The sequence below is a fragment of the Ornithorhynchus anatinus genome, chromosome 18, assembly GCF_004115215.2.
Source record: "Ornithorhynchus anatinus isolate Pmale09 chromosome 18, mOrnAna1.pri.v4, whole genome shotgun sequence".
In the NCBI taxonomy this organism is placed as follows: domain Eukaryota; kingdom Metazoa; phylum Chordata; class Mammalia; order Monotremata; family Ornithorhynchidae; genus Ornithorhynchus; species Ornithorhynchus anatinus.
In genome coordinates, this window is record NC_041745.1 from 38,290,126 (window position 1) to 38,362,214 (window position 72,089).

Below are 72,089 nucleotides of genomic sequence, written 5' to 3' on the forward strand. Positions count from 1 at the left end.
CACACCAGCACACTCATTTTGATGGATTAGTTTGAAGTCCAACATAAGAACCCCAACTGAAATACAGACATAATGTTGTTGCTTTATTCTGCTAGGCTGTAAACTCCTTGAGGGCAAGGTTCACATATAATGATTCTGTTGTGCTCTCCCATATGTTTAGTACAATGTTCTGCACCAACAGATGTTTAATACCTTTGATTGACTGACTACAGATCTAATAGCTGAGGAACATTGAATAGTGTGCCAGATATCAGACTTCTTGATTTAGCTACTATTTCTGCATGGGAGAAGGAACTATTTCTATTTTAGAAAACAAAAATCAAAGTATTAAACCTATTTCTTAATGGCATGAATGCTAGCAACTAGCTTTGCATTAGAGACTTCTTTTCTGTGAGATTATGACCTTGGATGTAGCTCACGATTAGTTTAAGGATCTGATGGGTGTTATGAGCCTCGCCTAGGGATCGCTCCTGCACAATATCAAGGTGCTGGACCTATGAACCCTTACTTAAGCAGGAATTTGACGCCCTTATTAATTTTGGGCGGTCAAGTGATAGGTTCAAAAAGTAAATCCAAACAACACTGTTACAGTGGAAAGCTTTATTTTACTCAAACAGGGATTAGCCACATAAGCACACACACACACAAACACAAAGCAAAACACTTATAGTTACCAATCCAAATGGTCTGCCCCAAGTTTCAGTGAAGATGATAGTTTAAAGGAGTAGGACTGCCCACAGCTCGTCATCGTCCTGGTTTTCCCTAAGTCTTGGTGAAGACGATCCCATTTTAGAGGAGTTTCAAGGAGTCAGACCACCCGAAGCTCGTCCTCATCCTGGTTCAAGTCTTAGGTGCTGGGCCATGGCAGCCATAGGTGTCTCAGGTGTGTGGATTAGGTGGTTCCATGCCAGGCAAATCAGGCAAAGAGGGCCAGTTCTTCCCCCACTTTAATCCACTTTTCTTGGGGGATTGTAGCGGGGGGCTGCTCAGGATTGCCTGCTGTCTTCTGCTCATTACCAGTTAAACCAGAGGGAATGGCGTCCCCTCCACCCGGGCTTATTCCCCTGTGGGCATAGCTCCATCCGGCAGTCCTCTTCCTGACCAGCAGAGCAGTTTAGCCCCTCCTTAAGCCCTCAGCTAAACAAATCAGTTCTTTTCCTCAAAATTCTTCAGAGAGATAATACAGTTTCTTCTCTAAATCATCCTTTTGACCTTGTTGTTCCTGGAGTCAAAAAATACAAGATGGAGTTTGTCCTTTTACTTTGTTGCTCCCAGGGTCAAATAATATAAGATGGAGTCACTCTCACTCACCACAATGGGCAGTTGCTCTCCAGGAATGCTGGGTGGTGTTAATCTCATTTGCTGAAGATTGGAAAAGATTTATAATTGAAATGACTCCTGGCAAATATAGGGTTTTTTTATATATAACTATATAACCTGAAATATAGGTTTGATGAATAACTAAACAGCAGTTGGTTCACTCTGTGTGTGTGTGTGTGTGTGTGTGTGTGTGTGTGTGTGTGTGTGTGTGTGTATCTTCCCCTTTGGGGATGATTTCTCTTTCTTCTGGTGTGATAGTGTAGTGTGATGCACTGGCTAAGCTCTTCAGTCTTCTGGGGCCAGGGTCATAAGTAGAAACTGACTTGTCCAGGGTCAAGGACAAGACATTCTTAGGTGTCTGGCTGCTCTAGAAAGACAAGGTTTGATGCGTGAGCGGGAAATGGGGGATGAAAAGGAAGAGGCATTTCCATTTACAGAGGCTGGGGTCATGTGACTTCAGCCTGGGCTTGACGAGGGAGCCCACGGGTCCCCAGGGTAGGCCTGAGGTTTTGTCCAGCTGCTGAGAGAGCAGGAACAGGAAGAGCGTAAGCTGGCTTTCCTAATGACCCCTCCAGAATGGCCCCCTGGTCTCCGCACCCTGCCTAGGGCCACACGGGATGGTTGTGTGAGCTGACGGTAGCCCTCTGTATTCCAGTTTGGTGGTGCTGTCTTGAGCAGGGTCTGGCACCCCTCCGGGATTACTTACCACCATTCATCCTTTCAGCTGGCTTCCCGTTCAGGGCCATTATGCTTCACCTCCACTCCTCCTTGGGCTGAATATATAAATATGGTATTTGTTAAGAGCTTACTATGTACCAGGCACTGTACTAAGCAGTGGGGTAGATACAAGCAAATTGGGTTGGGCCTAGTCCCTCTCCTATTTGGGGCTCACAGTCTTAATCCCCATTTTACATATGAGGTAACTGAGGTCCAGAGAAGTGAAGTGATTTGCCCAAGGTCACACAGCAGACAACTGGCTGAGCCAAGATTAGAACCCATGACCTTCAGGCCTAGAAAGAGCTGAAAACATGAGGAGAGAGAGAAGGTAGACAAGGCTTTACTGGTCAGTCAGTCAGCCGATCAATCTTATTTATTGAGCACTTACTGTGTGCAGAGCACTGTTCTAAGTGCTTAGGAGAGTATGATATAACAATGTAACAAACACATGCCCTGTCCTCAGTGAGTTTACAGTTTACAGGGGGAGACAGACAGGCGGCTTGGGGATCCCCAAGCTGCAATGTCCACCCTTGGGTGACCTTATGTCTGAGAACGTCTCCAGATCTTACCCGATGGGCCAACTCTGATGCGAGAGAAAAAGCTGCCAAATTGCTAGTTGTCAGTCAGGCTCTTGGAGCAGATGGTGGCTGGTGATTCTGGAAATTAATTCAATAGTATTTATTGAGCACTTACTATGTGTAGAGCACTGTACTAAGCACTTGGAATGTACAAATCGGTAACAGATAGAGACAGTCCCTGCCCTTTGACAGGTTTACAGTCTAATCAGTTTAGTCTTGTCCAATCTCCATTAGGGTGACCATTCATATGCCATTTGTTTTTGTTTTTTACCAGGTAGTCTTGTTTTCAGTTGGTCTGCCCCCAGTCCAATATCAGTAAACTCCACTGGACTTCTTGAAATCTGGTATTTTCATTTTAAGCACTCAGCCTGCCTCTGCCTTTGCTCTTGTGATTGACTTCTGTGACTTACAAATGGTGTTGGTGTTCCCCATGGACCTGGAGGAGATGGGGAAGAATGTGAGGGTTTAAGTCCTTCCCTTTCCCCCCCTCTTCCAGATAGAAGTTGTAGGATATTAAGCCAGTGATGGCAGAAATCATGTCTACTGGTTCTATTGTAATTTCCCAAGCATTTAGTACAGTGCCTGACTATAGTAGGGCACTATATATAATTATATAGTATATAATAAGTACAGCCTGACCAGTAAAATGCTGGGCATGACATCAATCTTTTGTGTTCCTTGAACGCATACTCTCTGCAGAGGACTGCACGAAATGCTTGGAAGAGTACAACATAACGGAGTTGGGAGACGCATTCCCAGCCCACAGTGAGCTTACTTGTCTAGACATCTTCATATTACCCAACATACCCAGTGTAACACATATGAGTTGTACTCACAGGAGCACCATAATCTCAAGTAAGAAGTGGTTCAAGCAGAGTAAAGCATTGGAAAACAAAGTTCTACAGGAAAATTCCTTTGAAAAAGAACCCATGCCTGACCCATGCAGTTGTGGCTAATAAATACTGTTGGGTGACGGTTGACTCCATTTTGCTGGCCCAGACTTTAAACCTGGAAGCCGCTGCCTCTCCATGTCACCACTTTAAAAAAGGAAAAAAGAAAAAAAATCCATCAAATGCAGTGAGTGAATTCTTCTTCCCATCTTTTATCTTCCCTCCTGGAGAGAAACCTGTGGAGGTGGAACTGATTGTGGAGGAGGTGGTGACTCTGAATATCTTGGCTCTCTTGCAGATGTAGAATGGCTAGCTCAGCTCTGACAGACACTGGCCCAGGGGTTAGGTGGATTCTTGGATTCTTCAGCGGAAATGGGTAAATGCTTGCTGGGCTGTTGAGTGGCAACTCTCTACAGTTCTATTTCAAGCTGCTGGGATTTCATCTAGCTTCACCTCCAACATAGAAAAAGCATATTTGAGTTATAGGCCTGTTTCCTGGTGTTCTCCATTTGATGTTTTACCATTCAATCTCATCTCGAAGAAGAGGCTTGTAAAGCACCCAGACACCCATCCTTCCACTGGCAAGTCCCCTTTCTATAGTCAGACAGATAAGACCAAGCAATATTCCTTTACAATAACTACCTGCCTCAAGAGATCAATAAGAATGTGGAAGTCATTTTCCTCTTCCCCTTGAGTAGCTGGGGTTTCTCGAGCTGTTTGTATAAAGTTCCAAATTTCCTGTTGCCTGAGTGAGGAGCAAGAAGCACTTAACGGCAATTAGCAGGAGTAGAAGCAGCATCCTTTCATGCCATGGACAGGCATGTTTTCGGCTATTTGAGTGTTTCCGGTTTAGTTTATTTTCCTTTGGTTTTTCATTTAAGCATATAACAGGCGGAACGGAGGAGTGGTTTGGACTTTGAGTGAAGATTCAACTACAGAGTCATTTTTATGGGGACCTGCATAGAAATTATTCTCTTGGGAACCTCTAAAAATAGCTTGCAGGTGGGCAACTAAATCTTGGGCCAAATTCTCCCTTCTGTTCTTTATTAGATCATCTGATGGATTTTCAGAGTGTTTTACTGCTGATAGTGACCTTTGTTTTTCCTGGATCTGTAGGTTTGCTGCCTGATTTTACGAGCTCATGTACAGTCCATGGTACTGTTTTTCTTATCATTATCATTTTGGTAGGCTAACATTGGGGAGAAATTCAGACAAATAGCCAGTATGAGTTTGCTAGAATGGTCTGGAGTTGTCATTTGATCCCCATCATGAACATCAAAGGGTCAAGCTCTTTTTGCAAACTTAGACAGCAAAATTCCACTTTGTTGAAAGAATATTTTGGGCAAAAGATTTGATATCCTCAAGACAATGCAATTTTGAATCATTTGCAGGCAGTTTGATTTAGTGAATCATTCACTAACTGTTCAGTACATCTGCATTTGAAAAAGCCTGTAGTGCCTGGTATTATTACTTTGGCAAGTTCACCCAGATTAATTCCACTTCTTGAGGCGATCAGGGAAGCACTGGTTCAAGTGCCAGTAACAGAGCTGCATATAGTCATATTTTTACAAATGCATTCACTATAATCTTACTTTAATTTCAACACTGCTATGTACCTGAAGTTTAGCTCTTCAAAACTAAATAATTAGGCCCACCACCTTTCTCTGTCGGCAGTTATCATGTGATCCATGGAAAAGCATTACTACCTGCTCAGTATGATTAATCTGTGGACACAATATGGTTATCATTACTGGGTACTGAATGTCATTTTCTATAAATGGTGATGTACACATCTGCTTGTACTTAATGGTGAGTTAGTACCCTTAGAATCATCTTCATCTTAATCGTACAAACCACCACGCTAATGTTGGAGATTAAAGTACTTTGGAGAGTGTTTCTAGGGAATGTATTGATTAAGTATCTGAAGGTGCATTTGAGGAGGTTTCTGAGTCAGTTGCCATGCAAGGTACAGACGATGCACTCATCAGAAATGAGAGCAGGTGTTTCTTGGCTGCTGGGAAATTCTTCTCCAAATTAAAGTGTTTTTAAAATGTTGTCCGGGCCTACTTAAGCTCACCTTGCTAATATTTCTAAAATTCTTGCCGATTCCGCTTTGGGGTCCCTGGTCTTTTGAATTTCTGCTGGAGGGTGTTTCAATATCTTTTCACTGACATTGCCACCTGGGAGGTGAGGGGATTATGGGCAATTGATCATATTTACCGAGTGCTTACTGTGTACAGAGCACTGTACCAACTTCTTGGGAGAGTACAAAATACAAGGAAATGTCTTGTGGATGCACTATTAAGGAGTTAAGCTAAGATTCTCATGCTTACAAGTGGAAGCTATCTGTTCAGTGGTGGGGGGGAGGTTGGTCGAGGTGAAATTTCCCAGGTCTTCTGGTATTGTAACTGGTTTCCCTCTAGACCATAAGGTCCTGTGGGGCAAGGAACACTTCTCCCGCCTGTTGTACTCTTCCAAGTGCTTAATACAGTGCTCTGCACACACTAAGCACTCAGTAAATGTGATCGATGGATTGATACCAAGGGAAGACTTGATCTTGCCCCTGTCAGAACAACCATAAGAACTCCCAGTCTTAGCCAAAGTTCAGACTGGTAGGCTGAAACCTCACTGACAGGCCACCATAATCTCCTTTGATGCAACAAGAGCTTCATTTAAGTGAACTATTTAGATAGATGGATATGTGCAATAACATGTTATCCAGAGTGTTGTGTTACTGTGTTTACGAACCAGCCAGGACTGCCAATCCTTACCCAAAACCAAGGATCTCTATTGACAGTATCAAACTGAATGCTATCCCTAAATTCCAGCAATAAGGCAAAATAATGTTGGTATTTGTTAAGCGCTTCCTATGTGCAGAGCACTGTTCTAAGCGCTGGGGTAGACACAGGGGAATCAGGTTGTCCCACGTGGGGCTCACAGTCTTCATCCCCATTTTACAGATGAGGTAACTGAGGCACAGAGAAGTTAAGTGACTTGCCCAAAGTCACACAGCTGACAAGTGGCAGAGCTGGCATTCGAACTCATGACCCCTGACTCCAAAGCCCGTGCTCTTTCCACTGACCCACGCTGCTTCTCAGCGTGAAGGAAAGGGAAGGAAGGAAAGGAAAGGGAAGAAAGAAGGGAAGGGAAGAAAGAAGGGAAGGGAAGAAAGAAGGGAAGAAGGGAAGGAAGGAAGGAAGGACGGAAGGACGGAAGGAAGGACGGAAGGAAGGAAGGAAGGACGGAAGGAAGGAAGGAAGGAAGGAAGGAAGGAAGGAAGGAAGGAAGGAAGGAAGGAAGGAAGGAAGGAAGGAAGGAAGGAAGGAAGGAAGGAAGGAAGGAAGGAAGGAAGGAAGGAAGGAAGGAAGAAAAACTAGAGAAGGGCGGAGGTGAGCGCCAAAAGAGAGGCCAACAATAAAAGGCTAGGGAAAGAAGTGTAAACATGATGGAGAAAACCAGGTTGTCTCTAGGGATCAAGTGTGGGGTCAATGGAGCATCTAACAGCAGCCAAAGTGATTGTTCAATTTTTTTTAATGCTGTGAAGCTTATATTTTCTCTAGATTCTACAGCCCACTTCATAGGGCAGTTATGGCTATATCACCTAGGGGTCTTATTTAACAGCAATAACAAGACACTCCCAGAATGTAGTCATTCCATCACATCACAGAAATGCTTGTTATGCCAAGCTATTGCTGTGCGGCACCTGAAAGGAGAGTAGAGGTGACCAGGCTACCCACACAACTGCTCTATAATGAGTTGGAGCGGGGGAACTCAAAACAAAGAAAACAGAAGAAAGTTTGAAATACCCACGAAGCAAAGATTCAGATGACGAGACAGAAGAAGCAGTCAAAACAGTCTGGCCTGAGGCAAATAAAAATGAGTTGATTTTCTTATAGCAAAGCCTTCTCATTTTGACCCTGCCCCAATCATTCGTCAAAAACGCTGAGACTCTCGCAGCACTCTCCTGGTTTTTCTTCTACCACTCTGACTGTTTCTTCATAGTCTTCTTCACTGACTTGTCTTCTACCTTTCATATCCTAGCAGGGTGTTGTGGTCTAGGACTTCTACTCTTCTGACTCTATGCTTCACAACCTAGGGGAGTTCATCCACTCATTTGCCTCAAGCTTCCCTCTCTATGAAAATAAGACCCAAATCTACCTTTCCTGTCCCAACCTCTCATCAACAATTGTTCACCTCCTCTCACCATCAGGATATCAACATTTGAATATCCTGACAGCACGTCACATCAAACATGTCTTAAATCCCTGCAACCTTGATATCGTCTTCAATTCATTCCTGCCTTTCAGCTCTCACTTTCAAACGACTGCTATCTTCTGCCTTGCTTTCTCCTCAGCATTTTCTATATGTATCCTTTCTTTCCATCTAAGTTGTCATCACACTAATTCAAGCCCTTGTCTTAGTATGGTCGGCTACCTTTTTAGTCTCCTCGCTTATGTTCCCAACTCCAGCCTTTGCTCCATTAAGTTTGTTCTGCATTCTGTACAGATCACCTTTCTGAAATGTCACTTAGCACATATCTCCACCCCTCAAAAACCTCCAAAGAGTAGCCATTTCCCTCTGCATCAAGCAAATACTCCTCACAATTCTCCTCAAGCCTAATCATCAAATTTCTCCATCTCACATATTGACCCTTCACCCATTACTCCACAGCTTGCTCTCTGCTCTCCCTAATTTCATTTTCTAACTATATTTCACTTTCAACTCTCACCTTTTGACCTCATGCTCAGGCTATTTCTCCTATCTGAAATTCTGTTCCCCACAAATTTTCCAGATCCCACCTCCTAAAATTCCACTTCTTCCAGGAAGTCTTTCCTAATTAGTGGATGACATCCAAATTCATTCATTCAATCATATTTGAGCACTTACTGTGTGCAGAGCACTGTACTAAGCACTTGGGAGAGTACAAAATAACAGTGAACAGACACATTCTCTGCCTAAAACAGCTTGCAGTCTAGAGCGAAGTTGTCAACTCAACATGCTATTTCATCCTGATATATGAAATATAACATTCCCCCCCGACATCCTGACATCCCAAATCCTTTAATTTGTATCACATCCTTATTTTTCTTACTGCTACTTTCATTTGTAAAAGTGTTTTGATTGTCTCTCTCCACTTGACTGTAAGCTTCTTGAGGGCAGAGAACATGTGTTTTGTTCCTGTATATTCTCCTAAATGCTTAGTGTAGTGCTTTGCACTCAACAGGCACTCAGAAATTACTAACTATTGATGGAAAGTAATGCTACTCTAGCAGGCAGAATCAAAACAGTGGCTGCAAGAGAAGAAAAGACAGCAGCACTGTAAGAGACAATCTTGCACACTAATAGTGTGGAAGAGAATGTTGGTCTGTGAGTTGGCCTTCTCAATCACGTTTCATAAATGGGTAACATGTCACATCGCTTTTAAGTCAGAAGGGCAACACTCTCCCTCTCTCCCTTTCCCTCTTGCTTTCTTTCTGTCCCTTTAAGTATTATAATTGGCAACCACAGAAAAAGCATCATTTCTTATCAACATACATTTTAAGCAATCTTTGGGTTTGGGTTTTTTTTTGAAACACAGATTGCCGCCGGCAACAGTGACCCCTCCACTCCAAACATTTGTTGAGTGCCCTTCACTAGTCAGAAGCTCTTTGAAAGAAATTTAATTTCCTTGAAAATTGATATGAGGGTCTGGTTACATATCTGGGGAGCTAATACTGGCCATATATTACATATCCCTTCTAGCTGGGATCTTTTCCCCTTGTATTTTCAATTTCCTTTTAAATAAACTGATAGCTCTCTGGAGGTTATACTTTTAGCACTTAGCCAGTGTTTATCATCTTCACGCGATTGGCTAAATGTATATGTAATCACTCTTTGCTCCATGAGGTGAGAATGAAGAAAATGGACAGCAGACCTGTCGGTGGCTTGAGGGTTACTTTTCCCGGCCTCAATTTTTATATACGCGAGCCCCTTTCGACATATTTAACATCTCAAATGGTTCCCCGGATGCACGTTACAGATGGTCTTTTGGATGCAACAGCTGTAGTGAACGGAGTGTCTCATACTGGGAAAGGCATTAGCTTTGGTTCTACAGTTAATTTCTCAGCGTGGGTTGTAATTTCCATTTTCATAAGGAGACTGTTACGAATTTCTGTCACTACTGTAATTTTCACTCTAGGAATCTTTTAGATATGATTCCTACCTTCTATAATAAACCCCGGCATTGGCTCTAGATGGCTTGTCTATATGGGGTGGTGGGTCTTAGAAGAATCCACATGCAACAAAATTGTGCTTACTGTGCTGTAATATATGCAGATGATTCATCCAAGTTCAAAAAATCCCCTGCAGATGCTGCAGAGAACACAAATAGAAGACTCCATATGTCAGCTGTTGGCAACTCTTGGTCCCTGTGCTACACACAAGTCTGTACTTTCCAAGTGCTTAGTACAGTGCTCTGCACATAGTAAGCGCTCGATAAATACAACTGATTAAATGAATTCTAGATGTCTCCAGCTTCTGGCCGGGCTCCGTCAGTGACTCCTTGCAGGGTCCATTGCTGATTCTGCCGCCTCTTTTAGGTCCACGGTTGTCACCCTGTCATCTGGGTTGTCATGGTGGTTGTTCGGGATGCCTGTACGGTGGTCTTGAGCCCACCAGCTCCTCTCTGCTCTCTAAAGTGGGGGCTTGGTACAGGTTTTGTACCAAAAGCCAAAGAAACGTGGCTCAGTGGAAAGAGCTCGGGTTTAGGAGTCAGAGGTCAAGGGTTCTAATACCCACTCTGCCACTTGTCAGCTGTGTGACTTTGGGCAAGTCACTTAACCTCTCTGTGCCTCAGTTACCTCATCTGTAAAATGGGGATTAAGACTGTGAGCCCCACGTGGGACAACCCCATCATCTTATATTCCTCCCAGCACTTAGAACAGTGCTTTACACTTAGCAAACGCTTAACAAATGCCATCATCATTATTATTATCATTAACAGAGATCAACAAAGGAAACCTTTGAGCAGTTGATACACAAAGAGCCAGCCATAGATAGAAAACACCCACTAAGGAAACTTCATTATCATAATGATCGTAATCATAATTATCATAGAAAAGCGGCCTCTTGTAGTGGATAAAACTCAGGCCTGGGAGTCAGAAGGTCGTGGATTCTAATCCAGGCTCTGCCACTTGTCTATGTGGCCTTAGGCAAGTCACGTAACTTTTCTGTGCCTGTTACCTCATCTGTAAAATTGGACTAAGACTGTGAGCCCTAGGTGGAACAGGGACTATATCCAACCCGATATGCTTCTATCCCCCTCAGTGCATAGTACAGTGCATGGCCACATAGCAAGGGCTTAATAAATACCATAAGTATTATTATTACAATTAATAATGATAAATTATTACATTATTTGTTGATCACCTCCTAGGTGTCAAACACTGTCCCAAGCGCTGGGGCAGATACAAATTAATCAAGTCAGACACAATCCCTGTCCCACATGGGGCTCACAGTTTAATTTCAATGCCTCATCACATCCCCTACCTTCTCATTTCAAGAGCCACATTTGTTTTCAAGAAGAGGAGATACGGCTCAGACCCTTAGGTTGCAAACCTCTGGTCTAATCCTAACCATTCAATCGATCAATTAATCAATCTTATTTATTGAGTGCTTACTGTGTGCAGAGCATTATACTAAGCACTTGGGAGACTACAGTATAACAGAGTTGGTAGACTTGTTTCCTGCCCACAATGCGCTTATGGTCTAGAGGGGAAGACAGACAATAAAATGAATTAAAGATAAGAGAAGCGGCAAAGTATAAGGTTATGTACATCAGGGCTGGGGGGATGAGGGTGAGCTGGGTAGTCAAGTGCTTAGAGGCAATGTATTAGAGAGGGAAACTGGAGAGGGAAGAGAGATGAGAGATCCTTCAGGGAAGGCTTCCTCTCCTCCTTTTCTTTTTCTCAGGCCAGCAGTGGCAAAAGTGGGCACGCCTTTCTCCTCCTGATGGCTCTTAGGTCCAAAGATGCTACTAACCCTGCTCTAATGTTTTATTCAAAGCCCCCCGCCCAAAACAGGAGAATAGATTTGTAAAAAAAAAAACCTGTAGCATCGCAGTGGTTGAAGGTTGTCGTCTCCAAACAGGAATGACATACGAACCTCAGTCCTGAAACTGAGAATCTGCTCAGAAGAAATGATGCGGTGATGGTGATTTGGGCAGAGACACTGACCCTCTCTTGTTCCTCCTGAGGCACAAGAGTAACTGCAGGACAGGGATGCAACATGCTATGAAAGGTCTGATCAGTTTTCATCCACATTAGTCAATTATAGGCAAGTCTGGGACTAGAAATCCAGGTCTCCTGAGTCCCAGGGTAGAGCTCAATCCACTAGACCAATAGCAGGACTCCCTCCCCAGTAATGACATTAGGGATTAGAGCTGAGGTAGAGCAAGGGTTAATACACAGCTGAGAGATAAAAGTGCCTCTAATTAAGGCAGGGGATTGTGCTACTGAATTTCAGCCCACTGAATGTAAGGGTAAGAAATTCATGTTTGAAGTAGAGGTCTTTGTAGTTAATAATCCCCAGCCCCATCAGTGAATTGCAATAGATACAGGATTAATAGAAAGAAAAATGGAAGAGAACAGCTATTTTCAATAGGTGAGAGGACCCTAAACTTAGTTCAAGATGGAACTTAGTTCAAGAAGGATTTGCAACTTCAACAACCTTGCTCCCCTTACGTTTGGAGACCTTAACTCTCTCACTCCCTACTCCTCCTCTCCACCCACTTCCTCATTCATCCAATTTTTGACAATCACAAGGTTTTTAAGCTGTCATTTTCACCTCTCTTCCCTCACTTCCTGACCCAGTCCTTGCATCCCTCTTGTTCTCATTATCAGGGGAAACCCTCTAAATGACATTTACAGAGATGCCTCTTTTGAGGGAGGCCATTTTGGAACTGAGCCTTTTCTGGTTTGAAAAAAGGCCATTCAGGTTCGTTTCAGAGAATCAGGCTTTAGGTTGATTCATATTTTATCTGAGTGCTCCCATCCTTAAACACACTGAAAACATATTCAGCACGTTCCACCTCCAGAGAACCATTACTGCTAAGTGATATTTCAGATGGCGCAGTAGCCACCTAAAACTTGGAGGGGGAAAGAGGAAGTTGGGGGAGATGCTACTATGGAGTTTGCTACCAGAATTTTAAAGCAGAAATGTTCAGCTGCTCCTCGTGACACCTCAGTGAATATGTTCCTAGTGGGACATTTGGAGGGAGCAAACATTACCCTCCCAGGGAAGGTTACACGTTGCGGCATTATTATTCCAAAGCTTGAACTGTGGACTCTCTTTGTCAAAGCCCCAGACATAGCTGTCATGTTACTGAATGTCATGAGGCATCCTTGATGGACAGAGTATTACTCTGTGCTGTGGGTGCGTTCTCTTTTTGGATGAGAGGTCAAGCCTTGCTTGCAGTCCTGAGCGTCCTCACTGCTCCTTAAATTGAAATTGGCACAACCTGCTCTTGAATCTATTATTCCAAAAGAAAAAGGAGTTTGGAGGAGGAAGTGTAGTTTGTAAATGGAGCCAAGCACCAGAGAGCCATTAAAAGAAATGGAAATGGAATGGGTGCTTGTGTAGCTCTGCATGTGTGTGAGGGGGTTGGTGGTGTTGTGGGTGCGACAAGCTAAATTCCCTAAAATTGCTACCCTTGGGCGCTAGGAAGGAGCTAGACTAGATTCCTAGAGCAGCTGCAAGAGCATCGACGAAGAAGGATGACATTGTTTCAGGGACTTTTTTCTGAGACTTAAGGAAAATAGCGGGCATATTCCAGTCATTTCCTGAATTCCTGCTTTGGCACTGACTCCGGGTGCCAAACCAGACACCACAGCAAATAAAAATGCCTCCAAATCAGCTTCTGGCTCTCCACCACCCAGCTCCACCTTACCAATCTGTTCTTTACCTGCTATTCTCCAACTCATTGTCTTCTTTCCTCCTAAGCCAACCTTCTCCGATTTCCGACTGCTTGTTCACGCTGATCTCCCAGCTTGGAACTTCCTGCATTCCACATCAGACAGACCACAGCATTCCTCACATTCAAATTCCTCCCCCAATCCCACTCCTCCAATGAGTTTTTCCTGAGTAATTTCCAAGCATCCTTGGCAATATCATCCCTTCGGCCAACTTTAGCACTTTTGAACTTAGTTATACCCTTCTTAACCCTAAAATATATGTCTGTTAGATCTCTCTTGCCCACTCTAGTTGTCAATTTGTTTACAAGTCAATTATATTTACTGATGGCTTACTGCGTGCAGAGCAGTGTACTAAGCAGTTGGGATAATACAATATAACAGAATAATAGACATGTTTCCTATCTGCAAAGAGCTTATGGGTTAGAACTTCTGTTTTCCCCTGGAGAGTTTGAGTTCACTGAGGGTAGGGAAGGCGTCACTTCGTTACACTGTACTTTTCAACTACCTAATGCAATGCATGGCATCAAATGGGTGTTCAGTAAATGCTACTATTGATATTAATAACTGTGGTACTTGCTAAATGCTAAACACATGTTTCTACTAAGCACTGGTTTAGATGCAATCAGGGCACGGTCCCTGTTGCACATGGAGTCACAGTCTAACATGGAGGGTGAACAGGTATTTTAATGCCGCATAACAGAAGAAGTGATGAGGTACAGAAAAGTCAAGTGATGTGCCCAACATCACACAGCAGGTACGTGGCTTAGCTAGACTTAGAATCCAGCACTATTATTACGATTACTATAATATCATCATATAATTTGCAATGACAAATTATACATTAGACATTAAACAAAGAACACTCAGCTATTTCTGCCAGTTAATAGCCTTTGGCCCCAGGGTTCAAAATGAATGCCTGCATTACTAGGGAAAATGGAATGGTTTCTTGTCCAAATGTGCCTTTGTAAGACCACAGGATACTATCTTTTCTTCATAATTGCCAGGGTCTTTTTCAGAGTCAAAGGCAGAGAAGCTTAGGGGCAATGTCAGGGCAGTTAGGAAACTTGCATGGTTTCTTCCCAAATTGCCTTTTAAGTAAAATAGACCTTTTCAGGCATGAAAAAAATCCACATTAAATATACGAAATGTGCAGCAATACATTTTCTGCAGATCTAATGAAAAACTGCTAACACTGACAACAATCTCTATCATTCAATTTCACACCCTGATAGAATTACTGGCCTTGGTTTTATACTTTTACATTGATTGTTTAATTTTTTTTGACATCGACTGCATGTAAATTACATCGCACCTGCATAAATATTTAATTTCAGTGAAGCCCTTAATATTTTAATATTTCCAGTCCATTTGATCTTAAACATTTCATGTATGTCTCCTAAATCCTTACACAACTTACCAGGGAAAGCAATAAACACAAATATATCACAAATACGATGTTCTTTAAAAATGAAGGGCTACATCATGGCTGTCTTGTAGTATGTCTGCAGTAAATCATCCTCAAATAATTTTCTGATTTTCCTCAATCAATTATTCTCTCTGTTAATGTTATTATAATAATACACACTGGCCGAGTCCGTATGCATCTTAGTCGGTGCAAAGGGTGATTGGGTAGGATGGTGGATATGTAACTGAAAGCACATTTTTTTTGGTTTTGAGTACGTAAATGATGATATGCACAATATCTATCTTTGAATATTTCACATCTTGTTCTTTTTTTCCCCCAGTATAGATAGGACCATGAATAACATTCAGCAGCAAAATCCCATAAAGTCTTAAAATATTAATTAAGATTTTAGTTGGTTCAGTCTTACATCTGTACTCTTTCATTTTCTTTCCCTAGACAGCTATGTTTAAATAAAACTGCCTTACCATTCTGTTTTCTTGTCAGATTTTCTCAGAGGGAAAATTAATTGAAATACAAAATGGAAAAAGCTAAAGAAAACAAGCAAACTACTGTGGGTCCCTCAGGTTCTTCCATTTTGGCCCAAGCTGTTTCCTCCGATGAATAAGAAACAGTTTTTGAGGTTGGTGCTCTCTGTGGTGGATATCTTTGCTTAAACAATTTCACAAGAACAACAAACCAGTTCTTGTAAATTGTGAATTCCAGAACAGGGATGAGGCACATTCTCTGTCTTGCTCTCGCACCCGCCCAGCCCCCCCTCTCTCACCTTCTCTTCCTGTTCCTTCTCTTCTTCTTCCTCCTCCTCTTCCAAATAGCAAAATCAAATAGAACAAAGTCTTGCTAACAAACGGAAGGAAATGAAAGAAATGTAGGGTTCACATGAACTATTCACAAGATGCCTGACCCTAATATTGAGCATGTATTCAGAGAGAAAGCTACTGAATCAGATACCAAATATGAATTTGAACAGAGTTAGAAGGGGTAGATAAACAGATACTGAATCTACAACTACTGGTCAGCATTAAGAAGAAGAAAGGGATGATGTTGCCTTCAGTAGGAACTGCAAGCAACAAACGTACCATAACAGCAGAATAGAGCAGTCTCTGTATGGGCACAATGTGGGTGGAACTGCTGGAGAAGCAGCATGGCTTAGTGAATAGAGCACGAGCCTGGAAGTCAGAAGGACCTGGGTTCTAATCCTGGCCCCACCATAAGTCTTCTGTGTGAGCTTGGGCAAGTACCTTCACTTCTCTGTGCTTCAGTTTACTCTTCTGTAAAATGGGGATTAAAACTGGGAGCTCTGTGTGGGACAGGGACTGTGTCCAACATAATTAACTTGTATCTGCCCCCCTTCCTCTTAGAACAGTGCTTGGCACATAGTAAGCATTGAACAAGTACTATCATTATTATCATTACCATTGGCCTTTTCAGCCACACATACACCAAAGGTTGAATTTCATCACCCCAGTGAATTATTTGAATCTAAAGGACATAAATCTATAAATGGATCTCTCACACCGTATTAGCCTTCTCACTGGTCTCCCTGACTCTAACCTCTCCCCTCTTCAGTCTATTTCTCACTCTGCATTCCACATCACCTTTCTAAAATGTTATTATGCTCACATATCTTCCTCTTTTCGAAATCATTTGATCAAAGGCATTTATTGAGCATTTACTCTGTGAAGAGCACTGTACCACATACTTGGGAGAGCACAATAAAATAGAATTGGTAGACACAATCCCTGCCCTCAAGGAACTTACATTAAAATCCCCAGTGAGTACTCATTTCCCTCTGCAACAACCAAAGATTTCATTCCTTTGGCTTCAAAGCCTCAACAGGTCTCTTTCTTATCTGCCCTTTAACACTGCTATTAGTTGAGGGGACAGAGTGCTACCCCTTGAATCAGTAATTCTAATCCTGTTTTACCAGCTGGAAATATATTATTAGTGGTGAAGTGGATTATCCAAAGAACCACCTGGGGCATTCTGAGAGATGGACAGCCTAATAATAACAATAATCATAATAGTAACTGTGATATTTGTTAAGCACTTACTATGGGCCAAACACTGTTCTAAGCACTGGTGTAGGCACAGGGTAATCAGGTCAGACACAGTCCCTCTCCCACATGGGGCTCCCATTCTTAATCCCCATTTTACAGATGAGGTATCTGAGGCATAGAGAAGTGAAGTGACTTGCCCAAGGTCACACAGCAGACATGTGGCAGAGCCAGGATTAGAACCCAGGTTCTCTGATTTCCAAGATCATTCTCTTTCCACTGGACCATGCTGCTTCCCTAAGGAAGGAATATTGCATAGTAGCTGGCTAACATGGATGGTGAAGGGCTCAGTAGCTGTCAAGGCTGTGTCATGGTTCTTAGGCCTAGTACTGGCACTATGTGGCTGTAAGAGGTTTATGTGCGGCAAGATTTTTTTCACGTACATCACAATGTGTCACACCTCTGTGTTTCACTCATTGCCCCAGGGTGAACACAACAGGCAGGAAAGAGAGAGTGTGAGTGGTGCAGAGCAAAGCAATCTCATGTTAATCCCATTCCTTCTCTGAGATTCTTGGCCCTAAAGACTCAGGACCAATGTCCCTCGGCCGTTCCCAGTGGGAGAATCCAAATCACTAAAGTGAACTGAGAGTGAGGAGATTTGATTGAGATGGGAGGACTATTAATAAGACTCCAGGTAGTGCCACAAAAATTCAAGGGCTCCTTCTCAAGACTTTTGTTAGTTATTAGTCCTTCCGTTCAGTTTTTCCGTTCAGTTTTATTCACATACTGTATCGCTTCCATCCTATGGGTCAGTGGTATACTTCCAAGCAGAGACAGGGAAGAAAGTCATTAGTTCATACTCATCCCCATGCCACTAAGTGGTCAACAAGACCCCCATATTATCTCTTCTAACCACATCTTGTCCTCACATAATTTAGCGTAAGGAAAATGGGCTGCTCAATTCATACTATTAAGATGCGGTGAAAGATAGTCTTTTTAAACAAGCACTGGTTTGAATGAACATGCAGTCGGGGAAGACTGATTTTCCTAATACCAAACTATTATGTGGGATGTTAGATTTTTGGGAAGCCACAAAAGAACCACTTACAGCTCTGAAATGGGAGTTCCCAACCAACCTGTAGTGTTAATGCACTGTGGGAAGCAGCATGGCCTAGTGGATACAGCATGGGCCTGGAAGTCAGATCCTGGCTCTGCCACTTGTCTGTTGTGTGACCTTGGGCAAGCTACTTCATGTCTCTGTGTCTCAGTCACCTCATCTGGAAAACCAGGAATAGCATTTGTGAACCCCATATGGGACACGGACTGTATCTAATCTGATTAGCTTGTATCTACCTCAGCACTTAGAATAGTACTTGAAACACAGTAAGTGCTTAACAAATACTATTATTATTACGATTATTATTAATGTCAATTTCCCAAGTGATCAGGTAAATTCATCCCTCTAGACTATAAACTCTTTGGGAGCAGGGAATGTGTCTGTTTACACATGTACTCTCCCAAGTGCATAGTATAGTGCTCTGCACATACTAAGTGCTCAATAAATACGATAGAATGAATGATGTAGAGGACAACTGGCTACATCCATAGTAGACAGAGTCCCTTGCAATTTATGAAGTCCATATGATGAATTTATGGAGACAAAGGTGTAGTTCAAAGTTCACAAGTGGAATTTCTCCCCTAAACTTTAGACTCTTGTGACTGAAACAGTTTCATAACATTTGGGGGATTACATCTTTCAATTTCCTAGGATTATTCAAAGGCAGTCCATTGAGCAATTGATTGGATCACACCCACCATTTTTTTTTCTTGGACTACAGCTGTCAGGAATTCACTGTCTATGAAGTTATACTTTTGAATCAGCTGTGCTCTTAAAAAACCTCAAGGGTTTTGATTTTTAGTATGATACATTTGTTATGTTGTAATTGTTAATGGAAACGTTTATCCCAACAGCTAATTATTTACCTTTAAATGAATTCCATGTAATTTGCAATCAAATAGCCTCACCTTATTGAAAGCACATGTTGCTGGGAAATATAATTCCACATTAAAGGATTTAGCTATTTTGTCTCCACCCAGGCTCTCTGTCAAAGTTTTAGTGTTCAAGGAAAGAGTTTAAAACTAGCATACGAGAAACAATTACATGCTCTAGATGCAACATTCTACCTGGGACCCACAGTGCAAAACTGCATACCAACTCTTTTGAACCATGAAAGGGGTTCAGGCTTGTAGTGCTCAAAATAATCATGATCCTATAGAGAAACGTACAGTCATCCTCAATTCATTTAGTGATGCTTCACTGTCTATGTAAAGTCACCATGCAAATTATCAGAAGCTTTCATGCTAGGGGCTGAAGAGAAATTAGATTGGGCCCAGGACCTGAATAGGGAGGAAGGTTATGGGGATCAGGTTTACACAGAAAGGAATTTTAGCAGCTCTGTCTGATCACACTGTCTATGGAAAAACATGTCAAAATATTCTTACAAGCTTTCCTTTCAGTGGACTATTCAGTAACATGAAAAGATGGGCATTAGGAATTAGTATTGTTAAAGCCTCGTTTGCACTTGTGGTTACCATAGAAATCTGAAAATATTACATTTTAGTGTTTTCTTTTCCCCCAAAATTTAATAAATTTGGTTACCATACTAATTGAACATAGAGTTAGCTTTCCTGCCTAACATCTAATTTTACATTTTTTTATTTGAACATTTTGTCTTGTCAACCCTAATCACCATTACTCTCAGATCTAACAACATTGTCTTATTTATAGAGCTTCTATGTTGATTGTTTTCAATCAGTTTTCTCCTCCAGAGGAAAAAAAAAACTACTATACTATATTATCTCTTCATAGATTCCCTCCTTTTCATTTTCTTTTGCAATTAGGTTCTGAAAAATTATAATAGAATAATATATTTTCATATCTGTCTCCCCAACTATATTGTAAGCCCCTTGAGGACAGGGATTGTGTTTACTAGCTCTACTGCATTGTATTCTCCCAAGTGCTTAGTATAATGCTCTGCACACAATAAACACTCAATAATCCCACTAATTGATCGCTCAATTGAAGAACATCCAGGGGAAAATTTACATGAGCAAAACAATAATTAATCACATAGTCACATGTACAACTGAATGATATAATGTGACTAGATAAGGAGATATTGAGAATGGATGATAGAGTGAGAAAGGAATGAAAATCAATGTTCGCAAAGTTAAAATGAAGCATGTCTCGAAGGAAAGGATGAAGAAAGGGAATGTTTACAGGGAAGTACAAACCGAAGGAGAAGTAGCCAGACAAGTAGTGAAAGCAAGTTTGTCATGTTGACTCTGTTACTAGCAAGCCTCTTGAGGCGTGGGCAGGTTAATCAAATAAGCTTTGGTTTTTCTATTTGCCAGGATGATTCTACTACCTTGGCCTTTATTGGTCACTTACTGCTCAGGCTACAGTGGAGCAGCATAGATTTAAGAAATAAAACAGAACCACATACCACCAGCCTCCCAGTTCAAGGTTCAGATGTGCAGTGGTTCATCTAATATAATAATAATGATTATGGTACTTGTTAAGCACTTACTATGTGCCAGGCACCATACTAAGTGCTGTGGTGATTGCAAGCAAATAGGGTTGGACAGAGTTCCTGTCCCATGTGGGGTTCACAGTTGCAATCACCATTTTTACAGATGAGGTAACTGAGGTCTGGAGAAGCGAAGTACCTTGACCAAGGTCACACAGCAGACAATCAGTGGGGCCAGGATTAGATCCCTTGACCTTCTGACTTTTGGGCCCATTCCCTCTTTACTATAATGTTGGTATTTGTTAAGCGCTTACTATGTGCCAAGCACTGTTCTAAGCACTGGGGTAGACACAGGGGAATCAGGTTGTCCTACGTGGGGCTCACAGTCTTAATCCCCATTTTGCAGATGAGGGAACTGAGGCACCGAGAAGTTAAGTGACTTGCCCAAATTCACACACCTGGCAAGTGGCAGATCCGGGGTTCGAACCCATGACCTCTGACTCCAAAGCCCGTGCTCTTTCCAGTGAGCCACGCTTCTTCTCGTACTATGCCTTGCTCCTTCTCTAAGTCAGCAGAATGGACTAGTGGAAAGAGCACAGATCTAAAAGTCAAAGGACTGGACAGCTGTGTGACTCTGGGAAAGTTGCTTAACCTCTCTGGGCCTCAGTAATAATACCTGCATTTTCTAACTCACAGGGAGGCTGAGACACTAATATGGGCAGTGGGGACTTTGACAAAGGAATCGATCAATCAACAGTGCTTACTGAATGTTTACTCTCTGCTGGACATTGTACAAAACACTTGAGAGAGAACAATAGAGTTAGTAGACTAATGTTGCTATTTGTTAAACGCTTACTATATGCAGAGCACTGTTCTAAGCGCAGGGGTAGATACAGGGTAATCAGGTTGTCCCACGTGAGGCTCACAGTTAATCCCCATTTTATAGATGAGGTAACTGAGGCACAAAGAAGTTAAGTGACTTGCCCACAGTCACACAGCAGACATGTGGCAGAGCTGGGATTAGAACCCATGACCTCTGACTTCCAAGGCCGGGCTCTTTCCACTATGAACGTTGATTTAATAGGGTTTCCATTCTAGCAGAGGAGACTGACAAAATAAATTACAGATAGAGGGAAGCAATAGAATCTAAAGATATGGTCATAAGGCCTATGGGAGTTGTGGTGTGCAAGCGCTTCATTGGTGGGGAAGTGCTCAAGTGGCAGAATGGGGGAAATTGGGTGGGAAGAGGAGAGATTGATCAGGGAGGAGATTAATATCCTGGAGGAGATGTGATTCTATAGCAGCATTGACAATAATAATCAGTAATAATTGTGGCATTTGTTAAGTGTTTACCATGTGCCAGGCACTATACTAAGCATTGGGGTAGATGCAAGGTAATTGTGTTGTGTTGGACAGAGTCCCCGTCCTAAATAGGGCTCACAGTCTTAATCCCTATTTTACAGGTGATGGAACTGAGGTCCTGAGTAGTGAAGTGACCTGACCGAGGTCACACAGCAGACAAGCGACGGAGCCAGGATTAGAACCCAGGTCCTTCTGACTTCCAGGTGCATGCTCTCTCTGCTAAACCATGCTGCTTCTGGAAGAGCAGTAGGCTGCCGATGTTAACGGAGAGGAAGTTCCAGGCAGAAGGGAGGGCATGAGCAAGAAGATGATGGTGAGAGAGATGAGAAAAGGCCTAACGTGTAAGTTGGCTTAGGAGGAACAAAGTGTGCTAGTTGGGTTGTAGTAGGAGAGAAGTGAAGACAAGGAGCGGGAGAGAGAACCGACTGCACATCTGAAAGTCAGTAGTTAGGAGTTTCTCCCACAGACTTCAATTTCAATCCACTCCCTCTACCCCATCCTCATTAGGAAACGAGCCAGTCTCCCCCATCCTCAGGTAAGACAGAACATTTACCCATAAAGTGAGACAAAATTAAGAGTAGCAAAGTAGCAGTCACCAAGAGTAATTAGCAGCTAATGAGGGACCGTAATTTGACCTAAATCAAACAAATCGGTGGTCTTAGTCCAGTCCCCAGCAGAGAGATGCCACATCAAAGGATAACAACTTCTGCAATTGGGACCGATATGCTTCCTTCGGTGCAATTCTCAGCCGAGAAGCCACATGGGGAATGGAGAATGCTAAAGGGGAGCCATTCTGCTAGAATGACACAGATTGTTCTAAATGTCTTCTCAAATCTCTTCTGTGGCTGTCTAGGCTGTTACTCGTCTACCAGTTGAGCCCCTTTCTCTCTAAAGACTGTCAATCTCTTATTTTCTTAAACCTTCGGGCAAAACGCACATTGGGCAAGACAGATAAAATAATACAGCCTACTTTCCCTCCAAATTATGACAATAGCACATTGAAGGAAAAGTCAGACAAAGTGTGTAATCAATTTTGTTTTATGGACAAGGAAGATAAACGTGACATGACAGGGGAACCAAGAATAATGTGAAACTGCCTGAGTGGCTTGAATCTAAACTAGTTAAGCTGCATTTTCTATTTGTCTTGTCTCCTATCCAGCTCTATCAAAAATTGTTATTTCTATTTATAATAGTGATGAATTTCACACGATGGTCACACAATGCAGTGACGTAGGACTGTTCGGCTAGGGAGAGATTAAATAGTCATTCCAGCTTCAGTCATTAACAATCCCGTGATAGGTAGCAAAAGATATTAAACCTGACTTACCAGTTTATACTACTAAGCTTTTCCCTTAATAGCAAAGGGTAGGTCAGCCTAGTAACTATTTATCTTTTTTGATGATCACATTACTCCCTGATAGATAGATCATTAAATTTATACAATGCAGAAATGAGTAGTGGAAAAACTGTTTGGCGAACCAGTGAGCGAGAAGAGCATTCCACTATTTCATTTTTGTAATAACCTTAGCCTCGAAATGACCAGAAACAAAATCTTTGGGAGAATGGATACCCAGCCTCTCCCTGCTTAAAGGCACGAAAAGCTAAAGAGTTTCTGTAGTTCTGTAGTTTATTTGTGGTGTAAAAACAAATAGCCTCGATGCTCTATCTTGCAACGGTCTTGAATAGTGCTTTAGCATAATGCCAGTGAACATTCTGGGTTAAGGCACTGTTCCAAGAAGTAAGGATACTTGGTTGCTTAACAGTACCTTTTGTGGTATGTGTTAAGTGCTTACTCTGGGCCAAGCACTGTATTAAGCGCTGGGGTGGATACAAGCTAATCACGTTGGTCACAGTCCACATCCCACATGAGGCTCAAAGTCTTAATCTCCATTTTGCAGATGAGGTAAACTGGGGCACAGAGAAGTGAAGTGACTCACCCAAACACACACAGCAGAAAAGCAACGGATCAGGGATTAGAACCTGAGTTCAGGCACTGAGACCAGAAGATATTTAGATTCATGAGGATTGAGGATTTTAAATGCTAACAGAATTCTCCAGAGATAGGATGTCCCATTATGACATGGTTCATTATTAAAATCTTACATTCACCTGAATGATCCAGCCTCAAAGAATCCTGTTCAGTGGCTAAAAACTCTTAAGTAGAAAGAAATTTGTAATAGGGAGGAACTGAAGCAATCCATGGAGCAGATCCTCTCTGTCAAAATGAGCGAGGATAGAAGCCAAGACATTTTTATCAAATTAAAGGAACTCATCAAATTAGTGGGAAACCAAAGATCGCAGGGGACAATTTTAATTGGAACGTGGCAGGAGATAACTGGTCCATTCTGTTTAAGGCACAGGATGTGTGCCGGGATAGAATGATTTACTCCCTCCTGCCATGCATACCTCTCAGGGTAATTCTTAGCTAGGATGCAAAGTCAGAGTGCCTTTTCACTATTGTCAGCTGTAAAGCCTATTTCCATTTGGGGAATTTAGACTTGGATCCTAGAAAAGCTCCGGAGAGGCAGGGATTCACCTGCACATCGGGTGATGGGTCCTTATGGATACTAAACTCAAGGTGATTATTATCTAATGAAAAATGAGCCTGAATATCCAGACCTGCTCTCTAGGGAATGGGGTGAGGAAGAGTCAGGTATCAACTATTTGGGGTAGGAGGGAAGAAATGGATACTCTTTCATCAACCTCCTATTTTATTGGGGGACATAGAAGGAGCTGATGGAAGTTTTGACTACCAATAGCTTCACTTTCTCTCTGGGTAAATTTGTGTTCTGCTTTTGGAGTTGGAAAATAGACAGTTAAAGGGGTTTTGGGCCATTCTCCGGGAGGCAGGGGAATATCTCTGGACTGTAGCTGACCATGTGCCCTAGGATTAGTGTCCAAAAAATCACAAGCTTATTGGTGAATAGGGAAATTAATGAATCAATCACTTGGTATTTACTGTGTGTTTTCAAGTTAAGAGAAGTGTATTAAGCACTTTCTTTATGATATTTGTTAATCATTTACTATGTGCCAGGCACTGTACTAAGTGCTGGGTTAGATACAAATTAATCAGGTTGGACATAAACCATGTCCCACAGTCTTAATCCCCATTTTACATATGAGGTAACTGAGGCACAGAGAAGTAAAGTGACTTTCCCAAGGTCACACAGCAGTCAGGGCAGAGCCAGGCTTGGAACCTATATCCTTCTGATTCCCAGGCCCATGATTTCTCCCCTAGGCCATGCAGCACTTGAGAAAATACACCACAAAAGAATTGATAGAAATATTCCCTGTCCACAAGGATCTTACAGTCTAGAGGGGAGACAAACATTAAAATGAATTACAGGTAAAGGAAATGGCAGTTGAAGGATATGTTCATAAAGGCAGGAGGCTGATAGCGGGGTGAATATCGAGTTCTTAAGAGATAGAGACCTGAGTTCATAGGTAATGCCGAAGGGTAGGTGAAATAAGGGCTAAATCAGGGAAGGTCTCTTATAGGAAATGGGATTTTAAGAGGGCTGTGGAAGGTGGGGAAAGTGGTCATTTGTTGGCTACGAAAGGGAAGGGGGTTTCAGGCCCAAAGAAGAACATGGACAAAAGGTTGGCATTGGGATAGATGATCTGGAGGAACAGAGAGAAGGTTAGTATTACAGGAGCAGAGTGTGAAGGTTGGATTGTGGTAGGAGATCAGCAAGATAAAATAAAAAGTAGAGAGAAGATTGAGTGCCTTAAAGCCAATGGCGAGGAGTTTCGATTAATGACATGGCTACGTACTTTATCAGTGAAATAGAAACCATAAAGCGTGATCTCACTAAAATCTCCCTTGCTCCTCTGAAATGCTCTACTTCCTCCACCCTCTTCAACTCTCCCTATATTCCCTGCAGGAACTCAGTTGAGATCTCTCACCTCCTCTCTAAACTTTGCTTCTGACCCCATACCTTCATGTCTTTTTAAAACTCGCCCCATCTTCTTCCCTCCTAGACTGCCATCTTCAATTGTTCACTTTCCAACTGCTTCTTAAACACTCCTTTCAAGCATGCTTATATATCCCCATCTTTAAAAAAAATCCTCCCTCGACCCACAGCTCCCTCCAGTTCATAAAAATGATTTTTGAGTCTTTGCAAATTGCCCAAGCGATCATCTACATGGGTTGAGTTCATACTTCCAACCGCTTCTCCTCATTCAAACTGCTGTTAACACCCTGATTTGACAGTTTAATGCTGTTTGACCACAGAATGTATGTCCTTACCAAAATAAACATTTTTCATAATAGCAATACAGATGTCTTCAAGGGGCAAGCTTATCTAGAGATAATTACACCCTGGAGAGATTACAAGCACTTAGATCATGATAGCTGGATCTCCAGCATGCCTTATTAAATAATTACAAGCCTACCACAGCCAATGATAAATGCCCACATTGCTTTATATTTATTAAATAAATAGAAACCCCAGGTGAATGCTGATGAGGGTCCTTCTTTACTACTTTGGGAATTTCTTCCTGTGTTTCTCAATTATATATTATAAATTGATAATTTATTCTTATCACTGTCTCCATTTCTAGACTGTAAGCTCATTAGCAGGGAATGTGACTGCTAATTCTCTTGTATTGTTCTCCCCAAAGCAGTTAGTACAGTGCTCTGCACAAAGTGCTCAATAAATATGTGATTGATTGATTTTTCCCTTCTTGCTTTGAACCTAACATGTCCCAAAGTTCCTCATCTTCCCTCCCAAATCCAGTTCTCCCCTTCACTTTCCTATCACAATGGACATCACCCTCCTCCATATCTCACAAGTCTGTAGCATTGCCACGATCTCCGAATCATCTCTTCATTCAAACCACATAGTATCACGAGACGCAGCGTGGCTCAGTGGAAAGAGCCCAGGCTTGGGAGTCAGAGATCATGGGTTCGAATCCCTGCTCCTTCACTCGTCAGCTGTGTGACTTTGGGCAAGTCACTTCACTTCTCTGTGCTTCAGTTACCTCATCTGGAAAATGGGGATGAAGTCTGTGAGCCTCATGCGGGACAACTTGATTACCTTGTATCTACCTCAGTGCTTAGAACAGTGCTTGACACATAGCAAGTGCTTAACAAATACTATCATTATTATTATGATATCCTGTTCATTCTATCTTCACAACAACTCTAGAAACCATCCTTTCCTTTCCATCCAAACTGTTACCATGCTGCTCCAAGCACTAATCGTATCCTGCCTTGACTATTGCATCAGCCTCAATCAATCAATAAATGAATGATATTTATGGAGTGCTTTATTGAGCACTGTACTAAGTGCCTGGGATCAGGCAATACAACAAAGTTGGTAAACACATTTCATGCCTATAAGGAGCTCACCATCTAAAGGGGGAGACAGACAGTACAATAAATTACATATACAAACATAAATACTGTGGGGCTGGCCTCCTCATTGACCTCCCTGACTCCTGTCTCACCCCTCTCCAGTTCATATTTCACTCTGCTGTTTGGATCATTCTTCTAAAAAAAAAATAATTCAGTTCACATCTCCCCACTCCTCAAAAACCTTCAGTGGTTGCTCAATCCATCTCTGCAACAATCAATTAATCAGTGACATTTATTTAACGCATACTATTTGCAGAGCACTGTACTGTTTGGGATAATAGAATATAACAGAATTTGTGGAATTCTGCACATTTAAGCACTTACTATGTGCCAGGCACTGTACTAAGCACTGGCCTGGATATAAGCAAATCAAGTTGCGCATAGTTGCAGTCCCAGTTGGGGCTCACCATTTCAATCCCCTTTTTATAGATGAGGTAACTGAAGCACAGAGAAGTGAAGTGACTTGCCCAAACATTCTAAAACAACAAAACAACTAAGGGTTCAAGGGTCCTTGAAGGAGAAAGTCCTCAGACTCTGCTCCAAGTATAGGACTTTGCTTTTTAGCAGCATGAACTGGCAGATGGAGCATTAGCCTAAAAGTCAGAGGAACCTGGGTTCTAATACTGGTTCTATCACTTGTCTGCTGTGTGACCTTGGGTAAGTCACTTCACTTCTCTACTCCTCAGTAACCTCATCTGTAAAATGGGGATTAAAACTGTGACCCCTGTGTGAGACATGGACTGTGTCCAATCTGATTAGCTCATACCTACCCCAGTGCTTAGAACAACTCCTGCACATAGCAAGTGCTTAACAAATACCATCAAACAAAATAAAAATACTACAACAGGAACTGGACTTCCATCATGTTACAATCCGATGAAGTGGTGATGAGGTGGTTCGTCTGGAAGGAAGACCCTCTAAAGTTACCAATTAGATTTCCCTAAAAATGTTTTTTATTGCTGCCATCTTACTCTATGCTTACTCAACTCTTTCCTTCTCTTAAATACATCATCTCCAGAAGCCCAAGAGTCAATTACAAGTCTGTGAAGTATCTTAAATTTGACCAACTATAGTATTACCCTTTAAACACTCTTCCACTCCTGGGCACCTCTTGACTAATATAGCCAGAATTTGTGATTTTTTTTCCTACCCATTTAAAGATAAAACAGCAATAATAGCACAATCCATTGAACAATTAGACTATACATTAATAATCCTTCAGGTTCATGGAATAAGCATGTTCAGTGAACAGAGACTAGAATTAGAATCATTATCCTCTTATTTTTCATTAGCTTGTGCCACTTAAACTGCCTTGTCTGTAAATTTTCATTTTAAAGTTCCCTTCCTAAGCCAAGAACAGTTAAAGAGTTTGTTTTAGTCTAAATTTCCTATCACTTGGATTCGAGAATCGAGATGAAATTTAAGTCAGTGCTAGGAACATATTTTATGAGCCATTTTTAAAGTTTCTACTTTGGTGGTGGCTATCACTATTAAAATAATTGCATTTTCCAAAACTTTGGCATAGAAATACAAAATGATTTTCAAGTGTTTCTTTCCATAATGAGTCAATGAATTGGTCAGGAGAGTGAGCTGCAATAACCTGAGCATCAGTGCAGGTTCTTTGATTCTCTAGCAAGCTAGGTACAAGACACCAAGTAATACATTCACAGAAGTTGAATATGAAAATCTATTTATCTAGACTGTAAGCTCATTGTGGGTAGAGAACATGTCTACCAATGTTGTTGTATTGTATACTGTTATACTGTAGAGAAGCAACATGGCTTGGTGGAAAAAGCATGAGCTTGGGAGCCAAGAAGTCATAGGTTCTAATGTCGGTTCCTCCACTTATCAGCTGTGTGACTTTGGGCAAGTCACTTAACTTCTCTGGGCCTCAGTTACCTCATCTATATAATGGGGATTAAGACTGTGAGCCCCACGTGGGACAACCTGATTACCTTGTATCTACCCCAAAGCTTAGAAAAATGCTTGGCACATAGTAAGCACTTAACAAAGACCTTCACTATTACTCTCCTAAGAGCTTAGTTCAGTGTTCTGCACAAAGTAAGCACTTAATACCATTGATCAACTGATACTCCAAACCAACCTGATCGTTAAAAAAATTATGTGACTTCCACTTAATATCTCAAGGGCTTAGTATAATAATAATAATGTTCAGTAACTGCATAAGGTAATCACCTGATATTTTTGAATTATCTTCTAAAAAAATGGTGTTTAGGATGTAGAGAAGCAGTTAAGCATCATTAATATCTTCTTAATACCATCCTGATATGCTTCAATTGTGATCAGGCAGATATCTGAAGAATGGTTTCTGAGCCCATTTCATCTTAGACACTGATTTAATTTCCAATCCAACGATAAAACCAAAGCTATAAAATGAATGTCAATTGCCCTGGTGACATGGATATTGTCTGATGGATACTGATGAATGCAAGGAATCCAGCTGACCACTTACAGTGAAGATAATGACCAGTTTTAAATTAAACTGACTTGGGGTAAGTTCCCTTCGAGAACTTTCGAGGAAAGAAGCTCATTATTAGACTGAAGTTGGGGGCTATCCTCTTTGGATTATAATGCTGCCCTGGAATACATGATGTGACAGGGCTAGACTTTATTCCAGAAACATTCCAGATTTCTCCCATGTTGTTAGGTTTCTTCTGCTGTCCAATAGGCTTGAGAGAAAGCCGAAGAAGGAGTTTACTATTGGAACATGAATGGAAGTCGGAGACTACCATGACTTGGTGGAAGATCTCTAATGTGCAGAAATTTGAAGCAAAAATGTAGAAAATGAAAAGGATTAGGATAGAAGTTCCGATCAGTGAGAGACAGTGGGCCCAGGAGTACTAGATGGAATGCTAATGAAATGAGCATAATGAGAGAATACTATCAAATCAAGGAAACTCTGGGTTTGAGTTTGGCAGATTAGAACTGGCCTAAGGATGATTCTCTTGGGAATTGTCTTGATTATATATTTTAAGAAAAATAATAAACTCTATGATTATATAATGAACATATGTAATCTTAACATTAATATATTAAAATAAAACTGTCCCCAGTCAATTAATGGTATTTATTGAGGGTTTATTTTGAGCAGAGCACTGTTCTAAGCACTTGGGAGAGCATAATACAACAAACTTGGTAAACACATTCCATGCCCACAGTTAGCTTAGAGTCTAGAGGGAGAGACAGACATTAATATAAATAAATCATTTGGACACAAAGGTCCTAAATGCACTGATGGGAGAGAGTCTGTATTAATTCTATTCATTATCCTGCAAATAACAATCACTATACCTTACAAGACTCCGAAGGAAAAGCGAAGACTATGGACATGGAGACAGTTTTCTTATTGCACCAAGAAAAGGAGTAAATAAAGGGAAAAGGGATGGGACAGAGGCAGGGTTCTGTTTTGCCGACGCAACAAGTCAGAATATTTTCTGATTGCCTGGAGAGGTAGAAGTATGGACAGAAGGGTGGAATGGGGGCAGGGAAGCAGCATTGTCTAGGGGGTAGAGCACGGGCCTGGGAATCAGAATTGCCATTGTTCTCGTCTGTCCGTCTCCCCCGATTAGACTGTAAGCCCATTCAAACGGCAGGGACTGTCTCTATCTGTTGCCAACTTGTTCATTCCAAGTGCTTAGTACAGTGCTCTGCACATAGTAAGCGCTCAATAAATACTATTGAATAAATATTATTGAATGAAAGAATGTGGGTTCTCCCCATTTGGACTGAGAAACAACATGGTTTAATGGAAAAAGTCCAGGCTTGGGAGTCAGAGAATGAGGGTTCTAATCCCGTCTCCACCACTTGAATGCTGTGTGACCCTGGGCAAGCCACTTAACTTCTCTGTGCTTCAGTTACATCATCTGTAAAGTGGAGATTCAGACTGTGAGCCCCACTTGGGACAACGTGATTACCTTGTATCTACCGCAGAGTTTAGAACAGTGTTCAGCACATAGTGAGCACTTAATAAATACCATAATTATTATTGATTAACTTGTTATGGGCCGGGAGTGTGTCTGCTAATTCTTTTGTTTGTGCTCTCCCAAGTGCTTAGTATGGTGTTTGCACATAGGAAGAACTTAATAAATATCATTAATTGATTGATTGATTCTAATCCTGTCTCTGCCTTTTTTAAAAAATCGTATTGGTTAAGCCCTTACTATATGGCAGTCACTGTTCTAATTCCTGGGGTAGATACATGATAATCAGGTTGGACACATTCCCTGTCCTAAATGGGACTCAAAAATCTTAATTTCCATTTTACAGATGAAGTAACTGAGGCCCAGAGAAGTGAAGTGACTTGTCCAAAGTCACAGAGCAGACAAGTGGCAGAACTGGGATTAGTAACCCTGTATTTGTGACTTCCAGGCCCGTGCTCTATCCACTAGGCCACGCAGCTGCTTGTCTGCTTGTCTGCTGTATGATCTTGGGCTGGTCACTTAATCAATCAATGGTATATACTGAGTGCTTACTATGTGCACAGCACTATAATAAATGCTTGGGAGAATACAACAGAATTAGCAGACACGTTCCCTGCCCGTAGCGAGCTTACAACTTGCCTGCCTCTTACCTCATCTGTAAAGTGGGGACAAGACTTGTGAGCTCCATGTGGGACATGGATTGTGTCCAACCTGATTAGCTTGTATCTACCCCAGTATTTACTAAAGTGGCGGGCACATAGTCAGTGCTCAACAAGTACCATAAAAAAAGGGAAGACTGAAAAGGCTTCACTTGACTGCATTCAGAGAGAGGAGAGATCCAGAGGGGAGGAGGCCAAAGGGTAGGGTGGGTGGATACTGCATCAGTCCTGGGAGACATCCTGGGAGACTTAGCAATATAAACTTGAAAATACCTAGGAAATGAGGTGGGATGGGGGTGGTTTTCCTGTTTTCATCTGGCAAGCACCCTGGTTTGGATGGAGAGGGAATGAAGGATGCCGTTTCCAATTTGTGACTCTGACTTGATACTACCAGAACCTGACAGCCTCCAAAAACTAATATGATCTCTGTTTATTACTATGACATGTCTGCACATTTCTACTGCCTTCATTTCATGCTGATTAATATTCAATCCCATTACTGGAAGGACCTTCTTACATTCCTGAAAATTAATTTCATTTTCATTTGAGAGAAAATATTTCTTCCTTCCTATCAACCAAATGAAGCCACAGCTCTGTTATGGGAAAAGGCCAACAGTGATGAATGAGAAGACAAAATCTCAGGGTTTTTCTGCAGGAAAATGCCATTACCATTTATTGATTGGTGGACAGACTGCGGGACCATGAGTCCCAGGTTCAAGTCCCAGATCTGCCACTCATCCACTGTGTGACAATGGGCAAGTCATCTCTTGGGCATGGGTTCTAATCACAGCTCTGCCACATATCTGCTGTGTGACCTTGGGCAAGTCATTTCACTTCTGTGTGCCTCAGTCACCTCATCTGTAAAATGGAGATTGAGATTGTGAGCCCCATGTTGGACATGGACTATATCCAACCCAGTACTTCAGACAGCACTTCCCACATAGGGAAGCAGCGTGGATCAGTAGAAAGAGCCCGGGCTTGGGAGTCAGAGGTCATGGGTTCGAATCCCCGCTCTGCCACATATCAGCTGTGTGACTGTGGGCAAGTCACTTAACTTCTCTGTGCCTCCGTTACCTCATCTGTAAAATGAGGATTAAGACTGTGAGCCTCACATGGGACAACCTGATTACCCTGTGTCTACTCCAGCGCTTAGAACAGTGCTCCGCACATAGTAAGCGCTTAACAAATACCAACATTATTATTATTATAGTAAGCACGTAAATGCCATAGTTATTATTATTATCTCTCTTGGTCTCAGTCTCCTCAACTGTAAAATGGGGATAAAATAGATTGTGCACCTCATATGAGACAGGGCTGTATCCCATTTTTAAATCCTACCATTTAGCACATAGTAAGCCCTAAAAAAATGTCATTTATAATGATAAATTAATTATGGTATTTGTTAAGCATCTACTATGTGTCAATCACTGCACTAAGCACTGGGTAGATTAAAAAAACCATCCCATCTGGACACCATCCCTGTCTCTATCACAGTCTAAGATGGAGGAAGAACAGGTATTGAATCCCCATTTTATAGATAAGGAAACTGAGACCCAGGTAACTTAAGGGACTTGGCCAAGGTCTCATAGCAGGAGGGTGGTGAAGGGAAGATTAGAACCCAGATCCTCTGACTTCCAGGCCTGTGTTCTTTCCACTAGGCCACGCTGACAACTGTTACTATTATTTTGAAGTTTTTGCAGCTCAAAGAGTTCCACAGATGATGAACACAATGAATACTTAAAGAAAGACTTGAGGAGTTAAAGGCAGCAGAATTCCTGAGAGGCAAACCAAGAAAGAGTGAAGTGGGAGACAGAGAAGGGAAAGGACACGTGCAGGGAGATGATGGCTCGCTCTAAAGTGGCTATCACCTGCTGAAATGCAATTGCTGCTTTTAATCACGTCAAGACTGGAGCAAGGGCAGGAGAAGCCTCAAGACAGAATGAATGTCTATCATGCACAGCCTCACAGGCCACAACTGGGTGTTTTCTTTTGAAAAACTGACATCCTTTTCCATTTTACTACTGGCAATTCATACAATCCATGTACATCACGATCTGTTGCGGGGGAATAGGAAGAGATGAGCCGAAAAGTGGTTAAAATGGCGGACTTCTAGCATGGCTAACCTAAGTCAAATGTCTCCTCTGCCAGAAGTGAAGAGAAGGTGAGGTACGTAGGAGGAGGGCAAGGAGTGCCAAAAACGCATCAGGGAAAGAAACCACACTTGTTCTTCAAACCAAGAGGTTCATGTCTACAGCCAGGAATAGCAGGGCAAAAATGCTTATAAAGAGTCTTTCATGCTGCACATTTCAAAGGGCTCTACTAAAAATATAATCAAAATTTCCCTTAGAGTATTGGCCAAGAGTTAAGCCTATCCAAATATGGGAGTTTTCAATTTGCTCTTAAAAATCCCTAAGGAGTCAGCAGTCCTGACGGTGTTGAAAAAAAAAAGCAGTTTGAAGGCAGACTAAGAAATTATTCTTACCCTTGTTGGATTGAGTGGGATGGAGAGCATCAGTCAAAGGCAAGTCCTCAAAGAGTTCAAGGCATCATGGACTCGGTGTAGAAGACCCAAACTTCTCTGAAGGGTAATTGGGCTCTAGTTTTTACAACTCCCCATATTCTCTCATGAGCAGGAGCTGTGGGAATATAAGAAAAGGAATGTGATTGGACACCAGGGGAAGATAGCAGTCGCAATAAAACCTGAACGGTCCTAAAAAGGGGGTTAAGAGGTTTAAAAAATAAGTAATTGATCGCACTAGTACCCGTAATTGTTCTTACAAGGAAACAGATGACAGTCAGGCCCAGTACAGGTGAATGGGGTTGTTGCTCGGTGACTTGAATTTTCCAGAACCCCAGAAAGGTTACAACAGCACCACCTGAGTGGCAAAAGCTGCCCTGAAAGCAGAAAGCAGAAGTAGCTGGCAAAGTGGAGTTTTCATCACCATCACCTCCCTGTGTATTCCGAGACAGGAAGTCAACCAGTCAGTCAATCAATTGTATTTATTGAACACTTACAATGCACAGAACACTGTACTAAGTAGGGATTGTCCTTATTTGATCCCAAATTGTACTTTGCAAGCACTTAGTAAAGTGTTCTGCACACAGTAAGCACTCAATAAGTACCATTGAATGAATGAATGAATGAATTCTGCAGAGGGTACAATATAACAGAGTTGGCAGATACCTTGTTTACCCACAGTGAGCTTACAGTCTAGAGAGGGAGCAGACCTCAATATAAAATAAATTATGAATATCCATAGAAGCCCTGTGGGGCTGAGAGAGGGGTGAATAAAGAATGCAAATCCACATGCAAGGGAGTGGGAGAAGAGGATAGGAGGTTAGTCGGGGAAGATCTCTTGGAGGAAATGTACTTTGAAGGAGATTAGCTTCTGAAGGTGGGGAGAGTGATCCTCTATTGGTTATGAAGAAGGCGGATGCTCCAGGTCAGAGGTTGGATGTAGGAGTGAGGTCAGGGGTGAGGTAGATGAGATTGAGGTGCAGTGAGTAGGCTGGCATTGGGATAGTGAAGTTTGTGGGCGGGTCTGTAGTAGGAAAGCAACAAAAGCAGGAACAGCCTAGAAATGCTATTGGGAGCACATGTCCCAGAAATGCTCAGGGTAAGGTAGCATGCCTCCTCTCCTCCTCCCACCTGGGTCTCACTTTGAGTTGATTCCCTTCTTCGAATAATACAGAAGGAGAATAATTAATTAATTCATTCATTTGTATTTATTGAGCACTTACTGTGTGTGTAAAGCTCAGTACTAAGCACTTGGGAGAGTACCATATAACAACGGAGCCCACAAGGAGCTCACAGTCCAGAGGGGGAAGGTTTCGCTGAAGAGTCAGATTCCCTAGCTCTGAAGCTGTGTGGGATGTAGAAACCTCAAAGCAGAGGCAGATCCAGAATAAAGTAAAGACTTCCGAGAAGCAACATGGCTTAGTGGAAAGTGCACGGGGTTGGCAGTCAGAGGTAATGGGTTCTAATCTTGGCTCCGCCACTTATCAGCTGTGCAATTTTGGGCAAATCACTTAACTTCTCTGTGTCTCAATTACCTCATCAGTAAAACAGGGATTAAGACTTTGAGCCCCACATGGGGCAAACTGATTACCTTGTATCAACCCTAGTGCTTAAAACAGTGCTTTGCAGCTAGTAAGCGCTTAACAAATACCATAATCATTATTATTATTATTATCATGCAATAACAATGTTGGTATTTGTTAAGTGCTTACTAGGTGCAGAGCACTGTTCTAAATCACCAAGTTCATTTAACAGATGACCTTGCTCCAGTGTCATGGGGTCAGTTCAAAGTCCTCTGGGTTAGGGTGAAGAATAGGAGTGAAAAGACTTCTGATAGTCACGTAAGTGCCTGTTAGGAAGGAGACCACAATCCATCATTCAATCAATTTGTGGTATTTATTTGGTGTCTACTGATGTACCACAGAATTATTCTTTGTTCCCTGAACTTAAGAAGTTCAAAATCTAGTCAGAGAGATAGACCCAGAATGATCTACAGAGAGGAAATCGAAGGAAAAGGAGATATGAACATGAATTTATGCTTAAGGAACAGTGTGGGTAAGCTACATACACATAATTACTAGAATATAGAAAGGTTTGGGTGGTCAGAAGTACTGAAATGGCAGTTGGGAGGATATAAACTGGGCACAGTAGAAGTTACTCAGGAAAAGCCTTCTGGAGGAAATATGATTTCAGAAAGACTTTGAATATAGGGGAGAGCTGTGGTCTCTCAAATATGAAGGTGGAGGGGATCCCAGGCAGGGGATGGGTGTGAGCAAGAGGTCTGCTGTGGGAAAAATGCAAACACAACACAGTGCATAGGTTGGCTTGAGGGGAATGAAGAGTGTGAGCTGAGGCTTAGTGGGAGGAGAGAGTGGTTAAGTAGGAGTGGGTAGAGAGCTGATTGAATGCCTTAAAGACAAGGGAAGAGGTCCACTGGATGCAATCATAACTCTGTCCTCAAACCGCACATTTGGCCAATGGACCGGAAAGTCAAAGAAGGTGATACGTCTTCCCACCTCCCAGCATATGTTAGTTGTCATCCCTTGAGCAAATCTTCTAAACCTAACATCCTGATGTATAATTTTGTTATTCATTAAACACTTAAAATGTACAAAGCTCTGGATCAGACACATTCCTTGTACCAACGTGGCTTAGTTGATAGAGCCTGGGCCTGGGAGTCAGAAGGACCTCGGTTTTAATCCCGGCTCCACTGCTTGTCTGCTGTGTGACCTTGGGCAAGTCACTTAACTTCTGTGGGCCTCAGTTACCTTATCTGTAAAATGGTGATTAAGACTGAGACCCATGTAGGAGAGGCTCTGTGGCCAACTTGATTAGCTTGTATCTACCACACAGTTTAGAACAGTACTGTATACAGTGCTTAACAAATACTACTTTTATTATCATTATTTTTCTATTGCACTGCTATTTTACAGATGAGGAAACTGAAGCCCAGAGAGGTTAAGAGATTCACCTAAAGAAACACAACAGGCCAGGAGCCGAGTTGGATCTCTCTTTGTTATGCTGGGTGTTCTGCTGCTTTACCTGTGGTGTTGAAAGAGGGAGAGATCCTCTCAATTGTCTTGAAAAATATGGGATTCAGAAAAATACAAGGAAGTATTGTATTTTTACTGGCTAGATTGATCATTTGGACTACTCTAAATAGAACTAAAAACTTTCCAAGATGTGCTCAGGTGCATATCTGCCAAAGACAGTCTCTGGCTAATACATTGATGGAATAAAAGAAGCATGTAAATGTTGCTCTTCAGGAGAAAATCGGTGAAAATGTAAGATGCCTGATACATAAAACATTAAGGGATTTGAGATATCTTGTTTATATTCAGGATGTAAAGTGTTTAAGTCAATCACTGACACTAAGTAGAGCTTGGAAAGCAGAAGAGACTTCAGAGTTGCTTGATGCATCCATAAGGACAAAAATGATAACAGTCGATCAATGGTATTTACTGAGTGTCCACTGTGTGCAAAATACTGTATTGAGCATTTAGAGAGTACAATAGAGCAAACAGATATAATCCCTGGCCTCAGAGAGTTTACAGTTTAGCTTGCAAGAACAACACTGAAATAGATATAAAGATATACACTCAAGTGCTACCGTGGGTAGGAAATAGTGGGTAGTACCCAAATGCTAAAGTGATGAGGAAGTGTTTAGTGCGACTTCAGAGGGACATAACGTGAGGAGATGAGAGATTTATCAGTAAGGATCTCAATGAACAGGTCCATATATTCAAATGACTGTCACATGACTGTCTTAGACACTGGTATGATATATTCAGGAAAATGTATGGGTGGCAGGGAAATTCCATTTTGAAAAGCCACAGAAATCAACGGAAGAACTCTCTCTGAACAGTAAGGAGAAAAGTGGCCACAAAAGAAGCTACTTGCAGCATTGTGTCAGGAGAGGAATCATATCTGTAGCCAGTTTGTGAAGTAACTCCTCTAAATCCTCACCCCCAATTCCTTTTTGGAATATGAGCTCAATATTTCCTGGACACTCACATACATGTACAAATCAGTCTTCCAGAAAATAGTGGCCACAGATCTTGGAGCCTGCTTGAGGCATCTGTCCAGCATTTTAGAAGCAAATTCAGAAGAATCAAAGCAGATAGATTTCTGGCAACACAGGATCCAAAAGCCATGGTTTTGGAGACAAAAGGAAGAATCATAGGAGTACCACAGAGTAGTGCTCTGCTGACAGAATGACTATTGAATTGAGCCTCAAGCAAAACAAGAGTCCGAACTGAAGCTGAAAAAAGTCTAGTTTAATAGTTTAATAGGATTGAGACAGCAGGTACAAGAATAGAAGATATGAGTCATAATAAAACTTTTCATCAGCCTCAATGACTTTTATTGGTCCCAATCTCTTCTTTAACCTAACCTGTCTCTTGTTTAGCTCCCTGCATCAACCAATGCTCCCACTTCCTCCCTAAAGACAATTTCCCATGAAAATGTACTGAAAAGGAGAGGAAGCACCCAGCCTGATTTTCATCAGATAGGGCTCCATTTGGGATGTTTTCTTACATAACTGATTTAAAGCTATATTTATGAATCCTTCATGTTCATTTTTAGGGAGTCACCTGAGAGAGGTGGGAAAGACACATCACAGATATCTGGGACATATGTGTTGGAAGAAAGAACTGGCATCCTGGATGAGAAATGGTCTATCAGAGTGAGCAGCACTACAAAGCAGTAACCAGTGGGTTAATTTGGAAGAAAATTCATTCGCTGTTCCCATTTCCACATTTTCACCCAAGCATCAGTCACTCAATCAGTCATATTTACTGACCACTTACTGTGTGCAGAGCACTGTATTAAGTGCTTGGGAGAGTACGATTAAACAGAGTTGGTAGACATATTTCCTGCCTACAATGAGCGCATGATCTAGAGGGAGAGCCAGACATTAATATAAATGAATAAATTATGGATAGTTGCATAAGTGCTGTGGGGTTGAGGGAGGGATAAATAAAGGGAAGAGTTTCGCAGAAGAGAGAGGGAACAGAAGAAATGAAGGTTTAGTCAAGGAAGGCCTCTTGGAGCAGATGTGCCTTCAACAAGACTTTGAAGGTGGGGATATCTGGAGGATATAAAGAGAGAGGACATTCCAGTTCAGAGGCAGGGCATGGGTGGGATGTTGGCGTCGAGGGACAGTGAATAGGTTGGCATTAGAGAAGCAAAGTGTGCAGGCTGGGTTGTAGTAGGAGAGTAGCGAGATGAGATTGGAGGGGGCAAGGTGACTGAGTGCTTTAAAGTCGATGGAAAGGAGTTTCTCTATGATGCAGAGGTGGCCGGGCAATCACTGGAGGTTCTTGAGGAGAGAGGAAACATGGTCTGAATTTTTTTGTAGAAAAATGATCTAGACAGCAGATTGAAATATGGACTGGAGAAGGGAGAGACAGGAGGCAGGGAGGCCAGCAAGGAGGCTGATATGGTAATCAAGCCGGAAAAGGAGAAATGCTTGATAGTTTACGGTACTTGTTAAGTGCTTACTTTGTGCCAAGCACTATTCTAAGTTCTGGGACAGATACAAGTCCTTTAGTTGGACACAGTCCTTGTCCCAGTAATCAAGTGGGGAAAGACTGAATGCTTGTTAATTTATGGTACTTGTTCAGCGCTTACTATGTGGCAAGCACTATTCAAAGCACTGGGATAGATACACATCATTTAGTTGGACAGTCCCTGTCCCACACGGGGCTCATAGTCTTAATCCCCATTTTCCAGATGAGGTTACTGAGTACCAAAGAAGGTAAGTGACATATCCAAGGTCAAGCAGCAGACATATGGCAAAGCTGGGATTAGAATCTAGGTCCTTCTGATTACCAGGCCTGTGCTCTATCCATTAAACCACACTGTGCTTACTGATCTAAACTGTGCTTTAGAGAGATCTGCTACAACCACCCACACCCAGGGTCTCTACTGTCACTCCACAACATTGTGGGGTTGGCATTTGGGTTTCTGTCTGATCATATGAGATCATCTGACCAAAAGAGACCTATTCTGAGATGGGGTGGGGTGGGAGGAACAGACACTGCTCCAATAACCCAATTAACTCATTTTCTTGTCAATGATTTCAGCTCCACTGAGCCGGCTACATTCAAATATCAGATGGAGACACTGCCTGGCTTTGTTATTTGGGTGGCAAGAGATTTCCCTTTATGTCAGTTAATTGGTCATTTTGGTGCAAAGCAGACATCGATAAGAAGCATTTCACACACCAGGAGGGTCCAGCTAAATAGGTTATAATCTGGAGAAGGGAACTCAGTGCAGTGGATCTGGAAAAAAACTGAAGCCAGAATAGGAGAAGAGAAAAAAAAATGTTCTTTAGGGAAGCAATAATTTCTGGCAATGGCAGAGCCAAAAAAAAAAAAAGCCCCACAACATCACAAAGATTGGCCTTATCTAACCAGGCACCATTTCTAAAGGCCCTAATGTGAGCAACAGAGCACTTGATAGCCAGGAGAGCTGTAAACAAATAGGAAATGAAATCCATTCTGCACCAAAACAAAAGTTAATGCTGCCATAGGATTTAACACTGGGACATGTTCCGGCAAAACAGGGATGATTAAGCATGAACAATCCAAAGTGCAAATTTAAGCACAAATAAATCTTTAAAAAGGAGAACAAAAATAGAATATAATACAAACACAATTAGGAAAAGCTGGTAAATGAGTGGGTGTGGAGGAGGAAAAAAAAAGAGGGATTTTGAGGTGGCAGACATTTTACAGGCTGCACTCCAGTCAAGGGAAAGCTAAATAGATACTTTATTCACCTCATTAGCATATCTCAGGAAAACAAATTATTATTTGTCAGAAAGAATTATCTGGAAAGAAAATTGTGAGCTCAGTGTTGCATATCTTTGTGGATATTGCCATACCCAAATTAATTACATTTATTAATAACAGTTTTCTCAGGAGATGTTTTTCTGTGACTGGAATGAGTCGATTTGAGTACAACTCAAAGCAGTCAGTATTTCTTTAAATTCAACCATGCCTTTTGGGGGGTTGAAATGAAGAATATTCAAGGAAGAGTAATTTGTAAAGAGGAGGATAGGGAACTGGTTACATTGAAAAAGAAATAATTTTCAAATTTTCCTCAGTCATCACAGGGGATAATTTAGCAGCATGGCTTAGTGGAAGGAGCATGGGCTGGGGAGTCAGAAGTCGTGGGTTCTAATCCTGGCTCTGTCACTTGTCAGCTGTGGGACTTAGGGCAAGTCACTTAACTTCTCTGAGCATCAATTATCTCATCTGTAAAATGGGGATTAAGACTGTGAGCCCCACGTGGGTTAACCTAATAACCTTATATCTACCCCAGTGCTTAGAACAGTGCTCGGCACATAGTAAGCCCTTAACAAAATACCAACATTATTATTATTATTATTAATTTCCTGCAAAGTCCAGTGGCCTGGCCAGGGAAGTTTAGAACGATTTGGGTTAGTACATACAACCCTTCCATCAACAAAGGAGACTTTATGCATATTTATGACACTTTAAGACTGTACTAAGCAAACCAGTATAAAATGAAAAATAGACTGTGGGAAAAATCATTTTTTTAGAAATTTTTGTAGGCTTCGTTTGCATAGTCAGGTTCAAATTATTTGAGGTAAATTCCAATCACTTCAATTGAGAAGTTAACTTCTCTTGCCCACTTCACAAATTGCTCACTTTTCACTTAGAGGCCATGATTAAGGGGGATAAAATGGTAAAACTCACCACGGCATCAAGAGGAAAATGGTGGTGGGTGAGATTGGATTGGGAGGGGTGAGGAGTTGAATGAATGTTGGGCTGCACTGTTTCACAAACAAACGCTTTAACTTCTTTATGGGAGAAAACCCAAGGGATTGAGGGGAAGAAGAGGTAAGACAAGGGCCATCCTTCCTAAAGAGGCTCCATTTCCTTCAAGGCAAGGGGTTATTTTTGGCTCCTGGAGAGGAACTAGCTCTCAAATTATGGATCAATTGGTTTATAATACCCTTTAATACATGCCCTATTGATTAAGCACTCACTTAATCCACTTTCCTTTCTCATCCTATCTGTAAATTATTTTAGTATATGTCTCCCCTACTAGAATGTAAGCCCCTCCAGGGCAGGTATTGTGACAACATTTGTACTCTGTCATCCACACTGTACAGTGCTCTGCACAGGGTAGGGGTTTACTGTGACCTATTTTGTTTCTTTCACATGCTATGGGATCGTCTAAGCCTCTGATTTAAACCCCATCAACTTATCTGTTCTTTCTCAACAACAACCAAGATCGGGGGAGATTTCAAATAGCAGAGAACAGACTGAAGCATGGCCACTCTAGAGACCAATGTGGTGTTAGACATGGCTATTAAAAATTGATTAGAAAAACTGGCTAATAAGGGAAAGTTATACACTTACAGCATGTAGGTACAATAGCAAAAGAAATTTGAAACAAAATACATTCCTTGAATTTGTTTCCTAAATTTTTTAAATCCCATTTTCCCCTTTATTCCAAAATCACATAAAGTTGGGTCCAGGGGACAAAGTTCCCTACTAGAATATAATGATGATATATGAGTATTTCCAACATCTCTCTCATGTCAACTCCATAAAGCTGAATTCACACATCCTTGAAGAGGGGAGATTTGAGGTCATGGATATTTTGTTTTTGTAGATATCTATTTTCATCTTTCAGAGTGAAAGGTTTATTAATATGAAAGAGAAGAGGAACCTTCAGTGAAGAATTTTATAATGAACTTCCGTCACAGATGGGTGAAGTTAGTCATGCTTAGTCAAGTGTTGAACACTTGTTCAACTAAGTATTCAGTTTATAAAGGAATGAAACCAGTTTCACTGAACCTTTTCCTCCTTAATTATAGGATCCATTTGTATTTTAAGGTAAATCCTTATATTGTGACTCAGTTACCCCTGCTTCCGCAAAAGAGATTGTTTTAACTCCACTGTACTGCTAAACCTGATTTTTTTCAACACGGGAAATCAATTTACCAGCAGGTGAACTCATCAGTGCAAAGCTTCCACCTGAGTATAGTCTTACATGAAGCACTGAGGAGTGTGGAAATCACAGTGATTATTTTGATTCTGTATCCTTGACTCAGAATATGGCTGGTTCCAAGCAAACCAGTCATATGTAGAGCTTGAACCGAATTAGGTTGTGATAAAGATGGTTGCAAATAGCCCTCAAGGGAGCCAGAAGCTTTTTCTTTATTTAAAGATTTGCCAGAGACCCCAGCCCAGAGACTGATCGTTTACGAATCAGAAAACTTGGAGAGTCGTAGTGCCAACTGAGAAAACAGAGAGCGGGATAAGCCGTGACAGATAAATAAAATAAAAAACAGGGCAATGTAGTTCACTGCACATCATTGCAAGGCGTAGCGGATAGAGCAAGGGTCTGGAAATCAGAAGGTCATGGGTTCTAATCCTGACTCCACCATTTGTCTGCTCTGTGATCTTGGGCAACTCACTTCACTTCTCTGTGCCTCTGTTACCAAGCAGCATGGCTCAGTGGAAAGAGCATGGGTTTAGGAGTCAGGGGTCATGGGTTCTAATCCAGGCTCCGCCACTTGTCAGCTGTGTGACTTTGGGTGACTCACTTAACTTCTCTGTGCCTCAGTTACCTCATCTGTAAAATGGGGATTAAGACTGTGAGCCTCACATGGGACAATGTGATAACCTTGTATCTACCCCAATGCTTAGAACAGTGTTTGGCACATAGTAAACGCTTAACAAGTACCAACATCATTATTATTATTACCTGATCTTTAAAATGAGGATTGAGACTGTGAGCCCCATGTGGGACACGGACCGTATCCAACCGGATTTGCTTTTACCCACCCTGGAGTTTAGTAAAGTGTCTGGCACTTAGTAAGTACTTAACAAATGCTACATTTTTAATATTGCCCAGGCAGTATGTGGTTCCTGGACCTAACTAGAGTCACCCAATCCAGCTCTCTGGGGCTGTTCTTTCAGTGCCCACAACATGCCATTTTTAACACCAGTGGGCAAGACAGATTAATAACAGTGGTATTTATAAAGCACTTACTATGTGCCAGGAACTGTACTAAACACTGGGGTGGACACAAGCAAATAAGGTTGGACACAGTCCCTGTCCAAATGGGACTCAAAGTTTTAATTCATTCCATAGCATTTATTGAGCGCTTACTATGTACAGAGCACTGTACTAAGAGCAATGTACAGATCGGTAACAGATGGAGACAGTCCCTGCCCTTTGATGGGCTTACAGTCTAATCATGGGCTTGCAGTCTAATCTAATTAATTCCCATTTGCAGATGAGGTAATGAAGGCACAGAGAAGTGAAATGACTTGCCCAAGGTCACAGAGCAGACAGGGGCGGAGTCAGAATTAGAACGCATGACCTTCTGACTCCCAGGATCATGCTCTATCCACTGGGCCAAGCTGCTTCCCAAACAACGAGATCCCAAATGCACTTAGTCTGGCAACACTTAACAAAAAGTTCACTTGCATCACACTTTCACTGAGTGGGAGATGCTTGGAGGAAGGATTAAAGCAGGGTATCCAAGCAGCTGTGGAATGGTAAATTAGAGAAGCAGCGTGGCTCAGTGGAAAGAGCACGGGCTTTGGAGTCAGAGGTCATGGGTTCGAACCCCAGCTCTGCCACTTGCCAGCTGTGTGACTTTGGGCAAGTCACTTAACTTCTCGGTGCCTCAGTTTCCTCATCTGTAAAATGGGGATTAAGACTGTGAGCCCCACGTGGGACAACCTGATTCCCCTGTGTCTACCCCAGCGCTTAGAACAGTGCTCGGCACATAGTAAGCGCTTAACAAATACCAACATTATTATTATTATTATTAAAATAACATGATTATAGACAAGAAGGATGGAAGAAATGTTTTAAGGCAGCTTTAGTCTGGACGGCTGGGAGAAAGGAGTAGTAGACAGATCAGCCTGGTGAAGAGCAATTAGAAATGGGGTGTCTCTCTAGAGAAATGTATCTAAGAAGATAACGATGCAATATTGCGAATGGATCTTGCAGTGCAGGAAGCAAATATGACAGTCCAGTAAGGGGAAATCAATCAATCAGTGGTCTTTAATTCAATTGAATTTAATTATGGCATTTGTTAAAGAGATTAAGCAAGAGAAGTAGCATGGTCTAATAGATAGAGCAGAGGCCTGGAAGTCAGAAGGATCTGGATTCTAATCCTTGCTCTGCCACTTGGACAAGTCACTTCACTTCTTGGTGCCTCAGTTCCTCATCTGTAAAATGGGGATTAAGATTGTGAGCTCCAGGTGGAACAAGGATGGTGTCCAATGCAATTAACTTGCATATATCGCAGCACTTAGAAAAGTGCCTGACATACAGAAGTGCTTAACAAATACCATTTAACAACAACAAAAATACGGATACGTACAGGTCTGTCATGTTTCTTTGTCAATTATATACTTTATCCTTCTCTTCAAGTTGTTGCGGAGTTTTATAAGGTGCTTTGGCCATTCTGTGTTTTCTTATTTTCATTTTCACTTGCATGTTGGTGTGTGTTTGTGGTGTTCCACATTCCTTAAAATGTCTCAGATCATGCTTCCAAACCACATTACCGCAATGACTGGCCAGAGGCAGTTAATGAAAGCTTCTCTGTCAGTTTTCGGTGGGAGCCTGGGAAAAGTGAATGGGACCTCCAGCTTTTTCCAAAACATGGAGAAGATAGACAGAGAACTTTAAAGGACAAAGAGAGAAAGAGGGGCTAGCTGAACCAGATCCCCAACTTTCATATTGTTAGATAACCAGACCTCAATAGGACCACACACTCTTATAAACACACAAGCAAATTTCTGAGGTTGTTAATTCCTGCTAACATTTCGACAGACTTTTCGATGAGGCCACCAGGGTGTCCCAGAGGAGAGGAAGGACCGCTAAGATTTCCTCCCCCAAATTTCAAAGTCTCTGCCCAGCTTGCGCATTGGCTTTCCTTCCCAGATGCTTTCGTGCATTGTAGGCCTCTGGTTTCTGGGAAATGTAGCTTTCTGGCAGCAAGTGTGGGAAATATACGTTTTCTACTTTCCCTTAAGTCTCTTGACCTCGGTTTTGCCTCCAATTGAGTTGGAGCACGGACATACCAGGCTCTACAGGTATCCGACTGCCTGGTGCTTTGCAGTGGATTCACTCCCTTGAAAATGAAAGGCTTTTGGTTACCCTTTGGATAGCTGCATTCCACCCAAAACAAACACTGCCAACATTTGTCTTTTGTTTTGTATTAAACTACAAAAATCTATACATCCCCACTGTACATTCTCACCATCAAAAGCATTTACTGAGCACCTATCTTGGGCACAGAACTTGATTAGGTGGTTGGAAACATACAGTTAGAAGTTAAAAAGCATGGTCTCTAGACTATCAGCTCATTGTGGGCAGGGAATAGGCCAGTTTATTTTATATTGTACTCTCTCAAGTACTTAGAGCAGTGCTTTGAATATAGTAAGTGCTCAATAAATGCTATTGAATTGAATGGATGAATGGTCTCTGCCCTCAAGGAGTTTACAGTCTGTGAATACAGGCGACAGGCACTCAATAAATACTATTCACTGGAAGACTGATTTCATATTTGTTTTTGAAGTGTGCAAAGAACAGTCAGTTAATCATATTTGTTGAATGCTCACTGTGGGGAGAGCATTGAACCAAGTACTAGGGAGAGCACAATATAATAATAGATACATCCTCTGCCTAAAATGAGTTTACAATCTAGAGGGGCCAGAATAAATTTTCCTTGTGGAGTGGACTCTCCATTTACTTTTTTTTTAAAAAAAAACATTAATAACAAAAGGAATTGGTTGTCCATTTTTTTCCATTGCCCTTCCGCATGTGATCTTTGGGAAGAGTAGTAGCCGATGGACAGAACATAAATAAACCTATGATAACTTTATCACCAAGCTAAAGAGGATCATTCAGACATAACTTTGATTTTATATGTGACTTTTTTACCCAGCCTTTCAAAATACTTGTGTCTCTGTTCTTAGACTTGGTAGAGTTATTGCCACTAGATTTCATGGGAAATTATGAAGCCTGACATTCTCATATCCGATAATACAAATCATTACATGTTTGACATTTAGACTTATAGTTGACACAGTTTTTCACCTTAGAATATAGCACTGCATCTGTAATAGTTACTCTTCTTGATCCATTTGGTCATTTATAGAACTACTGGTAAGTCTCCAAGTTGTTGGTATTGGAATTTTCTGGTAGATGAATATTAAGAATTAAGAATGCATGGAATGCACAGGTGTGTCTGAATATTTCATTCCACACCTCCAGTTCCAAAGCCTGGAGGCACATGTTGGGTTCTGCTTTATAGTCTACTCAGTAGTCACCACACACACTAACATAATGTCATGGCTAATCAAAAAAGAACAGAAAACAATGCTCAAGATAAAACTCTGACATGATTTTGATGTATGCATCTCTTTTTAAAAAAATATTTATCTTTCTTAATCTTTGTAGCAAAATCATTCTGGTTAGATTAAATTTTGATTACTTTACCAAAACATACACAACCACACTTCAAGACCATATTTTCTAGGTAATATCTCTTGGAATGTGGGGTTATTTGTTGATACATTCCATTAGCACTGAAGGAAATCGTTCATGCCAGCAATCCATGCATCAAGATAAGACTTTAAGCCTCTGTTTTTATTGACCAGTAAATTTATTACTAGAAGTAGGATGAGAGTGAAATATCTGTCTTGACAGCAATATGTATGTTTTATGGAACAAATGCAGTTGTGTAAATGATATATGAAATGAAAAACCTCTACATGGCACAGAGAGCAACAAATGGCGAAGGGAAATGACTATTTTGCTGTGTCTTTAATTTATTATAAGCTACAGATGCATACAAATTATTGTGCTACCCCCATTCCCCATTAGCATGGATAATTGTGGTGGTTATAGTGCTTAAGGAAAGAGGGGGATTGTGTTATACTAAACTGATTTCTACTGGCTGGTGTTATTTGCCCTTTAAGTAGAGTTAGAGGTGATTTCTATTTAGATAGGAAGACTCTAAGATGTGTCTTTATGGAATATTTGATTTCTAGCAATTCCCTCTCACTTCTCAAATGCTCCAGGGATTTGCTGAGGTTAGCAAGCAAACTGCACATATGGTTACCTCGACGTATCTTTCAGTTTGGTTAAGGCACTTCTCAAAGCGAAAACAGATGAAGAAGTCTTTCTTTAGAACTACTTAGCTTGAAAAGGGCCTTGTCATATCAAAACAGCCAGTCTCGACTCAGAGAAGTTCGGGAATAGGGGGAAGCACGTTTTAGAGGACTTTCTTTGAAAATATAGGAATCTTAGGAAGTTGAATCAGAGCAGAAATTGTGCCCCTGATCGTCTTCTAGAAGGCTAGAGTTTTGTTTGGGCAAAATCTCCTGCTAAGGAAAACTCGCACTGTAGTATTCATCTTATCTGATACCATATATATGCTCAAGTGTGGCTCAGTGGAAAGATACCAGGCTGGAGAGTCAGAGGTCTTGGGTTCGAATCCTGGCTCTGCCACGAGTCAGCTATGTGACTGTGGGCAAGGCACTTCACTTCTCTGTGCCTCAGTTCCCTCATCTGTAAAATGTGGATTAAGATTGTGAGCCTCACATGGGACAACCTGATTACCCTGTATCTACCCCAGTCCTTAGAACAGTGCTCTGCACATTGTAAGCACTTAACAAATACCAACATTATTATAAGCAGTTTCTTCTGATAACATGGCAAGCTAAGCTCCAGAGGTTTCCTAATTTCCTGACAGCTTTCTAGCTGAAATTTGTAGTGGAAGCACTTATTATTGAATTGAACTTTCCCAAGTGCTTAGTACAGTGCTCTTAATACAATAAGTGCTAAATAATTACTACTGAATGATTATTATAACACAACTAAGCTGGCACAAAGTAAGCGCTTAACAAATACTACATTTTTAATATTAAAATGAAAATACCCTAGCCTGTCTCTCATTTAGCTCCTTGCATCACCCGATGCTCCCACTTTGTCCCTAAACACAAATTCCTGTGAAAATGTACCCTAAAAGGAGAGGAGGCATACAGCTTGATTTCCATCAGAACAGGCTCGATTTTGGATGTTGGATGTTGGATTTTGAATGTATATCTTCCATTCCTCACATGATCAATCTAACTCAGCATGGCTCAGTGGAAAGAGCATGGATTTTGGAGTCAGAGGTCATGGGTTCGAATTCCGGCTCTGCCACTTGTCAGCTATGTGACTGTGGGCAAGTCACTTAACTTCTCTGCGCCTCAGTTACCTCATCTGTAAAATGGGGATTGAGACTGTGAGCCCCACGTGGGACAACCTGATTCCCCTGTGTCTACCCCAGCAACTAGAACAGTGCTCTGCACATAGTAAGCGCTTAACAAATACCAACATTATCATTATTATTATTATTAATCGTCATGGACCTAGAGATGTTGGTGCTACTTTAGGCTTAAGAAGCAACAGGGCATCATGGATAGAGCGCGGGCCTGGGAGTCAGAAAGTCATGGGTTCTAATGCTGGCTGCACCAGTTGTCAGCTGTGTGACCATGGGGCAAGTCACTTCACTTTTCTGGGCCTCAATTACCTCATCTGTAAAATGGGGACTGAGACTATGAGCCCCTCATAGACAGGGAATGAGTCCAACCCAATTTGCTTGTATCTACCCTAGAGCTTAGTACAGTGCCTTGCGCATAGTAAGCACTTAACAAATACCATAGTTATCATTATTATTATTATCCCACCTGTTATACCTGGTGCCGCATTAGGCATTGCAGTTACATATTCATTTCCCATTTGCCTTTAGGTTTCTTCATTGACCAAATGCACTATTATTGTTTTATTTATTAAATTATATGACAAGGATGGTCTAGTGGAAAGACCTTGGGAATAAGAATCAGGTGACCCAGGGTCTAGTCACAGCTCTGCCACTCAGCTGTGTGACCTTGGGCAAATCACTTGACCTTGGGCAAATCACTTAACTTCTCTATCCCTCAGTTTCCTCTCCTGTGAAATCGGGATCATATACCTGTTCTCTCTTCCTCTTAGGCTGAAATCCCCATGTGGCAAAGGGACTGTGTCCAATCTGATTATCTCCTATCTACCTCAGTGCTTAGCAGGGTGCTTGGCATATAGTAAGTGCTTAATAAATAGCATCATCATCACTGAACTGTGAAATGATGAATGGGAACACTTCAGTAATTCAATAAGAAGAAGGGCAAGATCACCTTGCTCTACTAAATCATTCTTAACTTAGTTGAGAACCAGAACCATTCATCAAGGAATCGACTTCATTCCTCTCTCCTTTATGCAAAATGCTACGCTTGTTTCTGGCAGATGCTACACTGTTGCTGGAAGAGAATCTCATGTTCAACAACTTCATCTTAATGAAGGCCAGACATGCGGTCAATCAATGAAATGTTCTGTAGCTAAAAAAAACAGCCCACAGTGTGACTTGGATCATCTACTGGCTTCAGTCTTTTCCTGAGTTACGATTGTACTGATCAAGATAAGTCTCAAACTGGATTAAATTATCTCAGCGTTGGAAATTTTAAATGTTATGAAGCCGGGGTTGAATTTGTTTCCAATCAGTTTTGCGGGGCAGCTTTTCTTTTATACGGGAGCCATGTGGGAACGGAGATATTTCAGTTAGCACTGCTTCAAGAAAATGACTGCACGCACTATCACTCCAGCATCATGGAAATCTTTACATTTCAGTGTACTACTGTAGTTGGGAAAACCGAAAAGACAGAAATAATGCAATTTACTTTGAACTCACCGTATAGCCTTTCAAGAGAGTCGTTGCTTCCTACCACTCTCCAGTGGTGAGGTTGAGTAGGAGATCGATTTGGCAGTGATAAAGGAAAACATATGTGGGTGAGTAAGTTAAAGCCAAGAACCATGATTTTCTCAGGAATTGCGGTAGACTATAGCATAAAAGCTTATTTGTAGAAGTCATTTACTAGGTTTCCTGTGGCAGGTGTGGAATGATACGAAAACCCTCTGATATACCGGAAGTTTCTGTTGTTTTTCAAGCATTTTCATTAGCGTTTCTGAGGAACGTAAATTAAACATGGTAGGTTCCAAAATACCGATGATCGATGTGGACAAATGAGCACACTGGAAGTAGAGAATGCTTTGAACAATCTAGAAATCAAAATCTTTCACAAATTTTGGTGGTGGCCGAGAAGTGTTATATGTCCCCTAGACAACCTACTTTATAGGTTCTAAATAATATTCCCAAAAGTAAAGATGGAAAGATTAAAGGAGGAGAGGGAGAAGTGTACCAGGATGAGGCTGAACCCACATAAGAAAAACATTACAAAGGAAAAGATCAGAGTAAACCCAATCTGGGACTCAACAGGAGAAAACAAAATCTGGTACTATTACAGCGAAATGACCTCTAGGCTTCTTCATACATGCTGAGAGTCCATACTAGGTGAAATAATTTCAAAACCCCCAACAAAAAAATGCCAAAGTTTTTATACTATTTACAAATATAAATTTTGTGTCTCAGACCCTTAAATTGGTTACACAAAGGGATCAATGCACATTGAAAAGACAGTTTCACTTTTTTTTCTAGTTAATTCCAAATCTAAGGACTAGAAGTTCTGGTTGCTGTCTGGCACAGTCAATTTATAGTATCTTCTTTGTGCCTTAGCCATGGGTTGTATTTCCAAATGGTACTTATTATTTGACTTCAAAATAACCCTTATGGGCAGAGAACGTGTCTACCAACTCTGGTATATTGCATTTTTCCAAACACTCAGTACAGTGCACACAGTAAATATTCCATAAATATGATTGATTGATTGATTCCTTCCCTCTCTCCCCCATATTATTCATTCATTCATTCATTCATTTATTGAGCACTTACTGTGTGCGGAACACTATACTTAGCACTTGGAAAGTACAATTCAGGAGTAGAGGTAATCTCTGCCCACACGGGCTAACAGTCTAGAAGGGGGGAGACAGATATTAAAACAAGTAAACAGGCATCAATATAAATAGAATTATAGATATACATATACACATCAAAACAAGTAGACATCAATATAGATAAATAGAATTATAGATACGTACATATATACACATGTGCTGTGAGGGTAACGGGGGTAGAGCAAAGGGAGCGAGTCGGGGCAATGCGGAGGGGAGGGGAACGTGAGGAAAAGGGCGGGTTTAGTCTGGGATGGCCTCCTGGAGGAGGTGAACCTTCAGTAGGGCTTTGAAGGGGAGAAAAGTGATTGGTGGATTTGAGGAAGGAGGGCGTTCCAGGCCAGAGGTAGGACTAGGGCCAGGGGTCAACGGAGGGACAGCGAGATTGAGGCACAGTGAGAATGTTAGCACCAGAGGAGCAGAGTGAGAGGGCTGGGATGTAGAAGGAGGGAAGAGGGAAAAGTGATGGAGAGCTTTGAAGCCAACAGTGAGGAGTTTCTGCTTGATAGGCAGAATTGTGAATTGTGAAGACAATTGGTGGATAGGCGACCACTGGGGATTTTTGAGGAGGGGGGTGACATGCCCAGAACATTTCTGTAGAAAGATAATCCGGGCAGCAGAGTGAAGAATGGACTGAAGTGAGGAGAGACAGGAGGTTGGGAGGTCAGCAAGGAGGCTGATGCAGTAATCCAGTCGGGATAGGATGAGTGACTGTACTAAAGTGGTAGCGGGACAAGGAACTAAAGAAGAAATTCAGGTGAGGCCTGTTCGATCAGGAGCCATTTGTCTGCAGACCGAGCCTGATTTATTAAAAAACAACCTACAGGCTTTGTCTTGAAAACCCTCCGTTGTACCTTACAGCACCCTGGTTTGAAACAAATATTTGGTGAAATCTGTTGCAGGGAAAACTGGTTACCAGGCAACACTTTAGGCCCGGCTAAATGTTTGGAAGCCCCTCAGTTGGCAATAATTCAGCAGAGAACCAGACGGGGGCGCCGACCACTGGAACCTTTGTTGTTTGTAGAGATAAGTAACATGTTCCTTTCCATTGTATTTTCCCTCTTTGGCATCATTAATGGTACCCGTGCTAATATTTCTTTACGCTACTCTCAGACACTGAAGCACTGAAAGTTATTTTTCAGATACAGTCATTCTTTAACACTAAACCTGTTGTTATCCTGCCAATGTTCCTGGAATTCTGAGTGTGAACCTGAACTACCACAAGGGAGATGTACTGCGGGGAAGGTAAGCTGGAAATTGGAGATAACTCTTTTTTTTGGGGGGGGGGGGTAATAAATCCCAAGCAGCATGGCCTAGTGGATAGAGCCCGGGCTTGGGAGTTGGAGGTCATGGGTTCAAATTCCCGCTCTGCCACTTGTCAGCTGGGTGACCTTGGGCAAGTCACTTAACTTCTCTGTGCCTCAGTTCCCTCATCTGTAAAATGGGGATTAACTGTGAGCCTCACGTGGGACAACCTGATTACCCTGTATCTACCTCAGCGCTTAGAACAGTGCTCTGCACATTGTAAGCACTTAAATACCAACATTATCATTATTATTATCATCATGGGCCTGGAAGTCAGAAGTCAGAAGGAAAGGGGTTCTAATCCTGGCTCAGCCATTTGTTGGCTGTGTGACCTTGGGCGAGTCAATTCACTTCTCTGTACCTCAGTTACCTCATCTGTACAATGGGGATGATGACTGTGAGCCCTATGTGGGACAGTGACTGTGTCAACACAATTTGCTTATATCCACCCCACCACTTAGTACAGTGCCTGGCCCATAGTAAGTGCTTAATGAATACAATTATTATCAGTATTATTAGTATTATTATTATTAATTCAGACACAGATGGGTAATCACTTGAGGAGTGGGCTTTTTAGTGGGTCTGTAGCTGTACTGTATTCATTTTGGAAAAGTTGGTTTCTGTGAAGACATCATCTCGGTTTTACAGATATGTGTGAGGAAATAATCAATTGATCGATCATTAAATCAATAGTATTTATTGAGGGCTAACTGAATGCATTGCATTATACTCTCCCAAATGCTCAGTACAGTGCTCTGAATACAAAAGCACTCCATAAATTCCATTGATTAATTGACTGGTAGGAGCACACTGTACTAAGCGCTTGGGAGACTACAATAGCGTAGGTAGACTTGATCTCTCTGGATTTCTCTGGAGTGCACAGCCTATGAGCTGTTAATATGGAGGGAGTAAAACTCTTCCTTTGACCCCTGTGCTATTCTTCACTCCAGAGGATCACAGCTCTTGGTCTCCTGACACCAATAGCCATCAACAACGCAGCTCCCTTAAACAACTCAAAAAGATGCATGACGATGGTGGCCATATGTTACAGTTTAGCTGGGGCGATTCCAGAAATTTATGGTTTCTATGCACCTCATTCCAGGAAATGACCCTGGGGGTAATCGGTGGTGAGAGGACGACTATATTCCACAAAGCCCTGTGGGGGATGTAGTTCAAGACTGAGTCTAGATATGATTCAGAAATGCTGTGCACCCATCTTGACTTTATAACTCCCCTCTTTCCTGTTTTTTTAGGATTGGCCTAATTTAAACTGCCCGATTATTATCTATGTGAATTTTCATAAAGATGGTATCAATGTCAGTGGGGAAGCTGCGTGACTAGACTGTGAGCCTGTTGTTGGGCAGGGATTGTCTCTATATGTTGCTGAATTGTACTTTCCAATCGCTTAGTACAGTGCTCTGCACACAGTAAGGCCTCAAATAGATATGATTGAATAAATGGAAAGAGAACAGGCCAGGGAGTGAGAGGACAAGGGTTCTAAATCCTACTCTGCTACCTGTCTGCTGTGTGATCTTGGACAAGTCACAACTTCTCTGTGCCTCAGTTACCTCATTAAGTCCTCCTCCCTCTCCCTTAGACTGTGAGCCTTATGTGGGACAGGAACTGTGTCCAACCTGATTATTTGCATTTACACCAATACTTAGAATAGACCTTGACACAAAGCTAGCACTTAAAAAATACCATTAAAAGAAAGTGAGAGTCATCACAGGCTAAGCAGAACAGACAGGACTCTAAAGGAGCCATTTTATATCCCAGCTCATCCTTAGACTGAAAAAATGGGATTATTTTTTGTTGAGAGACAGAGAGTACTGAGGGGCCACTTAGGATTCACCCTCAAGAATATATGGAACTATTATATAAATAGCACTAATAATTATAATTATAATAATTGTACTATTTATTAAGTGCTTATGCTAGGCCATGTACTATACTAAGCCCTGGGATAGAGACAATGAATTCAGGGTCCACATGAAGCTCCTAGTCTAAGTAGGGGAGAGAATAATGATTGAAACTCCATTCTGCACATGAGGGAACTGAGGCACAGAGAAGTTAAGTGACTTACCCAAGGTCATACAGTTGACGACAGGTGGGACCGGGATCAGAACCCAGATCCTCTGACTGATAATAAGAAGCTTTAGTCTTTCCCTACCACAGAACAAGATTCATTTGGCTTAGAAAGGAATGCATGAATCTGTGATCGACACCATGTTCATCATCAACAAACAAACTAAGCACTTCTATGTCCACAGCAGTATACTAGAGGCTTAGGCAACATGCATTACAAGTTAAAGGCAGAGTCCCTGCTCTCGAAGAGTTTTCAGTCTGTGGGTGGAGATAAGTGAATACAAATTGCCAAATATATTAAGTCAAAGGATAAGACAATAGAGACAGAGAAAAAAGTAAAAAAAACTGAATCAATAAATAATGAATACCAAGAGGTATCCTCTGACTGAGCCCATTTTTCCTCTTCTCCCACTCCCCTCTGCATCACCCTATATTTTTTTCATCCCACCTTCAGCCCCACAGCACTTATGTTCATATCCACAATTTATTTATTTATGTCAGTCTGTCCCCAGGCAACGTAGTGAAGTATGGACGCGGAGGGGAGAGGTTGGAGACAGGGTGGTCAGGAAGGAGGCTGACACAGTAATCAAGACAGTGCTTGAACCAGTGTGACAGCAATTTGAATAGAGAGGAAGGACTGAATTCTGGAGATGTGCAGAGAGAACTGACAAGATTTAATAACTGTCTGAAAATGCAGGTTGAAGGAAAGAGATGGGTTAAAGATAATGGCAAGGTTTATGAGATGGGAAGAATGGTGGTGGTGTCCACAAAATTAAGGTCAGCCACTCCCAGCACTACAAAAGTGTTCCCCATGAACATATAATTAAAACATTTTGGTTTCTGTAGAACAGGCTTCTTAAAGGGGTTAGAGAAAAAGGTCATGTAGGTTCAGGCTCTGTATTACCCATTTGAATGGCACAAACCAAATTTAAAAGCTCAAATTTAAAAGAGGATAAAGTGTTGGTCAGATAAAAAAAGAACCCAATAAAATCCCACCGGATAAACAATTACATTTTATTTGCCATTGACTGAGGAAGGCCTTGGAGACCAAGGCCACTTACCATTTTATTTTTGACCACTTTGATTATATGTCCAAAACTGAATTTTGGTGCTTTTAGCTAGTATTTTAAAGTGTTAACTGGGGCCGCGGTGTGATTATAGAGTACTGGACAATTCTCATTACTTGCTGCCTACCCTTGGTTTTACAATAAGATATTTCCAGAAAATACAAAAGGATTCCTAAGAAGTGTTCATAAGCAGTAATAACGTGCCTGTAAGTGATTATTTGGAAAGAGATACGGTTTCAAGGTTATATGCAACAGACAATTTTTCTTCTTTTCCCACACTGGGAACACAACAGTGTAATAACTTGTGATGGTTCCCAGTGGCATGAATGAAGGTTTCTGGCAGTGATGGAAAATGAAAAATCATGTTCAAGCCTTGTGCCCGGAGAGGAAAAACAGTCAACATTGTAAGAATTAATAAAAAATAAGCATAGAAAAAAATGCCTCCCAGCATCAGTCCATTTTGTTCTTCTTCAACTCCCTCCAGTCTTTTCTGATTTCCTTGTTCACCTGTCAACTTCTGCTATTCTTTTTCCCTTTCCCTCTATCCTCCTTTCCTCTGCAGTGCAGAACTTGGGGCTGGGAAAACAAAAACATTTCTATGGAAGCCCGATAGTTCCTGAAGCTTGGATCAGCACGTGGGTTTTTCTTTTTTTCAGAAGGCAAAAAGTACAAATTAAATGAAAATCTAAAATTCTAGTACTGAGTTGAAACCTCCAAAGAAACTTCCACTACTAGTCTGAATTCTGAAGCAGTATGTCCCAGTGGAAAGAACACAGCCTGGGAATCAGAGGATCTGGGTTCTTAACTCTGCCACTTGTTTGCGGTGTGACCTACAGCAAGTCACTTCACTTCTCTGTGCCTCTATTCCCTTATTGTAAAATGGGGATTAAGACTGTGAGCCCCATGGAGGGCATATACTAGTAGGTCCCACCCGATTATCTTGTAAACTACCCCAGCACTCAGTACAGTGCCTGGCACATAGTAAGTGCATAAAAAAATACCATTTTTAGAAAAGGGATTTTAATCTCAGGTTTGAGTTACAGGTGCTACTAATCAGGATTAGATTCATCTAAGACTTCAGAAGATGATTTGCTGAGGAGAACAGAGAAGTGCTTTGGAGTTGTTCAGAGAGAACTGACAAGATTTAATAACTGACTGAAAATGCAGGTTGAAGGAGAGAGATGAGTTAAGGAAATGGCAAGGTTATGGGTTTAAGAGACAAGAACGGTGGTGGTGTCTACAAAATTAAGGTCAGCCACTCCCAGCACTACAAAAAAGTTCCCCGTGAACATATAATTAAAACATTTTTGTTCCTTGAAAGGAAAATTTCAGTTTTGTGAGGAATGAAATTTTATTGCATTGTTTTTCTTCTTTAAGTAGACTTACCATAAGACTTAGCAGAATGCAGGGAAGTAGTGAAACATAGGAAAGCAACACTACTTACTGAATTTAAGTAGCTTTTGTGTTTCAGTTTCAATTGACATTTTCTAAAGGTGACTGAATTAAAGAAAGGATTTGTGTAAAGATGCCCTACTACTATATTTGTTTAGTTTTTTCACTTAGAAAAAAGTATTTCCATGGAGACAGAACCTAAGAAAAAGATGAGAAAGGCCTAGAAATTGCATACTGTTGCTTTATGACATTGAAAAATAGGCCTCAAGTCCACTTTCTTCCTTTGATAACTTGAGACAATCAGCAAAGCACTAAAAGAATCATAAAATTGAACACCAGATAGAACAAATATTTTACTAAAATTTCTTCTGTGTCGTTTTAAAAAAAGCGATTGCCAAATGAAATCACATCAGTGATGCTTTTATACTTGTATCAGATGCAGTTATTCATTTTTTTTTTAAAAACAGGGGGTAATTATACCTGATTAAACACATTCAATTTTATTACTATGCTTCAATCTCCTTTCTCAAAACTGCAAAATAATAATAAAAATAATAATTGTGGAATTTGTTAAGAATTTATGACGTGCCAAGAACCATACTAATCACTGGGGTGGATACAACATACTCAGACCAGACACAGTTCGCCATCTAAGGAGGAGGGAAAACAGATATTTAATCCCCACTTAACGGATGAGAAAATTGAGGACAAGAAATTGACTGCCTAAAGTCACACAGAAGCAAATCACAATTGATCAATTGCTTGATCGTTTTCCTGATTCCCCTTCTTATCCTCTTTCTGATTATTTATGTAACTAGACAGTAACTTTTCTTAGTAAAATTCAAATACAGTTGCAGACAACCAGATGAGTAAATTTGCAGTGGTCCTGGAATTCACTCATCTCTTCGTCACTGAATCTGCACTCTCTGGAACAATATAAGTGATAAGCACTGTTATTTCATTTATTATTCTATCATTTCTTCAAGGTGAATTAGAGATAAATCGGAGAGAGAGTCATAATTTCCATTTTATCGAGAAGAGAACGGAGGCTCAGGGGTATGGTAGTCACTGCCCAAGACAGTTAGGAGCATAGTATTTATTGAGCGCTTACTATGTGCAGAGCACTGTACTAAGCACTTGGGAAGTACAATTCAGCAACAAGTTCATTCATTCAATCGTATTTATTGAGCACTTACTGCTTGCAGAGCAGTGTACTAAGCGCTTGGAATGTAAAAGAGAAGTTGCGTGGCTCAGTGGAAAGAGCACGGGCTTTGGAGTCAGGGCTCATGAGTTCGAATCCCAGCTCTGCCACTTGTCGGCTGTGTGACTGTGGGCAAGTCACTTAACTTCTCTGTGCCTCAGTTCTCTCATCTGTAAAATGGGGATTAAGACTGTGAACCCCATGTGGGACAACCTGATTCCTCTGTGTCTACCCCAGCGCTTAGAACAGTGCTCGGCACATAGTAAGCGCTTAACAAATACCAACATTATTATTATTATTATTAAAATTTGGCAACAGATAGAGACAAGCCCTGCTCAACAGTGGACTCACAGTCTAAGAGAGACAATCCTTGCCCACAAGGGGTTCACAGTCTAGAAGGGGGGAGACGGACATCAAAACAAATAAATGGGCATTAGTAGCATCATTATAAATAGAGTTATAGATATGTACACATCATTAATAAAAACTGATAGAATTATAATTACAAATATGTACATATATACACAAGTGCAGTCATTTGGTTTGTAACTGTCAAATGAATCTTAGTGTCACATGGTTACAAAAAGTCAAAAAGAACCCCTCTTGGCATTCGTGTTGGGACAAATCTCCAATCTTGGGCTTAGAAGTTGGTGTTCATTTCAGTGGTTCCTAAAATTAGGTAGACACCGCCACAATCTCTAGACTATTAGCACTTGTGAACAGGGATCACGTCTACTTATTCTGTTGTATTTTATTGTCTCAAACACTTAGAACAATGCTACATATGTTCTATATGTCTGCTATAGGCACAATCATTCGATTAATCAAGCAATGGGATTTGTCGAGTGCTTACTGTGTGCTAAGCACTGTACTGAGTACTCAGGGAAGTACAATACAGCAGAGTTGGTTGACGTGACCCCAGCCCAAAAGGAGCTTATGGTCTGTAAAAGCCAAGCGGGCTTGGCTACTGTATATTGCAAGCTGAATGGCAGGTTATTACATGTGGGTTTCTCCCAGCAGGAAGTTTGCCTTTCTGAAGATGAAAGATCCTTTAATTTCATACACTAAAATGAACAACTTGATGTCCAAAAATACTTGCTTTTGTTGCAAGTGAATTGATGTAATGCACACCGTGTGAATAGCAGGACAAATCAAACGGTGAGCTAACAGGTCAACAACCGGTGCCAGCAGCAGGCTTTCTCTGTGGGGCATTTACTTCTCCTATGTCTTAATAAATGGGATGAAATAGACTTTCGGGCCTTCGTTTTGGCAGCCGGCCTAACTAGGAAAGTTAAGCTCAACTGCTTCAAGCAAGGGAAGAAATGTTTCCCGAGCAATTCTGAAGGTCAGCGAGAAGTGGTCTCATATTAGTCACAAGTGCCCGACAAAGGCGCCAGAATATATCAGCTGAAGTTGTGGCCTTCTGACAAGTTTAATTGTCTTCGATGAACTTGAAGAGGAGTGACTAGTAAGGATCATTTCTATTAGCTCCCTGTGGGTAGAGTATTAAATGACTAGAAGCTTCACCCAGGAATAGCAAGCGATTTCTAATAGCCTCAAAGTAGCTCCTAATTCTCCAGAGATCATACTGGGGGTTTCAATGCTACATTTTGTCCCTTACAGATGGAAGATGGGTGGCTTCTTTAAGAGAGTTTTCCCTCTTCCCCAGAATGTCTGTTTATATTCTCCTCTCCTACAGAGGAGGGCTGGAGGATAATAATAATGATAATAAGTTATAATTATGGTACTTGTTAAGCACTTAATATGAGCCAAACATTGTTCTACCCGCTGAAGCAGATAGAAGTTAATCAGTTTGGACACAGTCTCTGTCCCACTTAGAGTTCACAATTGTATCCCTATTTTACAGATGAGGTAACGGGGGCACAGAAAAGTTAAATGACTTGCCCAAGGTCACTCAGTCGACAAGTGGCAGGGCCAGGAATAGAACCCACATCCTTCTGACTCCCAGGATCCATTGCCTTGCCCATCCATGCTGCCTACAGAAGCAGCATGGCCTAATGGTTAGATTACGGGCCTGGGAGTCAGAGGTCATGGGTTCTAATCCCAGCTCTGCCACTTGTCTGCTCGGTCACCTTGGGCAAGTCACTTCACTTCTCTGGGTCTCAGTTGCCTCATCTTTAAAGAGGGGGTTGAGACTTTGAGCCCCAAGTGGGACAAGGACTGTGTCCAACCCAATTTGCTTGAATCTGCCCCCAGCACTTAGTACGCTGCCTGGCGCTTAACAAATGTCATTACTATCATTATCATTATTATTGAACAGTCATATTGTTTCAGGTCTAACTTGACCATGTTACTTTTCATGAAAATGTTAACACTCTATATTAATTTTAATGAAAGCAGAGACAACCGGAAAAGAATAAAATTATAACTGTCATATTTGTTAAGCACTTGCTTTGTACCAAGCACTGCTCTAAGGGCTGCGGTAGATAGAAGATAATCAGGTCCCACATGGGGCTCACAGTCCATGCAGGAGGGAAAACAGGTATTGAATCCCCATTTTACACCACAGGGATCTGAGGCCCAGAGAAGTTAAGTTAAACCCAGGGTCACACATCAGGTAACTGGGGAAGCCAGGATTAGAGCCAGGTCCTCTAACTTCCAGGCCTGGGCTCTTTCCAAACCTTGCATTCCTTCTCCTTTCCTTTTTAGTGACCATGTAAGCAGGAAGTGGATTAAGTAAAATGATTGCCATTGTTCTTGTCTGTCCGTCTCCCCCGATTAGACTGTAAGCCCGTCAAACGGCAGGGACTGTCTCTAACTGTTGCCGACTTGTTCATTCCAAACGCTTAGTACAGTGCTCTGCACATAGTAAGCGCTCAATAAATACTATTGAATGAATGAATGAATGAATGAATGCTTTGGGGTCTAAAATGTACCAAACATAGTTCTTACTGGACATGGAAGTTAAGGCATTTAAAGAGAGCAAGAACTTTGGGTTGGTGTATGGTAAGGTGAACAAGTTGGAAAGGTGAGTCTTAATTCAGAGACATTTCTTTTTCTCAAATTCCCAACAAAAGACCTGTGTGAACTGACACATCTCATTAACCTTTTCAGTTCCCATCTATGAAGAGAGAACAAGACACAAATTGACTCAATTTATAGCAAAGGGGATCTAGATAAGACATATAAGGGTTCTGCTATGTATCAATCAATTAATTAATGACACTCATTGAGCACCACCTATGTGAAATGTCACTTGGGAAAGTGCAGTATAATACAGTAGGGAGGCACGAACCCTACTCATGAAGAACTTACAGTCTAGAGAGGGAGGCAAAGGTTAAAATAAATTACAAATAAGGGAAATTGCAGAATAATAACTGAGAGAAATCAAATTAAGCCACTAAGGGGCATCAGGAAAAACTTTTGAAGATTTGTAGGGACAGAGATATCTGTTTAGGATGATTTAGGAATTCAAGATTCTCCTTAATACAAGAGAATGGATTGTTACTCATGTCCTTGAAATGCCTTCTCTCTCTCTTCCACCCCACCCCAAATTACCTATCTCTCTCTTGCTTTCTCTCTCTCTCGAATTTCCCTGTCAGCAGCCTTAACAGCAGAATGGGGGGTTGGGGGTGGGGGGCAAGGGAATGTAAAGAAAACCCCAGTTTAACCCAGTGCTAACTAAAACATCACTCTCTGGTCCCTGGGCAATCTTGGCTCCAGGTGAATTTAATTTTCATGTCTAAATGACTCTTAAAGTCCCTCTGTGTTCCTGTTATTCATTGATTTCATTGTACTTTTGAACTCAAATAGCCATGCAAATATTAACTGCAAATGGATAAACAACCTGCCAAAAGGATCCTTGCCAACTTAAAATGGACCTAGACATCCAATTTCAGAAGCTGTTTCCTGACGGGAATACTATTTTAGTTGATGCCCACTTATTTAAAGGAGTTTGACTTTTGATAAATAATACCTTATAGAACCTCATGCAATTTTGCCCAATAAAAAGAACATTGTTGAAGGATTTTAAGTTGAGGGATTAGGGAATTCAGATTGATAAATTCTGTTTTCAGTGTTTCTGGGTAAACTAGAATCATTGTAAAATAATTAAGGACACACATTTTAGGATTACTCAGGGCACCTTGACACAGAACTACCTGTGGCAGAAGGGAAGCTTCCAGCATATAGAGAATATCTCTACATGCAGAACAATATTTTTAAGAAAGCATTTGGAAATGCTTTTTCATTACTTTTGGGCACATTCTGTGATTGGCTCCACAATGGAACTGCACCGCAATTTCAAAATGATAAAGATCAGAGTGGATGCCACCAGCTGTTTAATGGCTTCATGAAAAGAGTTTTTTAATTGCACTTAGTTATAGTTCACCTTAAGCAAGCAAGGCTGAGCTCATGGGGTCAAGGCAGCTGGTTTGCACATAGCTTTTTGTGTACATCTGATGAATGACATGGAAGTTGGTATAACAGCTTTTCCCTAAGTTACCAAAGGCCCTGCCAAACTTGCCCTCTTTCTCCCCTGACTCCAACTTTTTCCTATTCCCTTGCCAACGCTTGCTTGGATACTGGACCTTGTCCCAAAGCCACAAGGGAAATTGGAGTGGAAGAAGTTAAGGCTCGAGATAAGAAATAAAAATCTGGAAATATTCCCTTTCTATCAGAGTGAAATGCTGACCCTGAAGTGTCTGGGAGGAGGATGAGGTTTAGGGGGACAATTGCTTTCCAGTGCTGTGGTGCTTCTTAATTAAACGTCTCCCATTAACCAAGCCGGGGAGACATTTTTTTAATAAAGAGAATTAAAGTATTTGTTAAGCCCTTACTATAGGCTAAACTCTTTACTAAGTGTCACGGTAGCAGTGTGGCTTACTGGATAGACCATGGGCCTGGGAGTCAGAAGGGTTCTAATTTCAGCTCTGCTGCCTATCTACTCTGTGACCTTGGGCAAGTCATTTCATCTCTAGTGCCTCGTTTTCCTCATCTATAAAACGGGGATTGAGATTGTGAGCCTCTTGTGGGACATGCACTGTGTCCAACCTAATTAGCTTTTATCTGCCTGTCTACCTCTCCTCCCTTCTCTCTTTCTACCGCCCACCCCGCACGCTCCGCTCCTCTGCTGCCCACCTCCTCACCGTCCCTCGGTCTCGCCTATCCCGCCGTCGACCCCTGGGTCACGTCCTCCCGCGGTCCTGGAACGCCCTCCCTCCTCACCTCCGCCAAACTGATTCTCTTTCCCTCTTCAAAACCTTACTTAAAAATCACCTCCTCCAAGAGGCGTTCCCAGAAGCTCCTCTTCCCCCTCTACTCCCTCTGCCATCCCCCCTTTACCTCTCCGCAGCTAAAGCCTCATTTTCCCCTTTTCCCTCTGCTCCTCCACCTCTCCCTTCCCATCCCCACAGCACTGTACTTGTCCGCTCGACTGTATATATTTTCGTTACCCTATTTATTTTGTTAATGAATTGTACATCGCCTTGATTCTATTTAGATACCATTGTTTTTACGAGATGTTCTTCCCCTTGACGCTGTTTAGTGCCATTGTTCTTGTCTGTCCGTCTCCCCCGATTAGACTGTAAGCCCATCAAACGGCAGGGACTGTCTCTATCTGTTGCCGACTTGTTCATCCCAAGCGCTTAGTACAGTGCTCTGCACATAGTAAGCACTCAATAAATACTATTGAATGAATACTTTTGCAGTGCCTGGTACATAATAAGCACTTAACAAATACCATTAAGAAAATTGGTGGGGGGTGATAAGAGGCTGGTCTCAAGAACACACTGTACACTGTAAACTTGTTGCCTCTGGGCTGTAAACCTCTTGTGTGCAGAAAACGTTTCTACCGACTCTATTATATTGTTATCCTGTACTCTCTTAAGTGCTTAGTACAGTGCTCTGCACACAGTATATATATGTTGGTATTTGTTAAGCGCTTACTATGTGCAGAGCACTGTTCTAAGCGCTGGGGTAGATACAGGGTAGTCAGGTTGTCCCACGTGAGGCTCACAGTCTTCTTCCCCATTTTACAGATGAGGGAACTGAGGCACCGAGAAGTCAAGTGACTTGCCCAAAGTCACACAGCTGACAAGTGGCTGAGGCGGGATAGTGCTCAATAAATACGATTGACTGAATGAGTACAGACATTGGGGATTTTGTCCTGATTTAATGGTTCTTTAGCATTGACTGGAGGTGTAAGTGGGATTGTCTTGGCTGTTGATCTAGGGGAATATGCTTCTGCTACTGTTAGGTGGGGAATGAGTACCACACTAACATATTTATGCTGGACTATAAGCTCCTTGAGGACAGGGATCACATCTGTTAGTGCTCTTCACACAGTAAGTTTGCTCATTGAATACTATTTATGAATTGATTGAAAAATTTGTCAAATTCTCAAGACAAACAATTATTCAGTTGACCTGTGCAGAAAGACTTAAAAACACTTATTTTTGCTTTAACTTACCGAGTTTATGAATGAAGAAGAGTTGTTAGGTGCCTTAAAAAAAAGAAATCATACCTTTAAATTACCTGTTATAAATTATTTATTTGTATTAATGTCTGTACTGTCTAAACTGTAAGCTCGTTGCGGACAGGGAACGTGTCTGCTAATTCTGTTGTACTCTCCAAAAGCACTTAGTACAGTGCTCTGCACAGAGTAAGGGCTCAATAAATACCACTGAGTGATTGAATGGTAAATCAGATCTTTTAAAAGTGGAGCTAACATATAGATTTTCAGTCTGACAATTTATGAATTGTAATTTTCTTCATAGGTGATGAGGACTGCGATAGTAGCAAATCTCAAAAACAGCATAGGAGAGTGCTTCCCAAATAGATGATCACGAATAATGCATATTTAAATCATTCTGAATATTTGGAAGTTATGCAAATTCCATTAAGTAAATTGCTTCTAAAACGAGGTGTTTTGATAAAAACAGTAAATTATCTTTTTTATTACTGTAGGTAGTATTTAAGCTAACCACATGCAAATCTTCAATCTTCAAGATAAATTCAAAGTCTGAATGTATGTCATTATAAATTCTCATCTTCATAACATTAGGATTTCATGCCCTCAGCCGCAAGTATAATCTTCCCATCTTGGATTTTTTACTTCAATCTTACGATTAACTATGTGTTTTGAATTTACTTCTTTGCTTATATTCAATCCTTTTAGCAAGGTGGTCATTTTGGGGAGCTGGAACATGGTTTTGATTGTTCATTAGTATCTTCAGATTGGTGAATTAGTTCTGATAATGGTGATAATCAAACAATACAGTAATTATTATCATTGTGATGATGACTGCACATGTAATTTCTGCAGTTTGGAGTTCCTTTGCAAATAAAGTGTTGGAATTTTACTGCTTATTTTTAAACTCTTCAGAGACTATTCACTTCAGGCACTAATCACATTCATTTTATGAGCAAGAATTTGACATGGTCAGTGAATGAGCTTTGCTCAGTAGACAAAGGCATTTGCAGGTTTAAGTGGCATTCCAGATAAAATCAGAATTTTTGAACTGAGAATGACTTTTCCGGTGGCTGGAATCATTGTTTGGGTTCAGAAACCAATATGTTTAATAACAGTGAGCACCTTATTGTAAATCCTGAAGTTTATCTCAGAAGGTAAATTATCTCTTGGGATTTTGGAAACGTTCTACCCCAGAGAGTAAAGAGCTCTGAGAAGCTGTTTGACGATGGTGGCTTAATCACCACTGCTCTCCTTTTCAGCAAGTCTGCACTTCCATCCCCTGCCTCATTCTTTGCATCGGCTTATTCTAGATGGTAAGCTCATATTGAGCAGGAAGCATGTCTACTGAATCTGTTGTTTTGTACTCTCCCAAGCTCTTACCACAATCCTGTGCACACAGTAAGCCCTCAATAAATATCATTGATTGATAGATGGATTGATTCATTTGTACTCACCCAAGCTGGTGATTCAGTCGAAGGACCATTTCTCTGGGGTTCAGGAGACCTAAATTCTAGTCCCCATTCTGCCTATAATTGGCTATCCGGGGCGAGGATCATTCATGAATTTCTCAGTCCCCTACTCATCTTCTCGCTTTTTTTCCCATGGTATTTAAGAACTTGCTATGTGCCTGGCAGGAAGTACTAAGTGCTGGGATAGATACAAGCTAATCAGGCTGTGCACAGTCCCTGTCCTACATCCCATTTTTCATATGAGGTAACTGAGGCACCTCTCCTATGAATCGACACCTTATCAGGGCAGGAGAGTTTCCATCCCCTGATGGAGCTTAGAGCTAACCAACATAGAGATACCCCTAGTGGAAAGGTCTAAGACGAAGTTTCAGATAAAGTTTATTCACCTGTTCTGGGCAGCAGAGGCATGGTAAAGAACCAAAGGTGGATGATCAAGTGATCAAAATACTAATCAAAGACAAAAGCAGAAACTCAGGTTTTTACTGCCCGGAAGAAGACAAAGGTAAACCACTTCCATATCTTTACCAAGAAAACTCTATGGATACACATACCAGAATGACTTCATGACAGAAGAGGGTGTGTCCATGAAGTCAATATGGCTCGGAAATGACTCGGCATTTGAAGAAAAACTGAGGCACAGAGAAGTTAAGTGATCTGTCCAAGGCCACCCAGCAGACAAAGGGTGGAGCCGGGATTAGAACCCAAGCCCTTCTGACTCCCATTAAGCCCTACACGAGATGTGGCAGGCAGGGATAAGAGATTGTAAATGGCATTACATTAACCATGAACATTATACTCAATACTGCGCAGGTTCTCGGTACTGAAGTTTCAGGACTGAGGCTTATCCATCTTTTCTCCTTCATCATCCTCCTCAACACTTAATATACTACTCTGCATCCCAATGAATCAGTAACATTTGTTGAATGCCTATGATGGACAAAACATTTGAGACAGTATGATAGAAATTGCTCTACCTGATCCCTGTCCTCAAGGAACTTATTGTTGATGGTCAATACTACTGATTGATTGATTATTCTTTACCTCTATCTTCCTGGTTAAAGATGGCAACATAGAATAAAAAAAATTTCTGAAAACCTCCACTATACTTTAGAAAGTTAAATGATTTTTTGGACTCTCTCATACTTGGGTCAGTGTTTGGTCCTGGAGATGATTTGATTCTGGTCCATTTGTTCAGACTCTATGATAACACAACTGGGCAGTGGCAGAACTGGGTTAAGAATAAGCATTACTTGATACAAATTTGATTTTGAAAATCACTTTGCCTGATGTATCTCACAGAAATGGAATGTGGTGTCCCTTCTATCTAATTGCTACTATTCAATCCTGTTCCATACTGAAACTCAGCAACATTAATTACCACTTCGGGGGGCTCCTTTGGAGGTATAGGTGAATGAGCTAGTGATCTCAATTTGATTTCTTTTAACTGAGATTTCAATAGTTCATACAATTCTATCATTTCCCTACACAGATTTGGAAGAAAAGATGATGGGGAGAGAGACTGAATCCCCCCTCTCCAACTCCTTATGAACAATAAAAGTGATTCTACCCAGTGCTGAAGCATTTTGGCAGTGGTGGTTCTCAAGGAATTTTCTGCCAACCCTGCCTTGTGTTTATCAACAAAGGGACTGTACGTACATTCTCTTTGTTCACAGACATCAAAATTTAGGTCTAGGCATATGAAACACAAGGATTTAATTTTCTGTAGAGGGAGGAGAAAAGCAGAAATGAATTGAAAGACATAAAATCAACAACATGACAACTAATTTAACGTGATTTTAATGGTGGGTTGGATGAAGAGGCATCCCCTGAAATTACCTTTATTCTGCTTGCATAAAGAACTGACTATTTTTAACTGGTGCTGAAATAAGCATAACTAATTTCAGAGCCAAGTATTACAGCAGTGAAATTGGCACATGCTCTGACTGCGTGTGATGCATAATCTAACAAATTTTCAAACACGCGCTCTGGAAACAATTAAAAGTAAGCAAGCAATTCTGATCAAATACTGTTGATGTTTTAAATTGCATTTTGGTCACCCACAACTACTCTCAAAAAATGTTCCTGGAAATTTTTGTGCCTGGAGCATAAAAGAAAGTTTCTGCTATCCCACCAAGTAAGAGTTTAATGCTTTGGATCATTAAGGAAGCATGCACATTAGGGCTAAAAAATAATCGTTTGGTTTATAGTCACTTGAGGCTACAGCTTGAATCAGACCTCAGCTGTGGTGTGTTAGAAGTGCATATAATGCAGTATAAATACAGTTTTGTCGATATGTCAATGACAGAAGCATATGCTGTACTATTAACTTCCAAAACAAATATGTGGAGCTTGTGCCAGTTTCTGAAAGACTAATACTATCACATTTGTGAAATGTAATTTGGGTCTCCATACAGACCTGAGAGATAAACAAACATGTTTTTTGTTTTCTAGCTCTGTAACACATCACACTGCATGCCTTCAGAAACATAGGGACATGGTGAGATCCATGTATGAGGAGAGATTTAGCAGAGCATTGTATAATCATTGGGATCATGCTTACATATGAATTTCCCTCACTACATTTAATTTGATTAGCTCAAAACCTAGTTTTTATGGATATGTAATATCTATTCCACCTCCAAATCTGATTATAATGCAACATTTTAATAGGAAGGTGAGGAAAGGGACATATTAGATTCCTTTAACTTCCTTTTATCAAACAAAAATTGAAATTAAATTCAATATGTAGAATATTAAACAAAGAATTATTCACTAGTTAACTTTACAGAGATATAATATTTTCAAAGACATTCAATGATGTGAAAGAGGAATTATAAACAACGAAAGAAGTTTCAAAAAACACTCAGCAGAGTAACTACTGGGAAGTATTTATTGAGTACTCATTAGTGAGTACTTATTAGTTTGGTGGTCAGGTGGAAAGAGCTTGGAGCTTGGAGTGAGAGGACCTGCCTTCTGAGCTAGGCTCTGCCACATGTCTGCTGTGCGACCTTGGGCATGCCACTTGAATTCTCTGGGTCTCAGTTACCTCATCTGTAAAATGGAGATTAAGACTGTGAGCCCTATGTGGAATATGGACTGTGTTCGATCTGATTATCTTATATCTACCCCAGAACTTAGTACGGTGACTGGCACTCAGTAGGTGCTTAATAAATACCATTAAAAAAATTCACTAGTTACAAACTACTAATTACAAACAAATAACATTTACAGAACCAATTATAGATATGGAAGAGGAATTTTAAACAATCAAGTTACAATAAGGTCTTAGTAGAGTGCTCAGGGCACAGTATACACTCAGTAAGTGTGAGCTCCATGTGGGAAACGAACTGCATCCTACCTGTTAATCTTGTACTGACCCCAGTGCTTAGTACATAGTAAGTGCTTAACATAGTAAGTGCTTAACAAGCATTCCAGGAGCGGATCCTGCCTGTGCCTCATCTGGAGTCAGTCAGTCAGTCAGTTGTATTTATGAGTGCTTACTATGTGCAGAGTACAGTGGAAAGAACATGGGGCTCAGAGTCAGAGGACTTGGGTCCTAATTCTGGCTATGTCAGTTGCTTACTGTGTGACCTTGGGCAAGTCACCTAACTTTTCTGTGCTTCAGTTTCCTCAACTGTAAAATGGGGATGCAGTACCCGTGCTCCCTCTAACTTAGGCTCTGAGCCTCATGTGGAACAGGGAATGTGAATGACTGACCTGGTTATCTTGTACTTAACCCAGTGCTTAGAATAATAGTAATAATAATAATAATAATGTTGGTATTTGTTAAGTGCTTACTATGTGTAGAGCACTGTTCTAAGCACTGGCATAGATACAGGGTAATCAGGTTGTCCCACGTGAGGCTCACAGTTAATCCCCATTTTACAGATGAGGTATCTGAGGCACAGAGAAGTTAAGTGACTTGCCCACAGTCACACAGCTGACAAATGGTAGAGCTGGGATTCGAATCCATGACCTCTGACTCCCAAACCTGGGCTGTTTCCACGGAGCCACGCTGCTTCTCTAAGAGTGTTTGACACATAGAGAGTGCTTAACCAATACTATGATAACAATAATAATAATGATGATAATAGTAATTATGGTATTTGTTAAGTGATTACTATGTGCCAGGCACTGTACTAAACACTGGGATAGATACAAGCCAATAGGGTTGGACACAGTCTCCATCCTACTTGGGGCTCACAGTCTTAATCCCCATTTTCTAGATTAGGGAAATGAGACCCAGAGGAGTGAAGTGAAATGCCCAAGATCACACAACAGACAAACGGTGAAGCAGGAATTAGAATCCAGGACTTCCTGACCTCACAGGCCCATGTTTTATCCATTTAGGCCAACCTGCTTCATACTAATAGCACCTGGGGGGTTTCCTTGTCTACTCTTTGATATCAGCAAAAGGGTTAAATTGATTAACCGTTTTTCTCCCGTTTCTCAGACATCCAGAAATCTTTCTTTCTTTCTCCAAAGACACGGAAGTTTCTCCCATCCTTTGTCTGGTCCCTGAGTATTTCAATACTTCCTCTTTGGCAGACTTTCAGAACTTCAGGCTCACCTTGACAAGAACTCCAAGGTTTAGAAGTTAACCTTTATAAAGTGCTTTAAAGATGAAAAGTACTACGTAAATTTGAAGTATTATTAAACAAACATTTGATCCAGGATTTGGACTCTTGAGGATTACAGGAAATGTGGAGAAACTCTCTGAGGGGGTTTAAGCCCTCTCTGTTTTCTTTTAGTGTGTGTAATTTTTTTCCCTGTCCTTTTCTGAACCATTGCAGATTTTAGAAATTCTGCATATCATGTTAAAAAAACGCAAAACTAGTTCCCCGAATGTTTCTCTGTTATTTGATCTCATTCTTTTCAATGTATAGAGCCTTATTGCAAATTGGTTTGAGCATGACTCATCATATACAATGTACCGTCTTCTGTACTAGCCCAAGGGTA

The 72,089-nt window shown here is 41.3% G+C and overlaps 1 long non-coding RNA gene across 2 annotated transcripts; it reads right to left on the minus strand.

Annotated features, from left to right (window-relative positions):
• Positions 1-585: 585 nt before the first annotated feature.
• Positions 586-34,363, minus strand: LOC103165940. 2 transcript variants are annotated; one of them, XR_003753456.2, is made up of 5 exons: positions 34,209-34,363; positions 2,607-2,693; positions 2,027-2,093; positions 1,312-1,362; positions 586-1,222 (listed from the first exon to the last, which is right to left on the minus strand). It is a non-coding gene; the product is annotated as an uncharacterized LOC103165940 (long non-coding RNA). The 2 variants fall into 2 exon arrangements; XR_484713.3 differs by lacking the exon at positions 34,209-34,363 and adding an exon at positions 2,887-3,009.
• Positions 34,364-72,089: the final 37,726 nt, after the last annotated feature.